At 34.8% G+C, this 72,089-nt stretch overlaps 1 long non-coding RNA gene across 1 annotated transcript; it reads right to left on the bottom strand.

Moving 5' to 3' along the window:
• Positions 1-29,508: 29,508 nt before the first annotated feature.
• On the bottom strand, positions 29,509-69,852 carry LOC124103217 (uncharacterized). Its single transcript, XR_006855135.2, has 3 exons — positions 69,737-69,852; positions 67,984-68,136; positions 29,509-29,918 (listed from the first exon to the last, which is right to left on the bottom strand). It is a non-coding gene; the product is annotated as an uncharacterized LOC124103217 (long non-coding RNA).
• Positions 69,853-72,089: the final 2,237 nt, after the last annotated feature.

Here is a 72,089-nt window from a genome sequence, read left to right as displayed (position 1 = left end):
ATGTGTAAATTAGAAAAACTAATGCAGATTTGTTTTGAAATTTGACCTTACAGTAATCACTAGCTAGTTAATAAGCCAATGCAATGCAAAAAAAAAAAAAAGGTCAAATATATTGTTCTAGACTTAAGTGTAAACCTGTGCTTGAAACAGGAAAAAGATTCAGATCTCCTCAAAATTGCATTTTCATTAGTTTTCTTAGTTTTGTATATTTACATAATGAAAACAGTAATGTTAGTTAAAAAAAATTTTACTAACCACTATAACATAGCCAAGTGTTATGTTAGATATCAAGCACATTATCTAATTTTTTTCCTGTGATGTGATGTAACCACCATTATTTCTGTTTCCTGGGAAAATCATAATCATCATCATGACACAGTTTGCTCACTGTTATAGTCACACGTTTTCTGGCTTCAACCCCATCTTCCTAATGGTAAGGACATTCAGCACATAGGAACATTAGTGCTTTCAAAATTATATAACTATAGGTGATTTATCTTGCTTCTTCTAATATGGATATACTATTTTCTAAACAAAGTAATTTAAAAAAATATTTTTAGTTGTAGATGGACATAATACTTTTGTTTTATTTATTTATATGTGATGCTGAGATTGAACCCAGTTTCTCACATGGGTTAGGCAAGTGCTCCACCACTGAGCTACAACCCCAGCCCAACACAATAATTTTTTAAATCCAGCTTTCTAATATATATGGAATAAGATGAAGAAATTCATTTTTTCTATACACTAAACTCTCTGCCTATGTTGGGATTGCTGATAGTTCAATTTTTCATAATCTACTCACTGGCCCAGGATTTGGGGAGCAGTAGATAAACCAGAGTTTTATTTCAGATATCTCTGAAAGTCAAAAGCATATCATCAAGTCTTGCCCCTTCAATTGCCCTCTTTTTTCCCTGGAATCATGATTTTCATACAATTGGCTAGGGCATAAAGATTTTTTATGCTTTATTGGGGTATAGTTGACAAAAAATTAATATATATATATATATATATATATATAATTTTTAAAAATATATGTATATTTAAGGTGTACAGTGTGTTTTTTTAATATATCTATGCATTGTGAAATGATTACCACTATAAAGTGAGCATATCTACATAATGTAGTTACCATGTAGGTATGCGGTGTATTAAAATTTAAGATCAACCCCCTTAGTAAATCTCATTTATAAAATGCAGTATTAATAACCATAGTCATCATGGTACATATGAGGCCTTCAGAACTTCTTCATCCTTTATAACTAAAACTTAACTTTTTGACTAACATCACTCCATTTCTTGCACCACCCGGGCTTTGGAAACTACCATTCTATTCTCTGCCTCTAAAAGTTTGACTTTTTTAGATTCTACATATAAGTGAGAACATGCAGTATTTGTCTGATTCTGGCTTGTTTTCCTTAGTATAATGTCCTCCAGATTCTTCCATGTTGTGTATATAAAATCACATAATATAGATTTTCTTTATTCATTCATTGATAGGCATTTGGACTGATTTCTTATCTTGGCTATTGTAAATAGTGCTGTAGAGAATACAGAAGTACAGATATTTCTTTGTCATACACTTTTCAATTCCTTTGAATACATAACAAAAAGTAGAACCCTGAATCATAAGGTAGTTTCATTTATTATTATTATTGTTATGTTATTATTATTGAGAAACTTCCATGTTGTTTTCTGTATTGGAAAGAAAATAGGGTTCATCAGACTCCCTCAACCAGATGTCCAGGAAGGAATGACTAATATGTCTTCTGTAGGTCAGGAACAACAGAGCATATACTCTTGCTTTGCATGCTGTCGGCTTTATTTCAATTTCATGTATAAACTGACCAGGACTTTCTGCTGCATGAATTGCCTACCCATTGAATAAAAGCATGTCAGATTTTTCTATGGTTCCACATTTTCTTCAGGCTTCCTGAATCTCAAGTCAACCTTACTGGGATAGGTTGGTTGCAGAACAGTTGGCATAGTTGGCAGGACCTGCAGCAGTCTGGTATGACTATACTTGCAGAGGAAGGTATGGAGAGGTGGCCAGCCACAAGTATGTGGTATCACATGCCGTGCCTACTGGCTATCTGGGACCCTCCACAGGAATTCGCAGAGATTGATGGTTTTGAAAGGCTTTGTGCCAAGTGGGAAAGAGCCCAGAAAAGTATATGCACATGCGGCAGCTGGGGCCATGGGATGGGTGTTTCTTACAGCCTTGAAAACAGAAACTAATGCAGCTTTATGAGAGACAGCCAAGAAGAAGGAATCGCAAGAAAGAGATCTTGGAAGCCAAAATATGATCACTGGAGGAGGATCTCCGTATCTTACAAGCATACCTCAGTCTCCCCCATAGTGCTGATGGAGTCCAAGGAGGAGGAGGGGAATCAACACCTGCAAGCCTGGCCAATGGTAGTGCAGAAAATGAAACAACAGCAATTGATGACTCCCTATGAGCAGCTGGCAGAATTGGCCCAGGTAACCTATTTTACCATGTTCCACCTGTTTACTCAAGCAGAGTTGATGGACTTGGGAAAGTATACTAGACAGAAGCTGGGAGAGCCCCTGGCAACTTGGTTGTTATGTCTTGAGGATTTAGGAGTGGATGACATTATGTGTAGTGCTCTAGAAATGGAGAAGTTGGCCTCTATGGAGGACAACCTCTTTAGGGTAGAGGTTGCAAAGCAGTAGACACCACGGAGGCATTCAGAGAGGCCAAAAGACCCCATGGGCTCTGGGTGAAGGTGCCTAGGTGCTATGTTATTGATGCTGCACAACCTTGTGAATGAGAAATACATGTCACCCAAGAAGGGTTTGGATGGAGATTATGGAAGAAATCTGAATGGCTAAGACACAGCCTACTAAATTTTGATCCCAACTGTGGAAAGGGGCAGAAGTATAGGATTCTCTAGTGGAGAAGTAATTAGTGGCTATGTATGCCACTCTAATAGCCACTGACGCTATTACAAAAACCTCACCTATTACAGTAACTATTATGTATCTCATTGCCAGTTGGGTGTGTGATTGGGCCATGCTGCCCCAGAGCAGCACTTTACAGACACCAATCCTAGCAAAGTTGAAAGCCTATCTGCAACAGCAGAGTATGCTGTCGACAATCCCTGTGCAGGCTGAGCTCCAGGAGGTGCATGGGCCTCTTACCTATGTAGATGACTATGTTGTTATGAAATGTGGAAGCATAACCAGAAGCAAGCCCATACCTTGAAGGTAAGACACCTATACCATCCAATGCTTACTATACTGAGAGCTCCAGGCAGGGACAACCACCTGTGTGGACAGCAGTGTCTATGCAGCCAGAGACAGACACCATCTAGTTTGATCCCCATATAGAATGAAGTAGCAAATGGGCTGAGTTATGTACTGTCTGGACATTGGTAGCAAATGAGGTGTCGCCAATAGTGATATATATTGATAGCTGGGCAGTATATCAGGGACTTTCGCTGTGGATTTCCACATGGAAGTTAAATGACTGGCAAGTCATACATTACCTGCTGTCGGGGCATGTTCAGTGGCAAAAACTCTGGGAGCTAGACCACCAGAAACTGGTGACTGTATATCAGGTTACAGGACATGCACCTATAGCCTCCCAGCAAAGATGAAGTTAACACTTTGGCCAAAGTGCACTGGTTAGAAACACACACATGTACCTTATCCACTGGACTTAGATGACTCTATGGATGCATAAACAGCTTTTACACGCTGGTCACAAAACTGTGTGGGCTGCAGTAAAGGCCAGGGCCAACTGGTGACATTGGCTAGAGTACAAGATATATGTATATATATATATGTCTTATATAGCTTGCTCCCAGAAACATCCCTGATGGCCTCAAGCTGACCTGGGCCAAATGCTGTGTGGGCAAATACACCTCCCAGGGGCCAGTATAAGGCCCAAACCTAGTTCTGAATGGTACAAGTATGCATTGCTTTTGTAGATGCTGTGACTGGGATTTGTCTGTTCCTCAGTTTGGCAACCTGACCAAAGAGGGTGCATAGGCATTACCTGGTCTTTCCATGTGCCACATAACCTGTAGGCAGTGGAAATGACAAAATGGTACAATGGCCTTTTAAGCCAGGACCGTGTCATGTTGCTGGCACTCCCACACTAACTGATTGAACTAGGAAACTCAGGACTGTTATTTGTATCTTAAATGAATGAAGTAGAAGGGGCTACCCTACCCCAGTAGAGACCTTGTTAAAACATGCTGCTGAATACACCCAACTGCAAATTTGGACACAAGATGAACTATTGAAGTCAGGTTTTAGAGAGAAAGGCAAAATCTTGCTGCTGGCTCCTGAAGCCACTTGGATGTGGCTTGGATAATAATAGCATCCCACATGTGATAGGTTGCATTGATAGCTCCTTGGGAATGAGGATTGGAAGACAGTTAACTGACATGCGACTCCATGGGTAAAAGGGTACTGGCCTTGAATCTCAAAAGTGGGATATCCCATGTCTCCTTCTGGTAATATTTTTTTTAGAAGTACTTTTGTTTTGTACCTCTGACCAATTGAGTCAGAAACACTTGTATGTGCCTCTGAAGGTATGGTACCACCAGCCATTACTGCCTACAACAGTATTGTCCATGGACTCAAAACTGGTCCATATTTTGCTGGAGGGATGGGATTTGCCTTTGTACCTGTAACTGCCTTGTCTTTTCACCCCTACGTGCATATAGGCCAATGTGCTGGTTGACTGGGTGCACACATATGCTATTGTTGCCAATCAATCTGCATGCTATTCTAGGTGTGCACTGAAAAGCTGCTGAGTGTTGCATATGGCCTGCATTGGTGAATTGATCCAGCAACAACCTCGAACTGGACTTGGTTGCAAATATAAAACATGGCTGAACCTCAAGGAAACCATAATGTAAGCCAGGTGCTGCAAACCCTAGCTCTTTAGACTCAGCAAATACAGCATTTAACAGGGGACTCCTTACAAGAATGGTGGGCTACCCAGGCCCTATGGAGATAGGTCTTGCTTATCTTGGGAGGGACAGCTCTTGTGTTAGTAATTTGTTGTTGTGCCTTATATTGTTGTGGATTTGGGATGCAAGGCCATGCCCTCCTCACCCAGGGAATGTCTACAGAAGTCATTTGTTACATAGATTGTATGGTGAGAAACCCTGAAGGAATAGAATTTAAGGAAAATGGAGTTGGTCAGGCTCCATCACCAAATGTCTGGGAAGGAATGAATAAGATGTTTTCTTTAGGTCAGAAAAAACACTGCATGTGTACTATTTTGTAACCTGTGATATCATGCTTGGCATGCTGATGGCTTTGTTTCAATTTCATATATAAACTGACCAGGACTTTCCACTGCACGGATTGCCTGCCCATGTAATAAAGACATATCAAAGCTCCCTGTGGCCCTGCATATTTTCTTCAAGCAGCTTGAATTTGCAGTCGACCTGCCTGGGGTAGTAGAGTGATTGCAGAACACATATGTATTATAGTTTGAATTTAAGGTGTCCCTAAAATGCTCCTGTGTTAGGGAAGGAGGTGAAATATGATTGTGCGAGTAATGACCTAATCAGTGGATTAATCCATTTGATGAATTAGCAACTTAAATAAATTACTGGGTGGTAACTGTGGGCAGGTTTGGTCTGACTGGAGAAAGTGAGTCACTGGGGCATGTCTTGGGGATTATATATTTTGTCCCTGACTCCTCTCACTCTCTTTCTGCTTCCTGGATGTCATGAAAGGAACAACTTCCTCTGCTACATCCTTCTGCCATGGTGTTCTGCTTTGTCTTGAACACAGAGCAATGGAGCCAGCCAACTATGGATTGAACCTCTGAATCCATGAGCCAAAGTAACTTTTCCACCTCTAAGTTGTTCTTATTTGGTATTTTACTCATAGCAGCAGAAAGCTGACTAATATTGTGTGACCAAACCAATTTACATTTTTTCCAAAAACATCCAAGATTTTCCATTTATCTGTACCCTCACCAACACTGACTTCGGGTAATAGTCACCCTAACAGGTATATGTTATTGTGGTTTCAGTTTGCATTTCCCTAATGAGTAATGATTTTAAGCATTTAAAAAAATACTACTATTGCTACATTTTTCCATACTTTGTTACTTTCTTCCTCTTTTGCTTTCTTCCTTTGTGATCTGATGATTTTTTTGTAGTGGTATATTTTCATTTTTTTCTCTTTATCTTGGTGAATCTACTACAATTATTTGTAGTTACAAATAATCTTATATGAAATATAGTTATAGCAGTCGATTTTGAACTGAAAACACTTTTACAACATAAAAAACCCTTTGCACTTGAACTTCTCCCACTCATTTCATATTGATATTACAATTTACATATTTTATATTGTATATCCTTTAACACACTATTGTAGTTTTTAATTTTGTTTTTAAACTTTTATACTAGAATTAAGTAATTTATGCACCACCATTACAGTATTAGAGTATTCTGAATTTTTCTGTATTCCTACCTTTACAAAGAGTTTTAAACTTTCCTATGTTTTCATGTTGTTAGTTAGCATATTTTCCTTTCAGCTTGAAGAGCTTCTTTTAACATGTCTCATAAGCCAAGTTGAGTGGTGTTGAACTCCACTACCTCAGTTTTTGTTTTGTGGGGCAAAGTGTTTATCTATATCTTTTTAATTTATAAATGACAGCTTTGCTCTGTAGAGTATTCTCACTTGCCATCTTTTTTTTTCCTCCAGCATTTTGAATATATCATTCCACTTTGTCTTTTGGTTTGAAAGGTTTTTGCTAAAAAATAAAAATAAAATCTACATATAGCCTTATGAAAGTTCCCTTCTATATGATGAGTTTTTGTTATTGTAGGTGGTGGTGGTGGTGTGAGCACTTCTGAAATTCTCTTTGACTTTTGATATTTTTCTCATATTGAAGATCTCTTTATTTAGTCTTAATAAAAACTTAGAATTTTTTAGAATGAATTGATTTGGACGCTTATTTCCTTTTCCAGGTTTGGGTTTAATTTTCTTCATTCATTCTTTTTTTGTAATGTTTATATTAGTGCATTATATGTACATAGTAGTGGGGTTCATTTTGACATATTAATACATGGAATATATTTTGCTCCATTTTAATCCCCAGTACTTCTACTTTCACTCCCCTCTTCTCCCCACCACATCCTCTGATGCATTTCCTCTACTCTACTGGTCTTCATTTTATTTATTTATTATTTTAAATTGGTGCTTTATAGTCATATACATAAAGGAAGAATTCAATATGGTATATTTATATATGTGCATAGCATAATTTGGTCAATATCATTCCACAGTTCATCCTATTTCCCATTCCTCCTTTCCATTTTTCAATCCCTTTCCTCTATTCTACTGATCTTTCTTCTATTTTTATGGGATACCTCCTCCTATATTAATTTATTTTTCCTTATTTCACTATAGCTTCCATATATGAGAGAAAGCATTTCATCCTTGACTTTCTGAGTCAGGCTTATTCCATTTGTTAAAAAAACAAATGGTTCTGTAAAAACTGGGTATCCACATATAAAAGAATGAAACTAGATCCCTATTTCTCACCATGCACAAAAGAATTAGAGTACCTAGGAATTGGAGCAGAAACTATGCAATGGCTAAAAGAAAACATAGGGTCAACACTCCAATATATTGATGTAGCAACAACTTCCTTAACAAGAACCCCGAAACTCAAGAAATAAAATGAAGAATTGATGAGTGAAAAGCTTCACATAGCAAAGGAAATAATCAAGAGCATGAAGAGAGAGCTTATGGAATGGGAGAAAATCTTTACCAGCTACTCCTCCAACAAGGAATTAATATCCAGAATATATGAGGAACTCAAAAACCTTAACACACACACGCACACATATACACACACACATACACACACACGTGCACATACAGAGCAAATAATACAACAATAAATGGACAAAATGGACATTTATTAAAAGAAAATATAGAAGTGATCAACAAATATATGAAAAAATATTCAATATCCTTATCAGTCATGGAAATGCAAATCAAACTACATTGCATCCAGGTGCAGTGGCACACTCCTGTAATCTCAGCAGCTCAGAGGCTGAGGCAGGAGGATCACAAGTTCAAAGCCAGCCTCAGCAATGGCGAGGCACTAAGTAATTCAGTGATACCCTGTCTCTAAATAAAAATACAAAGTAGGTCTGGGGATGTGGCTCAGTGGTTGAATGCCCATGAGTTCAATCCCCTGTACTTAAAAAAAAAATGCATTGAGGTTTCATCTTACTCCAGTTAGAATGGCAATCTACAAATAATAATAATAATAAATGCTGGAGATGATGTACACTCATATATTGTTGGTGGGATCACAAATTAGTAGAAGCCATATGGAAATTTTCTAAAAGATTAAGAATAGAATCATATACAACCCAACTATCTCTATTTATCCAAAACAACTAAACCCAGCATACTCTAGTGATACAGGCAAACCATTCTTTATAGTAGCGCAATTCACAATTGCCAACTTATGGAATCAGTCCAAATGCTCATCAACAGATTAAAGGATAAAGAAAATTATATATATATATATATATATATATATATATATATATATATATATATACACACACACACACACACACACACACACAAGAGTTTACTCATGGGGTTGGGGTTGTGGCTAAGCAGTAGAGCACGCTCCTAGCACGTGCAAGACCCTGGGTTTGATCCTCAGCACCACATAAAAATAAAATAAATAAAGATATTGTGTCCAACTACAACTAAAAAATAAATATTAAAAAAAGTTTTACTCAGACTTTAAAAGAATGAAATTATAGCATTTCCTGGTAAATGGACAGAACTGGAGAAAATCATGTCATTGTGCCTTTAAATAAATTTATTGTCCTTTCTCTTTGCTCTTTTGAAACTCTCATAAGTTATATGTTGGTTGGTTTTCTTGATAATGTTCCTTAAGTCCTGCAGATTTTTCTTTATCTTTACATTTAAATTTTTTTTCTTTTTAACTTCTCCCTCTAAATAAGTATTTTTATGTGTGTGTTTTTTAACTTGATATGTTTAAATGACGTCTTTGAGCTTGATGATTCTTTCTTCTGCTTGACTGAATTTTCTTTTTTAACTCTCTGAGAGTTTTCAATTCAGTCATTGTGTTATTCAGCTTGGGAAAAAAAATTTAGTTCCTTTTTATGATTGTTATCTGCTTGTGAAACTTCTAATTTTATTCATGTGCTATTCTCATTCTATTTAATTGACTGTTTTCTTGTAGTTCTTGAGCTTCTTTGAGTGATACAGGCATACCATTCTTTTGAATTCTTTGGCAGGCAGTCGGTAGTTTTAAAGGTCAGTTACTGGTGCTTTTTTACTTTGGTGTAACTATGTTCACCTGATTATTTGTGATACTTATCATTTTGCATCAGTGTTTCTACATTTGAAGAAGTGGACAACTCCTCCAGTCTTCACAGACTATCTTTGATAGTGAAAGTCTTACGCCAATGCCCACGGGGAGGTTCTGGGCAGGCCAGCTGACAGGGTTCTTGGTGGGCTTGCTGCCAGAATCCTGGGGTGGGATGGTATGGTGCCTGGATTAGTGAGCTGGTGGACCTAGCACTGGCCCACAGGAGCAAGAAGGAAGCTATGGGTAACAAGGACCACTCTGACCCTGAGTTCACTGGATTAGGCCTGATGTTGGCATGCATGATGAAGCCAAATTCCTAGTTACTCTCTTACTCCAATACAGAAGGTGTGTGGGCTTGAGGGAGTGGTCAAGTGGGCAATGTGAAACTATTCCTCCTATTCTCTTCAGTGTCTCTTTTATTCATGTACATCCAAATGCTTTAATTTTTACCTCATTCTTTTGATCTTGAGATAGCTGCCAGCCACAATAGTGCATGCCACAGAGCTGCATCTCTGAATATACTGCCAACCACCACCGCCCAGCCCACCAGACCCAGCACTCTATTGCTGAAAGCACCTGCCTCCATCTTGGAACACCTTCATCGTCATCTTGGAACAACAGCTGGGGCTTAGAAGCAATATCAAGGTAACGTTAGTCCCCAACTCCCCTCTCTCCCCAGCAGCCACTAACCCGGCACAGTGCTTACGGCTTTGTGGCTGGTCCACAGCTCACAAAATCTGGTCCTAAGCTGCCCAATACAATATAACTCTCACAACAGGTGTGCAGCCCCCAGAGCACAGCCCACAAGACCTCTGGAGAGAAAGGTTCCTGAAATAGAAGGGAAAATAGAAGGGAGGGGGTGAATGAGATCCAGCTTAGAGATTAAATTAGTGACCAGAAATTGTGAGGTTTACAGGCAATATAAGGAGATAAGGCCAGGCGCCCACATCACAAGAGTGGGCCCCAAAGGAGACCCTTAGGGTGTCGTCTCCTATTGGGGAGCTGCAAATGCTACATCCTACTTCCAGGAGCTCCACTCCCAAGACCAACCCTTCCACCCTAATAACCTTCACCATCCGGAGGGTGGAGATACCAGCAAACAACAGACAACCCCACCTATTGGATTAGAAGGGAAGCAGGAAAGATACTGAACTACAACAAAAACATTCCTTGTATTTTCCTTCAAGACTTTTCTTCTTTTCTCTTTTTCTTTCTTTCTTTTTTTGTCTCTTTTCTCTCTCTCTCTCTTCTCCCGCCCTCACATCCCCAACACTTGTGAAACCAAGTACTTTTCATGAATTAGGCTACTGAGGACTGGGATGTCTGAATAGCATATTACAGTTGTGTTGTATATTCTTATAGCTCCTATTTTTACATTTTTAAAATTTTCTTAACATTTATGTTTGTTTGTTTGTTGTACTCTCCCTATTGTCTTCCCACTTGCCTCCTCAAAATCACTTTCTTTTCTCCTGCTACTAACTAACATCTTTAGATTCCTCTTTCATGCTTTCTAAGATCTAATAACTCTATAACCTCACCTCCTACCCCCTCAAACTCTCATCCTATACCTAATCCCTGGGTCTTTTTCTACCATGAGAAATTGTAGACCCTTTTGCAAACCTACTGTTTATATTGTATATAATAATTGAACTCACCATTTCTGTTTATTGTGACAAAACTATAAACATCCTAATAGCAACTATTTGGTTTAAGGTTGTATATTGTTTGTATTGGCTCTGTTAATTGTTGTTCTCCCCCTTAAAGAGAGGTATTGGACCCTGCAGCAACACTATAAACCTATAGGGTAAAAACTGTAATGTCTCAGATCTGCAGTGCTAGAAGGGAAGACCCATGAACCACATGAAAAAAGGGAAGAAAGTGCTCCAAACAAATCAAGATACCACATTATTAGAATCCATGGCCAGCACTACAGAAGAAATTACAGAGAAGGAGTTCAAGGTACGCATAGTTAAAATGTTTTGTGAATTAAATGTTGATATAAGACAGCAAATACATGCACCAAAGATCATGTTTATAAAGAGCTACATAAGCAAATACAAGAAGCAAAGGATTACTTCAAAAAGGAGATAGAGGTTGTGATAAAAAACAAATAAACAAACAGAAATCCTTGAAATGAAAGAAACAATAAACCAAATTAAAAACTCAATAGAAAGTGCCACCAACAGATCACTTGGAAGACAGGACCTCGGACAATGAAGACAAATATATAATCTTGAAAAGAATGTGGACCACAGAGTGAAGATGAAAGAAACCATGAGCAGAATATTTGAGAATTATGGTATAACATAAAAAGACCAAATTTAAGAATTACTGGGATAGAGAAAGGCATAGAGTTCCAAATCAAAGAGATGAATAATCTATTCAATGAAATAATATCAGAAAACTTTCCAAACATGAAGAATGAATTGGAAAATCAAATACAACAGATCCACATCAAGACACATTATAATGAAAATGCCTAGCATACAGAATAAGAAGAGAATTTTAAAAGCCACAATAGAAAGGAATCAGATTACATATGGGGGGGGGCAATTAGGATCTATTCAGATTTTTCAACCCAGACCCTGAAAGCTAGAAGATCCAGGAAAAACATATATCAAGCTGTGAAAGAAAATGGATGCCAACAAAGAATCTTATATCCAGAAAAATTAAGCTGTAGATTTGTTGATGAAATAAAAACCTTACATGATAAACAAAAGTTAAGAGAAATAACAATTAGAAAGCCTGCACTACAAACATCCTCAGAAAAATTCCATGAGGAGGAATTGAAAAACAACAATGAAAATCAGCAAAGGGAGGAGGTATTGCACTAAAGGAAAAATCAGTCAAAGGAGAAACCAAGTCAAGTTAAATACTGAAACAAACAACAACAAAAATGACCAGGAATACATTTCATGTTTCAGTAATAACCCTGAATGCTAATGGCCTAAACTCACCAATCAAAAGACATAGAATGGCAGGTTGGATTAAAAAAAAAGAAGAAGAAGAAGAAGACCCAACAATACGCTGCCTTCAAGAGACTCATTTCACAGGAAAAGATATCTACAGACTGAAGGTGAAAGGTTGGGAAAGAACATACCACTCACATGGACTGCAGAAACAAGCAGGGCTTTCCAACTTCATATAAAATAAAGTAGACTTCAAGCCAATGTTAATTAAAAGGGATGAAGAAGGGCATTTCATACTGCTTAAGGGAAGCACATGTCAACAAGACATAGAAATTATAAATACTTATTTTCCAAACAATGGAGCATCTACATACATCAAACAAACTCTTCTCAAGTTCAAGAGTCAAATAGACCACAACACAATAATTCTGGGTGACTTTTACACACCTCTTTCACCACTGGACAGATCTTCCAAACAAAAGCTAAACAAAGAAACAATAGAACTTGATAATATAATCAATAACTTAGACTTACAGACATACATAGAATATTTCATCCATCAATAAGTGAATACATTTTATTCACAGCAGCACATGGATTCTTCTCTAAATAGACCATATAATATGCCACAAATCAACTCTTAGCAAATACAAAAAAGTAGAGATACTACACTGCATTCTATCAGATCATAATAGAATAAAATTAGAAATTAATGATAAAATAAAATATAGAAGCTACTTCAACACTTGGAAACTAAATAATATAATACTGAATGAACAATGGGTTGCAAAAGACATCAAAGAGGAGATTAAAAAATTCTTAGAGGTAAATGAGATCACTGATACAACATATGGAAATCTCTGGGACACTATAAACGAAGTACTAAGAAGAAGTTCATTGCATGGAGTTCATTCCTTAAAAGAAAAAAAAAGTCAACAAATAAATTACTTAACATTACATATCAAAGCTGTATAACAAAAAATCAACACCAAAAGCAGTAGAAGACAGGAAATAATTAAAATCGGAGCTGAAATCAATGAAGTTGAAACAAAAGAAATGATTGAAAAAAATGACAAAACAAAAAGTTGATTCTTTGAAAAAAATAAATAAAATGATAAACCTTTAGCCATGCTAATGAAGAAAAATAGAGAGAAAACTCAAATTACTAACATCAATGATGAAAAAGGAAATATCACAACAGACACTACAGAAATGCAGAGGATAATTAGAAATTATTTTGAGAATTTGTACACCAATAAAATAGAAAATATTTAGGCATCAACAAATTTCCAGAGGTGTATAGTTTGCCCAAACTGAATTAGGATGATATACACAATTTAAACAAATCAATTTTAAGTGACAAAATAGAAGACTACCAACCAAGAAAAGCCCAGGACCAGATGGATACACAGCTGAGTTCTACAAGACCTTCAAAGAAGAACTAATAACAATACTCCTCAAATTATTTCATGAAATAGAAAAAGAGGGAACACTTACAACCTCATTCTATGAGGCTAATATCACCCTATTTCAGACAAAGACATATTAAAGAAAGAAAACTTCAGACCAATATGTATAATGAACATAGATGCTAAAATTCTGGCAAATTGAATACAAAAACATATAAAAAGACAGTATACCACAATCAAGTGGGGTTCATCCCAGGGATACAAATTTGGCTCAACATACGGAATTCAGTAAATGTAATTCATCACATCAATAGACTTAAAAATAAGAATTGTATGATCATCTTAATAGATGCATAAAAGCATTCAACAAAACACAGCACACTAGAAACATGTTCAAAACACTAGAAAAACTCAGGATAACAGGAATATGTCTCTACATTATAAAAGCTATCTATGTGAAGCCCAAGACCAACATCATTCTAAATGGAGAAAGATTGAAAGCATTTCCTCTAGAATCTGGAATCTCTTTCACCACTCCTATTTAAGAGTTCTTGAAACTCTAACCAGAGCAATTAGACAGATTAAAAAAATTAAAGGGATATGGATAGGAAAAGAAGAACTCAAATTAGTACTATTTGCTGACTCTATGTTTCTGTATCTAGAAGATCCAAAAAATTCTACCAGAAAACTTCTAGAACTCATAAATAAATTTAGCAAAGTAGCAGGATATAAAATCAACACCCATAAATCAGAGGTATTTCTGTACATCAGTGACAAATCCTCTGAAAGAGAAACTAGGAAAACTACCCCATTTACAATAGCCTCAAAAATAAAATAAAATACTTGGGAATCAATTTAAAATATGTGAAAGACCTCTACAATGAAAACTACAGAACTCTAAACAAAGAAATTAAAGAAGATCTTAGAAGATGGAAAGATTTCCCTTGTTCTTGGATAGGCAGAATTAATATTGTCAAAATGATCATCCTACCAAAAGCATTATACAGATTTAATGCAATTCCAATCAAAATCCCAATAACATTCCTCATAGAAATAGAAAAAGCAGCCATGAAATTATCTGGAAAAATAAGAATTCAAGAATAACTAAAGAAATCTTTAGCAAGAAGAGTGAAGCAGGTGGCATCACTATACCAGAACTTAAACTATACTACAGAGCAATAGTAACAAAAGCAGTATGCGATTTTGGCACCAAAATAGACCGGTAGACCAATAGTACAGAATAGAGGACACAGAAACAAACCCACATAAATACAGTTATCTCATATTAGATAAAGGGGCCAAAAATATACATTGAAGAGCAGATAGCCTCTTCAACAAACGGTGCTGGGAAAACTAGAAATTTATATGCAGCAAAATGAAATTAAGCCCCTATATCTCACCATGCACTCAACTCAAAGTGGATCAAGGACCTAGGAATTAAACCAGATTCCCTGCACCTAATAGAAGAAAAAGTAGGCCCAAATCTTCATCATGTCAGATTAGGCTCCAGTTTCTTTAATAAGACTCCTATAGCACAAAAAATAAAATCAAGAATCAATAAATGGAATGGATTCAAACTAAAAAGCTTTTTTTCAGCAAAAGAAACAATCAGTGAGGTGAATGGAGAGCCTACAGAATGTAAGGAAATTTTTACTACACGCACATCAGATAGAGCACTAATCTCTAGGATTTATAAAGAACTCAAAAAATCTGAACACCCAAAAAACAAACAACCCAATCAATAAATGGGCCAAAGAAATGAACAGACACCTCTCAGAAGATGATATATAATCAATCAACAAATATATGAAAAATGTTCAACATCTCTAACAATTAGAGACATGAAAATCAAAACTACTTACTCTTGTCAGAATGGCAGCTATTAAGAATACAAACAACAATAAGTGTTGGCGAGGATGTGGGGAAAAGACACACTCATACATTGCTGATAGGACTGCAAATTGGTACAACCAATCTGGAAAGCAGTATGAAGATTCCTTGGAAAACTTGGAATGAAACCACCATTTGACCCAGCTATCTCACTCCTCGGTTTATACTCAAGACTTTAAAAACAGCATACTACAGTGGTGCAGCCACGTCAAATGTTTATAGCAACACAATTCACAACAGCTAAATTGTAGAATCAACCTATATTTCCTTCAGTAGATGAATGGATAAAGAAGTTTTGGTATATACACACAATGGAATTCTACTCAGCATTAAAAGAGAATAAAATCGTGGCATTTTCAGGCAAATGGATGGAGTTGGAGAATATTATGCTAAGTGAAAGAAGGCAATTCCACAAAAACAAATGTGGAATGTTTTCTCTGATATGTGGTTGCTAATTCAAAATGGGGCGTGGGGAGAGCATGGGAGGAATGGATAGGGCAAAGGAGTGGGAGGGGAAGGAAGGGGGCATGGAGGTAGAAAAAAGCACTAGAGATTAGTGCTCTATATGTGCTCTATATGTGTACTATGAATCAAAATGCATTCTGCTATCATGTATAATAAATTAGAATAAATAAAAAAATTTAAAAAATAATAATAATCACTACAAAATGTAAATAATTGCTTAGTTTATGGGCTGGAAATAAGTAGCTATAAATAAGTTTTCTTCAAGTAAATGGAATTTTTGTAATATTTTAAATGATATTAAATTAATAATTTTGTGATGTAAAAATTACATGTTGGTTCATAAATGTCTTTGTTCATATATATATTGAAATGTGTTGGGTGATGTTATGTTTGCCACTTACTTTCCTGTGGTTCAGGAATAACAGATCTGAAAAGAGAGATTTATAGAAGAAATTAAAGTAGCATAAGAAACTATGGCAAAATAGTAATAATTGATGAATGCAGATAAAAATAAGGTAACTGTTGACTGTAAAATTTTTTCAACTTTTCTGTAGACTTGAAATTTTTCAAAATGAAATTGTGAGGAAACAAATAATAGTTAAGTTGCTATGCATTTTAATTCTAAGTGCTGCCCACCACTTCTAACCCTCAACACACAAAAACAAAAAAGAAGATCTTTATACAGCAATAAAATTTGAAATTTCTCAAGTCACTCATTTCAGAAAATGAGTATCACACATCCTAGGTTTGATTTCTCACGGAAGAAGGAAGTTTCCATGTTCAAAGACATCAAAATAAATATAGAAAAGAACCACCAATGGTACACTCTAATAAAGTAGTTTAAACCCTTGAGAATAATCTAAGTGTTAGCATCATTCCTGAAATATATGACGTGCATGACTCCTAAAGTCATCCCAGAGCACACTGCTGCATAGCTTATGGCTCGATTCCTTCCACCCTGGTGGGACTCTTCATTTACTTACCTGGAGCTTTTGAGAGCAGCAGCTGTAACTTATTTTTGTTCATTTATTCATTCTACCTATTTAAAAAATATTCCCTGCATGCCTTTTATACATCAAGCATTATTCTTTCTATATACTAAATATATTATAGATTTTTAAAAGGCAAAAAATTCCTTACCTCCAGAACGTTGTACTTTAGGAAGGTGTTAGGAAGAAAATGAATGAGTAAAAAGATTATAGACTGATTATGATGAGTACTATGAAAAAAATAATGAAAATCGAGATGGGAGGGGGCATATATTTAAATTTACTTGTCAGAGATGGAATCACTAAGACAGTGATAATTCTTTTCTTTTCTTTCTTTCCTTCCTTCCTTCCTTCCTTCCTTCCTTCCTTCCTTCTTTCTTTCTTTCTTTCTTTCTTTCTTTCACTAGAGATTGAACCCAGGGCACTTACCCACTGAACCACATCCCCAGCCCTTTTTTATTTTTTATTTTGAGACAGGGTCTTAATGAGTTGCCACTAAATGAGGTCAGCTTTGAACTTGTGATACTCCTGCCTCAGCCTCCAGAGCAGCTAGAATTACAGATAGTGAAAATTATGAAGGAAGTAAGGGACAGGATCACATGGATCTGTGAAAAGTGCAGAGGAAAAGAGTGTGTTTGCCTGGAGTCTGAAGGGACAGTAAGGAGACTGGTTTGGCTAAAATGGCATAAATCAAGTCAGAATCAGGGTTTTTTGTTCTGGGAAGTATAGGAGTAAGAGACAGAAAAGAAGCAGAGACAGCAAGAATGAATACTTTTGATATGTTTTATAGTAAAGTGGAGGTGATAAATAGGGCTCACGTGTAGTAGAAGTGAGAAGACCATAGTATTTTCTGGCTATCAGCAATGAGTAATTCAAAAGAGAAAAATCATTTGTGCTTGAAGAGGGTAGAAAATTGTCCTGGAGTAGGTACAAGAGTTGATATTTGGCATAGAAGTGGAGTTGTTGACCTTAACTTGGATTAAAAGTAGCTCACCTGCAGCAAGATGTAGAAAGCTAGCAAATGGAGAAAGATGCAGGAAGGTGGTGGAAACTTGCTGAAGTTCTTGAAATTTGTTTCTGATTGATTCTATTTCATTTATTTTCTTTCTTTTCCCTCAGTAAAATATCAACTTATCAATTGAAAGTTAGAATAGCCTAGAAGTGTTACAAGATTAAGGCAAGAGAAGGTATGAAACACCTTTTAAGATGATAGAAGAATGTGAGGAGTAAGGTTAGTGTAATAAGATTTCAGAGCTAAAAGCTCGCTAGAGGACCCTCTCTTAAAATGAGATTCACACCATATCTGGCAATGTAGATGAAAGCACAGTGTAGGCAGAGAGCTGAGGTTTTACAGTGCATTAGTTTACTGTGGCTGCTATAATAAATCATTACTAACCTAATGACTTAAAACAACACAAGCTTATTATCTTATGGTTCTAGAAGCTAGAAGTTCTAAGTTTTATTCCGCTACAATCAGGGACCATTCTCTCTCTGGAGGCTCTCACGGAGCATCTACTTCCTTATCCTGTTCAGCCTGTAGAGAGGCATTTCTTTGTTCATAGTCTCTCCTTTCTCTTTTTTTTCTCCCTTCGTCTTCTAAAACAGTGGTACAGCACCTTCAAATCCCTTTCTGCTTGCATTTTTACATTGCCTTCTGTCTGCTGTGTCAACCTACTCTGCCTCTCTCTTATAAGAACTCTTGTAATTGCATTTAGGAACCATTTGAACAATATACAGTAATCTCTCTGTTTCAAAATTTTAATTTAATCATATCTGCAATGCCTCTTTTGCCATACACGTATATGTACATATATAACATGACAACTAGGGACATCCTAGAATTAAGACTTGAATGTCTTTGGGCATCATTATTGAGCACTATTATGGCTTGGCCAAGCTGCTATGATGAAGGGAGAGAGGGACTAAAGATGGCAGTGCATGCAAGGGATAGGCTATTGAATTAACGTCATAAGAAGGAAAGTGAGAGTACAAAGAGGAGAAAATGCAGGGTAGATCCTCCAATACTGCAGAATTTTTGGCATCAATGTTTGTGTTTAAATGCAAAATAGAAGTTGGTAGAGTATGATACGCTTACAACTGAGGTAATGGAGGGATGAGTCTGTGGTAGAAGAGAGGAAAGGGTAATTGGTCATTAGAGAAGTCAAGGGGCTGGGATCATTTGGATTAGGTTGATTAGCAGGATTGATGACAAGGATAGTGTTGAGGAGACTGACAGTGGTCCAGGAACTAAAATCATTTTAAGGAAATAATTTTAGGAGGGAGGGAGGGAGAGAGAGAGAGAGAGAGAGAGAGAGAGAGAGAGAGAGAGAGAGAGAGAGAGAGAGAGAGAGAGAGAGAGGGAGGAATTAAAGTGATAGATTCCAATTATTTTGAAGCTTAAAAACCTTAGAATCATTTTCATACATTCTCCTCATATCACAGATGAGTTCTACTAACATTGAAGTACCCCCATTGCAACTGATGTTTAAAATTTTAATACTACTACATTATCACATTAATTAAATCTTTTGTGAGCCTTAGACCAGCTCCAAAATAATTTACATTGGAAATATCAAAGTGACCACATACAGCATTTACAATGGACTGTTATCTAGACAACTGCTATTGCAGTGTGATCCACAGACCAGAAATAATGCATCACACAGGAGTTTGCTAGAAAGATAGATTATCAGGCCCCACCCAAATCTAAATTAAAAATTCCATATTAACAAGATCTCCAGGGACTGACCTGCAAGGTTGAGAAATAGTTCAGACACTAGATCTGAGGAAAATGTTAGTAAAGAGGGCACATGATATTTTTAGTCAGCTATATAGGAAAAAGGGAATGTCTCTTAGAGTTGTTTCCTCTCAAACTGTAACCAATAGATTTGATAGGATTTAAATAATTGTGGTGAACTGAAGCATATGAGTTTAATATTTACCTGAGGTCAAGTTTCAATAATAAAACTTAATATTTAAATATTTAAAACATGTTTGTTTTAAATAAATGTTTAAAAATATTTATTAAAAATAAATATTTAGATATTTAAATATTAGATATTTTTAATATTTATTAAAAATAATATTAAAAATATTTTTAAAGTGAAAGATTAGATAATTCTCCCACCAGTGTCTGCCTCTGTGGTCTCTCTGAAGTTCCTAACAATCTTTTAAAATGATGGACTTGCCTTGCTTCCGATTCCCTATGCAAATACATGCAACACACATCTAGGAAGTTACATGTTCTTTCTCACACAAGTCATTTATTTTACACTTTGGCAATGTGATGGTCTCCAGATGAACTTGAGCATTAGCTGTTTATTTCTTCTTGCATGGCTCCAATAGATTTATGTGTGTGTCTGTAAGCACACATTTTGGGAGGATAAGAAAGTTGAGAAAAACATTGGCATGTTACAAAGTTACAAAAATTGTTTACCAAATAAGTCATTATTGGATGTACATGGAAAATAAAATATGATATATATTTTCATATTATTATAAGGACTTCACATGTTTTCAAGAACTTTTAAAAACAGGAACAATTACACAGACATCCAAAACTTGATTACCTGTGGGCCAACCTAGTTGTTATTTTCTCTGCATCTTAAGTAAAAATATTTTATTTATGTATGGCTTTGCTTCCTAAAGTAAAAATGTGGCTTTTTAAAAAATCTACCATTCTACATTGTTCTATAAAAAGCCTAATATAAAACTATCAATTAATTTCTATAAAGTTTCAATCACAGCACTGTTATAAAACATGGGAGTATATGTTTTAATGATCTTGGTGGAGAGCTTTTAAATTACAAAAGGAAAATGAGAAATCACTCACATAAATTTACCCCTTTGCTGGGCTCTTCATCAGAATGCATTTCACAGACTGTTCTACAAGATAACTTTCTAAGGCCAGTTACTTGTGGTTGACTTCCAGTCTATTATTAAAAATGATATGAGATGATTATCATAGAGTATATATATATATCATTAAAAGGGGAAGTAGAATATCAAAATATCCCATTCCTTGAAGAAAAATAGAAAATAAGTATGTTAAAAATCATACTCATTCAACTATAATTTAACTAATCTTATTTGGGGCATTATTGCAACTGAAATAAAATGGGAAACATGAAGGATCGAATAGGATTTTTTTTCTTTAGGTTGTCATACACCCAATAATTAACCCCTTAAAACTTTTCCAGTTTATTTTGTAAGTCTATAGTTGTTCATCATCTCCAATAATGTGTCTTATAAGAATAAAAAGATTGTAAAATATTTCTCTCATAGACTGGTATTAGGGTGGCTCACATGATGAACCATTTGATTTTTTGGCAATCCTGTATCATTGTTAAATGCAGACTATACCTCAAAGTCCTATTAGGTTTCAGGCTCAGAGATACACCTGTTTCTGAGAAGATTCTTTAGAAAAACAAACATGTTTTAAAATTTAATAAAATTTAAAATTTAAAAAGACATGACTCTTTTGGTGGACAAATTGGAGGACAATATGAATAAGAATGAGGCATCTTTGGAGCCACAGTGTTTTAAATAAAGCTAAGTTTGACCTGATATAGAGCAGAGATTTCTGAAACACTTTCACTCACAAATATTGTTTCCTGAAACATTTTCAAAGCTATTGAAAATTGAATAATGAATAATTATTCATTATTGAATAATGTTGTTTAATGCTTGTAAAGTATTCATCAAAAAAAAACATTTCATACTTAAGAAACAAGTACAAATGATTGGGAAGAAATCTGTTTATATAATTTTCATAATTGGCTTAGAGCCTTTTAAAATATTTTTCCCTAAGCATTTTTAGATTTTTAAAACTAACCAGCCAATAGAAATCTATAAATTGTAGAACCTGTTCTCAATTCCACTAGTATTTAAAATGTTTGAAAACAAAATAATTTTAACAATGTATATAGAATAATTGCTGGGGCATAACTGAAGTGGATTAGTAGTGCTTTTAAATTCATATGATAACACTCTGCCATTTTGTAATGAGTTTCCTTGGGGAGTGGACTGCATAATCATGGTACCAATGACACATCAGTCTTTGTACACAGCTGAAAAACGGTTGTCCCTTATTCTAGACTTCTTTTGGGAAATCATAATTGTCTTACCTTCCATCTCCTCTCCAATTCTCTGCTCAAGGGTAGCTGTTTATAGCTCCAGATGAAAAATGTTAACTAATGATAGAGTAACCATCCAACAGGGGATTCTATGCATAGGCAGGCTCATTTAAAAAATAACAAAAATTTTTAATAATAATTTTAATCATAATAAAGAAAATATCTAATAATTTGATAGTTTATTATTAATTTGATATTTTATTATGTACATTGCTCAGGTTATTAGTATTTTGAATACCAGGAAAAAATGTAAGTATGGGCTTGTAAATCATGGAGACCTTAGAAGACAGTCTTCCTGCCTCTTGGCATCATTAGGGGAAGAAATTTTTGTGTTCCATCTCACACAGAAAGGGAACATGAGCCCCCTATCCTTTAACTTCTCTGGGATGAGATCAATAGCATTCCTGAAACTACAAGTGACAGAAGTCGCCCTTGCTTCAACAAAACCTGAGAACCAGGAGCCCATATCTCTGTAGCTAGCCTATAGGCCAACCACTGTTGCAGAGGGAAATGGGATTCTGACCTTTTTCTCTGTCTCTCTCACTCACTGTGGGAGCTGGAGCCTTCTCACAAAATTCTCAGGTACCAGCAACCACTCAGCTCAAGAAAGTTGGTTATTGTGGACTGAGAATGCATTCTTGATCCCTCTTGTTCTGAGGCACCATCTTCTTGGACTGAGCAGCTACTGGTTTCTCCAGTTCTCCAGCCTACAGATGGCCATTGTGGAACTACCTAGCTGCTAGTCATGAGAACCTGTCTAAAAAATCCCCATTTTATAATAATAATAATAATAATAATAATAATAATAATAATAATAACGTTGGTTAAATCATAGCTGGGAAGGGAGGATCACAGTGATACACATATGGACCACCAGCTCCCCACAGTCACCCTCTACTCACGGTTCCTAAAACCAAACTCCCTCATCCTCTCTCCCAAGAAGAGTACAAGCTCTAATTCCCCAATTACTAATGTGGGTTCAGATGTTTGAACCTCCTAGTCTGGGTCAATTCTGCAACATTCCCATCACTATAAAAATTATATATATATATATATATATATATATATATATATATATATATATATATATATATATAATGATTACTGTAATAACATAATATATAATATTTATATAGTATTATAACCCTAGAATGCTTTAAGTTAATTAAATTCAGCCCTTCAGTGCAGATCACTGGAGACAATCAAGGTGAGAAATCAAGGGTTTTAACTAATTCTAATTCTTTAGAATTAGACTCCAATCCCCTGATATCTATAAAACAAACCAAAAATACTGGACAGAGGTTTCCAGGGGTATCTTTCTATGATTTCTGATTGAATATAAATAAGAGTTCCATCATACTACAAAACTTTCAGAGAAACAGCAGTTTATTTCTTAGGTTAATATGACTGATTACACTCATCCCATGATAGAAACAGGAAACTAATTCATCCAAAGCTATCCACCTCCCCTTCTCAACACTCACATATGCTAATACAAGAAAGGAAGGAAGGTATGGATTATAGTTACCCTCAAAACTTTGAGAAATCTGTAGAAATTCATAGCCATGATTTCCAGATCATAGTTTTAACCTGATTCTAAGAATTTTAAAGCACTTTTATTCAGAATTAATGTGGGAACAAAACCACTTCTAATTTTCTAAACTTGGAAAAGTTTTTTTTTTTTTTTTATCTTCCAATTTTCTTCCAGCACGGAGAAACCTAATTTACATAAATCCTCTCACCCCCACCTTACCTTTGACAGTGGAATTCTAAACAAAGCAATCAGCCTGGCAGATGAGTCAGATTTGCTTATTGTATTGTATGCAGGCATGTTAAAGAATGGTACTAGCTCTATCTTGTTATTTATTGGTGTCAAGAGGTACAATTTAAAATCCTGCTATTTAATTTTTTTCTTTCCTATGACAGGCAGATTGCGTCCCCCCCCACATACACCTCCTTGAGAGCTTACTAAAATATTTGAGCATTAAGAAACCCTAATTTCTCCTCTTGGAATTAACTAGAAACATTTATTTTCATGCTACTTTTTAGACAAAGAGAACCATTTATTTGGGGGGCTTTCAGGTTTTGGAATAAAAAGAGTTTAGGTAAATAGCTGTTAAAATTACTGTTATTATACTCATAAAAGCTACTAAAAATAATCAGTTCATAGGGCAAAAATTCATATGTATATTATTTTCTTCCTGACAGATATTTTAAAAATTTGGCCTAGAATAGAAGATAGATGTGTTTTTTAATTGTAACAGATTTATATTACCAAGAAAATGACTATTGCATCTATAAATCTTTAATAACACTGGTATTGCCATAAACATGGCTTTCCAAACACATAAAATGATGAATGCTCAAAGACAATTTGAATTATATCTGTCTTTGTCATCCAAATCAAGGAATTTAGGTAAAAACAATAACAAAAGCTAAGTTGCAAACTGCTTTCATTTTACTCCTGAACATTTTTTGTTTTGTTGGGCAAATGTGTCCCTCTCCTTAGTGCATAGTGGCTGCCTCCAGCTCTTCTTGGTTCCCATCAGAGCAGCAGCTATTTAAACATGAGAAATAAAGCTCTTCCAAATGACAAATCTTTGTTCATGTTTTCAAGCATGGAGGCAAACACTGGCAGCAAACATGAACAGCAATGAAAAAAAGTCATTTGGAATTTACTTTATTTCCCCCTATTTATAATTGGCAATATGTTGATTGGTTCAGTCCCTACAAAGACAATCACTACAAGGATATGTATCTTGGTGGTAAATGAGGCCTATCTTGCCTTCCTAAAACATCAACTATCTACCATTCCTTTAAATATACTAAAAAAAAAAAAAAGAATGAGACAACGAAGCTTTGCTTTATACTTTATATCAATGTTCCCTAATCCACGGATTGTAGAAACTTTAATATTTTACCTGAATTCCATTTTTGGCAATTCCAGGCTTTTCCTTTCTGACAACTGAGTAAAACTATACACTTGGTACTGGATAACATTGTCAAGTTATTTTTTTAAGTTATTTTTTAAAGAAACACTCAATATGGCCTGAGGTTGTGGCTCAGTGGCAGAGTGCTTGCCTAGCATGTGTGAGTCACTGGGTTCGATTCTCAGCACCACATATCAAGAAAAAAAATAAAGGTCCATTGACAACTAAAAAAATATTAAAAGAAAAATACTCGATAGCTTAATTTAAATGTGTTTCCTTTGAATTATTAAATGCTGCCTTACATTTGAACAACACTTTATATCTTATACAACTTATTTCATCTACAATCTGATCTGTCTCCAGTAACAGCCTCCCAAGTAAGGCAGAAGAGATGTTGTCCCAAGTCAAATAAAGAACCTGTGCACTTGAGAAGCTCAATAACTTTCCTCAAGAAAGTAACCAAAAAATGCAAGACTAGTGTTGACTCTTGTGTTTCCCGATCTAGCGCTGTCCACTGGAGAAAATCATCTTTCTTCTGGAGTCTCATTTGGTATTTATTTCCTTTGAGCCTTCCAAAATTTCTTATACTCAGATAGAAAACCTGGAGCAAAATATGGTGGTTTTATATAAAGGGACTTATGTGGAAGAATGTATATATTGCTAAATAATGGCTTTATATTTTAGAGCACAATGATGATACTGATGGTGGTTGAAATTCATAATGCCTATAGTTATTTTTAACTCATTTGTATAATATTATTTTTTTTAGTGATCAATAATCCTCAATTTTATTTGTTTTTTTTTTCCCTTTAACAATAAATTGTTGGAGTGGATATGAATGGCAGCTTCAGGAGAATGAAGGAGCACTGAGAAGACTAGTTTGGGGTCAGTTTTATTGTGTGTGATCAGAAAACATGTATGTGACCAGTGGTACTTTTCCTAAGGTATGTGTTTTCACTTACTTCTCTTGCTTTATCCTACAAAGAGAAGGGATCCTTTAATGAAATGGAGATCCGTCCTGCACCTTTGCAGCTGCTTTTCCATTTGGTGTGCAGTCAACTGTGTATTTAATACAAATATTGCTTCAGGATTTCCAGAGAAGATACGAAGGCTGCTGGTGTTAGAATGCAGTGCAGAGGGAATCTGCACACAGGTAGCCCAGTGAAATTCAGCTTGGTGAATAATTACCATGATGATCATAATTAATAATTATCTTGTGCCAGTGGAGAATTGTACTAATTGGTAATCTCTTCTCTTAAAAGTCCTAATATTTTATTTCTGCTTATTGCTAACTATCAAGTGGAATGCTAATGGAAATGTGGATGACTGGTATTGTAATAATTATAACTGTAATCACATTCAGCAGCTAACCTCTAATTAAAATAAATCAGATGATGTAGCGAATTGGCTACATAGAGTTGTGTTTCCAATAATATATCTTATTGGGAAAAATTATTTTCTCCCACAGAAAGCCTTTGAAGATCAGATTAAAAATTATGTGGATGTATTGTATGTCTAAGGAGATGTTTTCTGTAGTAATAAGTAGGTTAATTGCATATTCATCGGGTGATGGAGTTTTGGGATAAACAGAAGTTAGCATATAATAAGTACCACTATTTCTAATGGAATTATAATATTGTTACCTTGCAATTATATGCAGGTCACTCTTGAATGTTCAGCCAGTAATGAATATATGTATGCAAACTTGAAATTTTTTGATTGAATTCCTTTTTTAATATTTATTTTTTAGTTTTAATTGGACACAATACCTTTATTTTATTAATTTATTTTTATGCAATGCTGAGGATGGAACCCAGGGCCTTTCACATACTAGGCAAGCACTCTACTGCTGAGCCACAACCCCAGCCCTTTGACTGAATTCTTAAAATCAATCAGATAAATCTACTCATATAATTTTTAAAACATTGAATTGTATTTTTAGGGAGTGATCATGGTTTTTGTGTTTATGAGCATTTTCCAAAAAGAGAGCTACAATTAATAAGTGTATATGTTATATAAATATGATTGCATGTGAGTATATGTCTATATGTATATACACATACACATAGATATATATATATATAGATGGATACTTATCCCAAATATAAATCCAAGCTATTTTGAACTGATCACTGCTTATCACTCATGATCAAGTAATCAAATAATAAGAAAACCAGCAATAAATGCATATGATGCATATGTTTACATCTATGTATGGATAGAAATGAAGAAATGATGACAGGACAATTTCCTGAAATGACAAATCTGAATGATAATTTAATTTGATATTTTAGAAACATTTTGTTCTGCTCTATGATCTTTTATCACCCTACTACACAGTACAGTTTCATTCAGTCAGAAAACTTTTTCTGTAAAGGACTAGATAATAAATATTTAATCTTTTGGACACTATGGTATCTATTGCAAAAATATAAATCTACTGTTGTGCAGAAGGCATCCATAGCAATATGTAAAGGAATGTGTGGCTGTGTTCTAATAAATCTTTATTTGTATAAACAGATGTTGAGCTGGATTTTGTGCATAGATCATAGTTTCCCAATCTCTGATATATTAAAAAATATTGCCAGGTGCAGTGGTGCACCCTTGTAATTGTAGCCACTTGGGAAGCTGAGGCAGGAGGATGGCAAGTTCAAGGCCAGCCTCAGCAATTTAGCAGGGCCCTTAGCAATTTGGTGAGACCCTGTCTCAAAATAAAATAAATAAATAAAATTTAAAAGGCTGGGGATGTGGCTTAATGGTTAAGCACCCCTGGATTCAATTCCTGGCACCCAAACAACAGCAACAAAAAATTGTCATCAAGTGCTATCCTAAGTGCAAGAGGCAGATAGATTAATAAGTCATAAGAGTTCTTTCTTTCACTCTTATAAGTGCCTACTGCATTTATGTTAGTAAGCTAGCAGGATCCAACAGGGAATGAGATATATTTTCCTTGACTTGAAGAGGTTTAGAATTTGAAAAGTACTTACATCAATGACAATTATTATGGGTTAAATAGCATATGGATCATGAAAGTATCTAGAAAGTGTTAAGAGGGTTTAAGTAAAGAAAATATAGACTGTTATCTTGTAAGATTTCATCAAGATAGTACCATACAAAGATTTTCAACATTAGTTATATCAAAGTCAAGGAACTGTGAAAGAATAAGACCTGGTTGAGACCTAGTGAGTGTCCAGGGAGGATGCTAATTATAGAAGTAAAAATTAATGATGATGAGCCTGTAAAGTTGGTTGGGACTGGATTGTGGAGGCCCTCGGTTTCCATATTAAAGACTAGTCTTTACTTATGGAAACTGGTGGGCGAAAAGGAAGCATTACAGAACATTTGTAATGGCATGATGACGTCTAAGGAAAAGAAAAGAGGAATTAGTGTGGGAACAGCATAGAAAATAGATTGAGGAGGGAAAGTTTTGTGGGCCTATAGGTTAAGAATACAATTCAGTGTGTAATATAACAGCCTTTTAAGATATAATGAGGGCCTGAGCTAGCTTGCTGTCCAGGATAAAGGAGAAAGAGATGGCTTCTAGGGTCTTTCTCCAGAAGGGGGTTAGAAAGTCTTGGCCTAAAGTAATTCATCTTGCTGAGCCAGCTCACATTCCAGATTAATGTATGTAAATTATTTAAAATTTATGAAAGTAATTGCCTTTGGAATGAGAAGGGAATGAGACTGATGAGGACTTCAGCTTCATCTGTAATATTTTATAACTTCTTATTCTAAAAAGATGTGAAGGAAATGTTAAAAATTAGCAGGTCTGTGTGGGATTATTCTTTGATCACAGTCATATTTCTTGGAGGCAAGAAATACATTTTCAATCATTTTAAAAATAGTTATGTTTTAAGGGTGTACAGGTTTATTTCAAGCCAACTTTATCTCACGTGTTCTCTAACTTTGCATTTACTCAATTTATGTCATTATATTCACACATTTTATTATTGATTACATTTTAACTTTTTCCTATTAAATTTTGTTTTTAAATTAAAGGTTCTGTATAATAGGGAATATTTATGGTCATTTTTTTACCAGAAAAAAAATTGCCTAAAAATTTGCAATTTAGTTCAATAATATGGACAATGCTTTGTAATCTATGGAAGTGGAGTTTTGCCAATAAAATCAAGGTATATTTTTTGCTCAACTGAAAAACATATACCAAAGCTGAAAGAGAAAATTAACAGACTGAATATGCTAAAAGCATGAGCCAAATAAAAGCACCAAAGCACAAACATCCGTAAAAAAAATCTGTATGAGTATTACACACACATGTGTGTGTTTCTGAAATAATGCATATATATATATAATATATATATATATATATATATATATATATTCAGAATATATATTTTATATATGTATATTTATATTCAGAACACTGTTGGACTTTTTTGTACACATTTTATTATTAACAATTATTTTTAAATTTTAACCTCACACAATTAGTTGTTCCCCACAATCTTTTCAATGTTTATTGTATTTAACTCCAGTTCTGTATATGCCTTTTGTTCTTTCCCCTCCATTTAGGAAGACAGTCTTTTGAACTTTGCACAGATCTTTACTAAAACATTCTCTTATCCATGATCAACTAGGTCTGCTTTATATCAGTTTGAACTTTCTGGAGTCCAAATTCAATATAGGAACACAGGCAAGTGCACCCACAGAGAATGAAGAAATGCCCTCTTGTTCATAGAGTTGAAGAGAAGTGTGCTCCCCAAAGCCCAGAAGATTGTCCGAATGATGAACACAGACCAAATGGCCCATGTGAATGCCGGTCAAAAGGCAAAGAAGCTCTTCACCAAATGATGGAACCTGGGAAAATAAAGCAGACCTTTGAGGATTGACTCCAGCACATCTGTTCCCCACTTTGCCTGATATCTCATGGAGGCTGCTCTTTGTTTTTCCCTTGGAGATCACGCAGGAATCAACTGCCAAGCATGCCTTACACCTCCATGCCATCTAATTATAGCCTGTAACACTCTGGAGTGCTGACAGTGCTGAGCTATTGACTCTTGACACTCTCTAAAGCTCTTAATTATCTTTTCACATAAGCCCCTTTCAGACCTGTCAACTTCTTTGTATTGTTTATGAAGAAAAAAAAAGGTAGCATACTAAGATTTCAGGACTATGTACTTAGAGCAAACTTGCAGTTACACTTGTGAGTGCTCTTGACTATCTGTACACTCACATACAGAGGAGCTGCCTAATAAGAATTCTGATGGTAACTTGTAAAGGGGACAAATCAACTTAATCAGGCAAAATCAAATTAACCCAAACTTTAATCAGTCTGTCTTTAAAGTCATTTTAATCTTTTCTTCAAGTGCATATGCATATATATAAATTGTGCATATATAGATGTGCACACATGTGACTAAACTTATAAACAAGGATTAAAAAGGTTTGTAAAAATTTGTTCAAGATAAACTTTTAACTCATCATGAGATTAGGTTTAAAGGATATCTTTGTTTTACCTTATTTTAAAAATTGTTTTATGTAAACGTATATTTAAGCACTTTAAAACTGCTTACATAAATTTATCATTTTAGACATTCACATAACCCTGAAATAGAAAAGTAGCATTATTGCTAACTGTGACAATTTCAGATAAAGAAGGTGTAGCTCAGAGATTTGAAGTGATTTGTCCAAAGTCCTATAAAAATTGGAATAATGAAACTACATTTCAGTTTAGAAGGGTTTAGGTTTTTAAGTTAGCATGAATGGAAAAAATCATAAATAATTAAAATTACCACTGCAAATTTATTTGATATCATCTATTACATAAAACTTAATCCACATATATACTGTGTCCTACCTAGTCCAACACATTCAGTTGCTGGTGTTGTCTTGGATGTTGGTGCTGCTGCGAGTCATCTCTCCCAGGACTAGAATCAACCACTGTTTTCTTGGCAGATAAATAGGTGGTGTATTTGGTTGGCAGTTAGACACCACGTTGTATCTGCAAACCCCAAATCACTCTCCTGATGCTGAGATGCTCACACCATTAAAGGTAACAGGAAGTGTGGCCAGCAGAAGGAGGAGGAGATTCACTTTCCCTCTGGGGAATACTGTCTCCATCCACAGTCATTTAAATTATTACATTCTCTTTTTCTCATTTTTTCCCTTTGCTGATGTAAATTGTTGAAGTCAAATAAATTAAATGGGAACCTCATGCCCTTTTACAGTACCAGGCCTTTGACTCTACTTTTAGTCCTTTCCTCATAAGTTCTTTCATTCATTTCTACCTTGTTGATATGTGGTAGCAAATGAGTCTGATGCTAAAAGAACAAAACAGATTTCTCCACATTCCTTATTGAACAGCAAAACAGTGAAACTTATCAAATGTTTCAGTCCTACCAGTAAAAGTGAGAACAGAACAGCAAAAAGAGATCAGGGACCATGAAATGGGAAAGAAATACTAACTTGAAACTCAAGCATTATGCTTTATGAATGTAAGGAGAACAATTTTAATTCAAAGGGGTTTTCCTCTCAGTGGAGTTTAACTCCATTTACAGAGACAATGTGAATGAAGCAAGGAGCTTTAGCCAGATAACAATGCTATGATGTATCTAAAAATAAAGTCCACATCTTTATATGGCCATGCTGGGGCCCTTTGCACTAAGAAATCACTCTGCAAAGTAAAGAGTGCCAAGCCAGACCTAGGTCTGAGCAAAGCTCAAAATCTCACTATGTGCTATTAAGCAAATTATCTAAATCCCTGAGCATCCATTTACTAATCTGTAAATTTAAAAGAATGGTTGCATAGCTCACAAGGTTGCTACAAAAATCGAATGTGGAAATAGGTACACAGAATACGTAATACATGATTTGACAATTTCAACCCTCGTCTGCTTTCACTGAAATCTTACTGAAATGAAAAGGACACATAAATCCACAATAAAGTGTCCAACTACCAAATGCATCAATTCTAATCATACAATTTCCTTTAATATTGACTGAGAATAAAGTTAAGTCTGTCAACATAATAATGACCACAGTCACTCATATTGTATTACAATGGGATTGAAATGACAGGAATTTTAACAATCACTGTAAAATGATAAGGTTGTTTGTGTTGCTTACACATGAAGTTTATCTTTTATGGAAAAGGGGGCCATCATATTTCAACAGTACCAACCTGAGTTATCAATTCTCTTGCTTAAAAATTATCTATAGAATCAATTTTTAGACATCCTTGTATTTCTGTTTTAAGAAACACTGTGTCTTAGAGTGAAAAGACGTAAAGGTTTAAAATATTTAAAGCTTAATATAAAAGAAAGTGGTTGACAATTCTTCTCTGTAAAAGCAAAAATGGGCCCATAGAATAGACATGTGTACGTGCAGTGATCCAGTGACTATCTACTCCCATATATTTCTTAGTTTAAATTTTGTAATCCTCCTCTCAATAGAGATAATGCAGAGTAGACTTCAAAGAGGAAAGCCCTACTGTAGCTCTACCTAGAAAAATTCACTGTTAGGTGCAGTTTTATATTGGGGTTCGAAAAGAAGAGGAGGCCTCCAGGCAGAATGTAGCAGCAGGGAGGTATAGTAGAAAGACAGTGAAACTCAAAGGAAAAAAGGATTGAGCAGAGAAGAGAAATCTCAGCTTTAAGTTTATGTCTGCCACTCAGACATGAGCTCCCATCCAATCTCATTGGATACGAAATGGGGCACTTAGGCACTTTCTACCAAGCCACATCATCTCCAACAGTCCCACTTGTAACAAGTGGCTTTTGTACATTAGGTAACTTGGCTTTATGGGAGTTGGATGTAGGAAGATATATGACAATATAAACAATATTCAGAATAAGTGGAAAGACCCAATGTATATGAATCATTGTCCATATAGGTAAACGGCTGATATTTAGTCTTCATTTCACAAATAAGATGTGCTAAAAATAGTTCTGTAAGTTGATTATTCAGAACTTAGTATATTTTTTCTTATGTAACAAGATCACCAATAATGTTACTTTTTTGGAGACTAGTCTCCACATACCTATTTTACACACACTCTAGCATATTTTGCAATGCTCTTAGTATAGGTAACAGTATAAGAAAATAGGAAATTATGAGGGCTTTGATTTAATTCAAGTTTTCTTGGTTAGAACTTCATAAGATAAATCAAAATTTGTTAAATTGTGAATATTAAACTTGTGCAACTCAGTATATGTTAATTAATGTTCAGTAAAGCTGTTTTTAAGAAGTTCAAGAAGACATAAGGAAATCCTTCCTTCTCCTGTCTCAGAAATGACATAAAAGGAGAAAAGAAGATAGTAAATTTCAGTTTCTCTTATCAGTGCTAAAGCTCAACTAAACGAAAGTTATAGAGGTCTTTGTGAGCTGACCTCACATCAAAATAGAATTTAAATTGTCATCTTTATCTTAAAACTTGGTCTAATCTACCATCAACATATTTGGAAATGAATCGGTCTTATTCAGAATTCAAAAATTGACTGCACCTGTTTATCAGTAATTATCTTCTTTAATTTGTTTACTAATCTATGTTCATTGTAGGAACAATCAGAAAACAGGGACAGGCAGAAAAAATAATTACATTTAATACAGCCTGCGAAAATCCTCTTAAAATCAACTTTTGATTTTAATTCTAATTGTATAATATGAATACAAACAAATCAAAGTGGTATGAGAGCCAAAAATATTCTATATTTGATTTTGGAAATTTCTTTGTATTCAAATTTTGAATATAGGACAATTATGCACATACCAAATTACTTTTATCTTCTTGCCTTGAAAAAGTAATTATTTCATGATAACAAAATTTTTTTGAGCTTCTCATGAACTAGAATAAGTACCAGTTTTGTGCCTCTATTATCAATTTACATAAGAGACTACATCAGCTGTTGGCCAACTGCATTGCTCTAGGCCTGAGTTGAAGCAGAAGAGTGTGGAAGGGCATGGAAGAGGAAAGCTGCTTGGCACATGCCGGGAAAGAGAGAAAAAGACACAGAGAAAGGAAAAGACAGATATAATCCCCAAGGACATGACACCCCACCCCCATGCTCTACTTCCTCCAGCCACGTCCAACCTGCCTACTGTTGCCACCCAATAGTCCTTTCAAATTATTAATGTATCAAATGGATTAATCCACTGATGAGGTTATGGCTCCAGTAATCTAATCATTTTACCTCTGAACATTTTGGCATTGCCTAACACATGAACTTTTCTGGGGATACCTTATATCCAACTCATCCCAGTTGCTCTCTTCTACTTGGCTATTCCCAACCTTCTCCACCAGCTCTGACATATGCTCAGCTCCCTCATATATCTTCTGCCTTCACTTCCTTACAAGCTACTATATTCCCAACCAGAAACTCTGGATTGGTCTACAGTAAATGAATGGGCAGGACACTGGGGTCAAACATAAGAGATTCCAGATTTGGACTCTACCACTTACTATCTATCAAACCTTAGTGAGCAACTTCTCTTTTTGTTGCTGTTTCCTCAACTATAAAATTGAGTCAAAGACACCAACTGCTCAGGGTTGTTGTATGAATTAGACATAATAAATATAAAGTGTGTGGTGCTATACCTGGACACAGTAGGTGTTAAATAGTTAAGATTGTCATCTTTTACAATGCCCACAAGTTATTTTACCCATTTGATTCAAATTCAGACTTTGGTATTTCTCTTGCCCTCAAATCAACATTGCCCCTTGTATTCTTTTTATTATTATTAATTCAAAACATTTTATTTTTACTGATTCTTTTTAGTTATATATAACACTGTGACATAATCATAAAAGCATGAAATAGAAGGAACTTATCTCAACGTTGTAAAGATTATATATGATAAACCCAAGGCCAACAGCATTTCAAATGGAGAAAAACTGAAAATATTTCCTCCAAAAATAGAAACAGCAAGGATACCCCCTTTCACCACTCCTATTCAACATAGGCTTTGAAACTCTAACCAGAGTAATCAGGCAAGAGAACGAAGTTAAAGTAATACAAATAGGAAAAGAAGAGCTCAAATGATCTCTGTTTGCTAGTGATATGATCCCATATTTAGAAGATCCAAAAACTCCACCAGAAGACTTCTAAAACTGATCCATTTATTCATCAAAGTAGCAGGATACAAGATAAATACTCATAAGTCAATCAGCTTCCCATATGCCCTTTGCACTCTTGATGAAAATTTTTATAGCCACTTTTCATGAACAAAATCAGACCAACCTTGTTTGCCATAGGCAAATATAGTAGAGACCACCTATATTTAGTTTCAGGATCTATTTGTAATTTGAATAGAAAAACCAGTAGATTGGGAATTTTCTGCCTCACTCTTGAGTGGAAGAGACCATATTTCTGATTCCTACGTACATTTTCAAGTTTCCAATACTGTCATAAAAATCATTTCATTATAGACTCTTAATTCCAAGTTCTGACTCTCAAATCATATTGAATTTGCCTCATCCTGATTCTAAAGCTATTTCATTTCACTTAACTGAGTTTTCTGAGTTAAAATGACAAGTTTTTGAACCATTTTTCTCATGTCTGAGGTCAGAAAAAAATGTAAGCAACCAAATTCTTTCTGCCAAGATCCAGTAGAATGACCACAGCTGGATTTGTTTCATGATTCTAGACTCAAAATAGGGAATCTCAGTCTGTCAGTAAGTTGGCACTTTCCTTAAAAACTTCTGCTGGCAAAGGATTAAATATTCATTTGTTCTGTTCTATAAGCACTCTTCTTTTAAGCCCAACAGACTCTCTCTCCCTGAGTTGCACTGACTTCTCAGCTGATGTTGGGGTAATCCATCCCGTTGGAACACCCAGCCTGCTTCTCAGTGTGAGTGCATCAGGGACACACCAATACTGTCACCATAATAATTTACAGCTGAGGTTGCTGCATTCCCAACCCTTTTAGTGTGACTATGTATACTAGATTAAATATGCCCAGAAACAAGGAAAATATGTTCAATTATTTTATTGCATTATTCTATGGTGTACATCATGTTTCCCTAGGCATTAAAAATAACCAAAAAAAAAAAAACCCACAAATAAGATAAATCTTATGATCATCAAAATGAGAGCAAAATCCAAAACATGCCTTTGGTTTGTGGTTGAACATGTTTGAGTGGAAGATTATTGTCTTTTTCATCTTGAGTCTGTTTCTTTTATATTATATTTAAATTAATTACACATGGAATACTTCTACAATGAGATATGGTGATGACTTCCTAAGAACAAAGCTCAGTGGAAATCCCTGGATTTAGCTGGGAAGACAGTTGATGTGAAATTACTCCACCTATTATTTAGTTATAACTCAGAAATCTAACAACAGTAAAACATTGCATGTGGCAATTCTCACTGTCAATCTTGTTTTCTCTTGTTCAAGAAAGAAGAATGAAAGGAAATAAACAAAAATCATTACTATAATGATGTAAAGGTCAAATAAACAGTTTTTTTATAAGATTCAGGGAACTGGGATTGTCAATCACAGTTTCTTTTATCATATATATTATTATTAAGCATTTATTAAGCACCTTTAGCTTATGATATGCACTTACCATATAAGAAAGATATGAATAGTTTCCACTTCTAAGCAGAATGAAAATGCCTATTTTATACTATGTAAAGAGATTTTCTAAAAGTATTGCATCCCACTTTGAAATTTTGACTTGAATCATACATGAGGTGAACAGTTCATTTTGGAGACTGATGCTACCTTGTGCTCTACCAAATATGCCCGTATCAAAAAAGATATTCAGAGAAGCAGTCTGTACACTTAATCAGTAGGACTTTGTCTAAATATTTTACTGACATATTTCCTTAATTACCATAAATAGCAAAGAGAATAACTGGAATTTTTGGAAGCTTTAAGTAGAGTATAGGCATTAAATAACTAATGCACAGAGGAATTAATTAATGAATGAAAATATATGGATTCTTACCGCTGGGTAGGTGAGTCTGAGCTAATGTGAAAATGTGGTGATAGATGGAAGCAGATGTGAGAAAATTTGCTGACGGGGAAGGAACCCACTGTGATCGGCATCATCGACATAGACTCCCACAAATCTAAATAAATTTCCTACCACAAATATATCCATTATTTGGCCCTATATTTCTCTTTAGAATGGCAACCAGGAAAAATAATTCTTTGTGAAGGCAAGTGTTGACATGCTCATCCATGAAGAAGTGGAAACCTAAAGAAGTAAGATTTAGTGAGTATCACCATCAGAAATATTCATGAGATCACATCAGGACACCATTCCATACCCACTAGGATGGTTATTTTAAAGCAAAAACAGAAAATAACAAATACTGGTAAAGATGTAAAGAAATTGGAGCATTTGTACATTGTTGATGGAAATATGGAAATATATAATGATGCAGCCACTGTGGAAAAAAGACATAATGAATCCTCAAAAAAAAAATACAATAACCATACAATCCAAGAGTCTCACTTTAAGGTATATATTCAAAGGAATTGAAAGCAAGGACTTCAACTAATATTTGTATACTCGTGTTTAATGGGTACAAATACTTATTTGGGCAAGCTTTAAAAGTTCTGCAAATGGATGGTAGTGACAATTGCATATAAGGTGAACGTACTTAAAGCCACAGAAATGTGTACTTTAAAATGACTAAATAATGTATGTTATTATATATACACACTTGTACATAAATAAATAATAAAACTTATTATGGATGTTTGAGATTTTATATCAAATATCTCCTCAAATAAATAAATAAATAAATATATGTATTCCATAAAATATATCCATATCAATATATTTATATTCATAAAAATAATGAAATATCCATGACAGTATAATTATAATGGTTCAAGCAATTTTTCTCCTAAAAGAAATCCAGAAACTGTGGGTAAAAACTAGAATTTGGTGATTTTTATAAGCGTCTGCCCCCACTGAATATTTCTGAGTTTTCTTCTTGTGTTAAGAAGAAAACATTTCTCTCTGACATTACTTATTAACAGAAAAACTTTAGAATTTTAATGCCTTTGTGCTAATCATTAAGAGAGAGGAAACTTGTAGAATATCTTCAACTCTGGAGCAGGCAAAAAAAAAATTAAAAACAAAAACAAACCTGAAGGAATCAATAGTTGTTATTATGGCAAAAAAGAAATGAAAACTAAGATCAAAGTACTATGACAAGAAAGAAAATGTGTTGGACTAATCATGGCAATCTAGGTATAGCCTGCAATAGACCAAAGCTTAAATGATTAAAAAAAAAAAAAAACATCAAAGGGGAAGGAATGAAAGGGACATTGAGTAAATACAATATAAAACCAAGATATTGCAGATCCATCAGCTCTTTGCCATATTTTGATTATGGTATTCTCTCACACTGAATTCTACTTAGATGTATTTGTGCAGATCTCCCATACCAGGCTTGGGATTCTCTTAGTTGGTGCATTAGTCAGCTTTCCAAAATTACTGACAAGAACCAAAACACCTGATAAGAACAATTTAGAGGAAGAAGAGTTCAATTTGGCTCATGGTTTTAGAAGCTTAGTCCATGGTCGGCTTGCTCCATTGCTCTGGGCCTGAGGTGAGGTACAGCATCATGGAAGAAAGGCACAGAAGAGGAAAGCTGATCAGCTCCTGGCAACTAGGAAATAAAGCAAGCGAGGCACCTCAAAGAACTGACACCAGTGACATCTTACCTACCTATAGTTACCCCCATTATAGTAGTCCTTAATAAGCCATCAATTGGATTAATCCATTGATGAGGTTATAACTCCCATAATCTAACCATTTCACCTCCTAACACAGGAGCTTTTGGGGGACACCCTATATCTAAACCACAACAATTGGTGTACAATAGTCATTCAGTAAACATGCTAAAGCAATACACAATGAATCAATAAACATATATATGCTAACATCTGTTGGAATTCAGTTAAATCCATAAAAATCTTTTAAATGCCCTCTTAAGGAATTACAGTGTATCAGGAAAGTCAAGTACATAAATAATTAATTGTCGCTGACTCTGATAAATACATCATAGATCGGAAAATAAGCAAAAAAAATATTAGGGGACATATGAGGCTTTTTGGAGCTTAGGTTTTTAATGAGCCTTTGAAAAATGAAAAATGGGAATTTTTGATAGGGAGCTAAATGCAACTAGAATTCCAGAAAGAGAAGGAAGCTACTGTTCTAAAAAGACACAGGAACGGGGAAAATATAAGCTGTAAAGTTATAGAATAGCAAATACAGTTTCTAGTCTTGCAGAATTGAGACCGGATTAGTAAAAGTCTCTTGGAAGTTAAGGAAAACTGTACAAGTCAAATTACAAACCTGAGGGGCTGCATAGGATGTTCTATATAATGGGAAACTATTAAAAAGTAGAAAATAGTCTTGGTCAGTTTTTAGCTTAGGGAAGATCCCCGGAAACAACGTGGATTGTGAATTTGCAGGAGGGTGTGACCAAAATGATAGAAAACAATAAGGAAGTTATCAAACATCCAGGAAAACATGAAGTACTTCATCATTTTTCTGTTGTTATAGCAATATCTTGCAAGATAAAGATAATGTGTTTTAAAAGGAGGCCAATCTAACTCATAGTCTTGCAAGCACAAAATGCTAGATCAGGTGGCCTCATTTGCTTGGTCTCTGATGAAAGCCTCAAGGTAGGTGGAATCATGGTGGGACATGTACAAGAGGGATCATGTAGTGGGACAGGAAGCCAGAGAGTGATTCAGTGGTCAGATTTGCTCTATTATAAACAACTCATTCTGGTGAGAACAACTCATTTATTCCAGAGGACCAGTGGCAATCTCTTCTGAGGGCAACATCTCCAATAACTTACTTACCTTGCACTAAGCTCCACCTCTTACAAGTTCCACCACTTCCCAATTTTACCCCACTGAGCTCCCAACACACAGATCCTTGGGGACATGTTCAGCCACATCCAAACAGAAGCAAGGCTTAACTAGGGCAATAGCCATGGAGACAGGATGTACATGACACTCCTACCATTCTAACATCTGAACGGTTTGAAATGTTAAGAAATGGAAATACCAGCATGAACACCCAGTAAGATGGGAAGTAAAGTGCTCAAGAGGAAAAGTTTGAAATAATGCATTTTTTAATATTTGGTAACAATTCTGATATTCATCCCACTTAACCCCCGATGGTGTTCTGATTATTCTTTTTCTTTTTCTATCTCATGTTGTTTCTGCAATCAATGACTGCAAATTTGGGCAATCATTGGCTTATTAGCTGTGTCTTCCTAGGAGAGCATAATCCATTGGTACTAATCAGAAATAGTTATGGTCCCTTGTTTTAGTCCTGAGTACCATGGACATCATCATAAACTGCGATGGTGCCTGAGATGCTGAGTGGACCTTGTCACTGGCTTATATAATGAATAATTGACAAACAAATGGGTTCCTTTCACTTGGAAATGAAAGGAGATTTGGAGGAGAGAGTTCTAATAAATGGGTGAGAAGAATCCTCCTTTTTATACTTTTGTCTTTGCTCAATCTCATTTTCCTGTAAAAACTGAACTCGCCTTACCTCTGAGGGCATTTCAAATAAGTTTTTAAAGTCTTCCATAAAATTAATGATGAAAAAAACTTGCAAGTGGTTATTTTTACTTTTAAGAAAGAGTAATGAGTGTTTCTGAAAGGTGTTTTAATAACCTCTTAGAAGGCTTTGTGTCCAGCCAGGTATGGTGGTGCATGCCTGTAATCCCAGCAGCATGGGAGGATGAGGCAGGAGGATCTCGAGTTCAAATCCAGCCTCAACAACAGGGAGGCCCTAAGAAACTCAGTGAGACTCTGTGTCTAAATAAAATACAAAATAATAGGGCTGGGGATGTGTCTCAGTAGTTGAGTGCCCCTGAGCTCAATCACCCACCAATGCCAATAAATAAATAAATGAATAAATAAGGATTTGAGTCCAACATTGGAACTCTAATAGGAAGAGAACGCTCTTTAAATGGAGGGTTTCAGGCTATGTACAGTGTTCTTCTATGGACACAGTAAAACAGGACAGTCTTGGGACTCGTGACATTGAAGCATCAGATAGGTAACTGAATTAAGTGCTCCTTAACAGTAAAATAAACATACAAAAATTTCTCTAAGAGAAGCTAGAAAAAGAAGGAAAACCTATAGTATCATAATGATTTTTCAATCTGGAAAACTTGCACCAAAGTGCAAGTGAAGAGAATGGAGATCATTCCTCCCACTTTCTACTAGAACGGTTTTCTCTAAGGGAGATCATTGCTCCCACTTTCTACTGAATAGTTTTCCCTTAACATCCCTAAGGAATGCTATTATTTTTGTGCCAGATCCCATTTTCAGAGGACTAGCAAGATACAATAAACATGACCTGGCCTTGGAATCTGTCTACCTCCCTTTTGGTGTGAGGTTCTGAGCAAAATCCTGAAATTTCTTAAGGCCAACCTAACTCAACTGTAAAAATCAGGTAATAATTCAACACTCATAGACAGGCCTACTATAGATCTGGCAAAGCAGGGAAAATGTCCAGCTCTGAGTACTAGTGAGATTTATATATAACTTGTCATGACTAGCAAATGGATGGCCAAGCTTTCCATCAAAGTGTTGAAATAGAGGCTGAGGAGATGCTCATGAGAACCCAAGTTCAGTTCACCACTGGGTTTAGATATATATGGGTATGTCTGGTCAAAACCAAGAATGTTTCTTTAGAATAAAAGAATCGTGCTAAATGAGAATGGAACCAAGAATCATAATGGTAAAATGATAACAAAAGAAAATGAACCAATAAAACAAAACCAAAAACAGTGTAAAATAAGGAATAAGATGAAGCCACACACATATACACAAAACCTATTTCTGGCAGCAATTTTGAATCAATGAAGGGAAAAGACTCCTTTAGTAGCGATGAAGCAAACCCAGTAACAAAGCTTATTCTTTGGATAGATGAATTTGGAGAATCCCCTCATTCAATAAGAAGGGATAACAAGGAAATAGTATGGAAGATCCTCAAAAACCTGAAAATAGAAATATCAGGATTCAGCAATTCCACTACCAGGTATATATGCAAAGGAAATGAGCTGAGTATGTTGAAGATACACCGGCTCTCCTGTGTTTATTGTAGCACTGTTCACAGTAGACAAGATATGAGAACAACTTAAGTGTCCATTAGTGGATGAGTAGATTAGAAAAATGTGGTATGTATACACAATGGAAAATGATTTGGCCATTAAAAAAATGAAATGCTATCATTTACAGCAACATGAAAAAGCCTGGAGGGCGTTCAGTGAAATGAGCCAGGCCCACAAAGACAAATACCACATGTTCTCACTCACATGTAAAAGCCAAAAGTTTAACTCAGAGAAGTAGTAGAATAAAGGTTATGAAGACTGGGAAGAGTATGGGGGGAAGTAGAGAGGGGGAGAAGTTGGCTAATGGGCACAAAATTACAACTAGACAGGAGAAATAAATTCTAATGTTCTATTGCACAACTGGGTTACTAGAGTTAACAATGTATGGCATGTTGCAAAATAGGTGGACAAAATGATTTTGAATGTCCTCACCACAAAGAAAATGTTCGAGGTGATATATATGTTAGTTATCCTGATTCAATTATTACACATTGTATACTTATATTGAAATACTACACTGTACTCCAGAAACATATAGAATTATTAGGTGCCAATCAAATTTAAATAATTTTTTAAAAACTTGAAATAATAATTTTAATGTCCTAGAATATAACTGGTAGCAACCATGCTTTGTGGTATTTTCATTACTGTTTAACCAACAAAGAAACATTTTATTCTACTGTGCCATAGATGGCCAGGTAGCTCTATCATCACAAGAACTTCAAGGAATTCGTTTGGAGGCTCCAGTGGAAGATATGGCCAACCACATTCAGTGGGGCAAGGAGGTTCCTTAGCAGGTACCCAAAGATAGGGTGCTCAAAAGATAGCATGGTACCAAGACCAATCACACTGCTCAGCGGAGACTGTAGGGCTTGGTACAGGACTGCGGTATCAGTAAGGTCTCTATGTCCATGGCATAAGAATGTAATATGCTGTAGAAAAGTGAAGAAGTCTCTGTTTAATGAAAATGTGTTCTCAAAATTTGAATATATAATGGATTCAGTACTTAAAAACCGTAAGACAGAAAAAGTTACACATCAGATAACAAACCACAAAAAATTCACCCATTGTTTCTCAAAGAATTGAAATTTTACTAATATAGACAGAAGTTGACTGACAGACTAGAGGCCGTTTCATAATACAATGGTCTTGCAGAAGTTGGTCTAGTCACACAGAACTGACAGAACTAGAATAGCTAACACACTAAGAAACCCCAAGCTTTCCAATTCTTATGTTTTATGTGACCTTCAAGATTAACATCAAGTTTCAGATTTATGTGAGCTTTAAAACACATTCACGAGTTTCATTTTCATTTTAAGTCACTGTGATTTTTGTGGGTTTCTTAAAAAGACATTAGCAAGAAATCACCCAGAGCTCATTTCAATCACACCCCATGCTTTAATACCTCTGGAACCTAAGGAAGGAAGGAAAGTTTGGGAAATTGTGTTTTCACATATTTACATTTTTTTTCCTGCAGACATGATATGGACTGAGGAAAGAGTCTAATTCAGAATTGTGTGGCAATGATTACAGTAATGCAGATTTATAGGTTGATAAGACTTCATTAATTAAAAATAGACTTTAATTTTCATATTTAGTGTGAGAATTTGCAAATGAACTGTAGATGTGTTTGTGTGAGTAACATACCATGGTAACCAGACTATGGAGATGAAACCTGCTTAGATGATGCCTAGGTGAGTCCAAAACAACTAGCTAATTGAGAAATTTCCACTATCAGACAATTCATGAAAAAGGGGGCAATGACCATTAACTCACTGCTATTTTTGGATAGCCAGTTAGGTTAAAATGATCATTTTATTAAACATGGTCTTTGAATTATGAAATATCTAATAAGAAAATTTGTGATGTAGGAAATTATTAGATTTCTTGGATAGCTGGCCAGAGAATTGCCTACAATGTAGATAGAGTTTTGTTTTGTCTTGTGGTTTCTGTTGTTATTGTAGTTTGGGATTTTGTTGTTGTTGTGGTGGTGGTGGTGGTGGTGTGTGTGTGTGTATCTTATGCTGAGAATTAAACCCAGAGCCTCATTAACACCAAACATGTGCTCTACCATTGAATTATGCTCCCAGCCCCAACACATGGTTTTAAAAAGTAAGTGTAAAATACATATTAATCTCCAGGAATAGTACCAACAATTATCAGTTTTTGAAGAACTAAATTAAATAAAAAGACATATAAAAATATTTAGGTAATATCAAGAAATTATTTTGTAGTACTTTGTGATCAAAATAACATTCCATAGCTTAGGGCCAACAAGAGAATGCATTTTTCTAACACCATATATCTCTCCCACTCTATTTTTGGACACTTAGTGGATAGAATGAATATAGTTGCTGCAATAAACGACTCCATTTGACTGACTCCATTCATTTACAGGGAGATTCTTCCCTCATGCAGTTCATGACATGCTCGATGCTGGTGGCTAGATGCTAGTCTTTTTTTTTTTTTAGTTGAGCTTTTTTATTTTTTAATTTAATTGATTTTTATTTTTTAAATACACTACAGCAGAATGCATTACAATTCTTATTACACATATAGAGCACAATTTTTCATATCTTTGTATATAAAGTATGTTCATGCCAATTTATGTCTTTATACATGTACTTTGGTTTTTTTTTTTTTGCATTACAGTTTTTATTACACATATATACCACATTTTTTATATCTCTGTTTGTATATAAAAAATTTTAATGCAGAGTTATGGGTTGATAAGACTTCATTAATTAAAAATAGACTTTAATTTTCATATTTAGTGTGAGAATTTGAAAATTGGTGTCTTCATACATGTACTTTTGATAATGATGTCCCTCACATTCCACCATCCTTGCTAATCCCCTGCCTCCTCCCTTTCCCTCCCACCCCTCTTCCATATATAGAATTCATCTAATCTTCCCATGCTCCCCCCTACTCCACTATGAGTCAGCCTCCTTATATCAGAGAAAACATTCGGCATTTGTTCTTTTGGGATTGGTTGATTTCACTTAGGATTATCTTCTCCAACACATTTACCTGCAAATGCCATGATTTTATTCTCTTTATTGCTGAGTAAAATTCCATTGTGTATATAGGCCACATTTTTTTTATCCATCCATCCACTGAAGGGCATCTAGTTTGGCTCCACAGTTTAGCTACTGTGAATTGTGCTGCTATAAACATTGATGTGGCTGTGTCCCTATAGTGTGCTGTTTTTAAGTCCTTTGGGTATAGTCCAAGGAGAGGGATAGCTGGGTCAAATGATGGTTCCATTCCTAGATTTCCAAGGAATCTCCATACTGCTTTCCCAATTGACTGCACCAATCTGCAGTGTATGAGTGTACCTTTTACCCCACATCCTCACTTATTGTTTTTTGTCTTATTAATAGTGCCATTCTGACAGGAGTGAGATGAAATCTTAGAGTAGTTTTGATTTACATTTCTCTGATTGCTACAGATGATGAGCATTTTTTCATATATTTGTTGATTGATTTTATATCCTCTTCTGAGAAGTGTCTGTTCATGTCCTTGGCCCATTTGTTTTTTTAGTGCTTAGCTTCTTGAGTTCTTTATATACCCTAGAGATTAGGTCTATCTGATGTGTGAGGGGTAAAAATTTGTTCCCAGGATGTAGGCTCTCAGTTTACCTCACAGATTGTTTCTTTTGCTGAGAAGAAACTTTTTAGTTTGAGTCCATCCCATTTATTGATTCTTGGTTTTAGTTCTTGTGTTTTAGGAGACTTATTAAGGAAGTTGGGGCCTAATCCCACTTGATGAAGATTAGGGCCTACTTTTTCTTCTATTAGACACAGAGTCTCTTGTTTAATTCCTAGGTTCTTGATCCACTTTGAGTTGAATTTTGTGCATGGTGAGAGATAGGGGTTTAATTTTATTTTGTTGCATATGGATTTCCAGTTTTCCCAGCACCATTTGTTGAAGAGGCTATCTTTTCTCCAGTGCATGTTTTTGGCACCTTTGTCTAATATAAGATAATTGCAATTTTGTGGGTTAGTCTCTGTGTCCTCTATTCTGTACCATTGGTCTACCAGCCTGTTTTGATGCCAATATCATGCTGTTTTTGTTCCTACTGCTCTGTAGTATAGTTTAAGGTGTGGTATAGTGATGCCACCTGCTTCACTCTTCCTGCTAAGGATTGCTTTAGCTACTCAGGGCCTCTTATTTTTCCAGATAAATTTCATGATTGCTTTTTCTATCTCTATGAGGAATGTCATTGGTATTTTTGATTGGAATTACATTAAATCTGTATACTGCTTTGGTAGTATGGTCATTATGATAATATTAATTCTGCCTATCCAAGAGTAAGGTAGATCTTTCCATCTTCTAAGGTCTTCTTTGATTTCTCCCTTTAGCATTCTGTAGTTTTCATTGTAAAGATCTTAAAAAAAAAAAAAAGATCTTTCACCTCTTTCGTTAAGTTATTCCCAGGTATCTTATTATTGTTTTTAGGTTATTCTGAGTGGGGTAGTTTTCCTCATTTCCTTCTCAGAGGCTTTGTCACTGAGGCTCAGAAATGCCTTTGATTTATGGGTGTTGATTTTATATCCTGCTACTTTGCTGAATTCATTTACTAGTTCTAGAAGTTTTCTTGTGGAATTTTTTGGGTCATCTAGGTATAGAATCATATTGTCAACAAATAGTACTAATTTAAGTTCTTATTTTCCTATACATATCCCTTTGATTTCTTTCATCTAATTGCTCTGGCCAGTGTTTCAAGAACTATGTTGAATAGAAGTGGTGAAAGAGGGCATCCCTGTCTTCTTCCAGTTTTTAGAGGGAATGCCTTCAAGTTTTCTCCGTTTAGAAAGATTTGGCCTGAGATATAGCATAGATAGGCTTTACGATGCTGAGATATGTTCCTGTTATCCCTAAAGGCATCGATAAATTTCTTAAGTCATATGATTAGCCCTGATTGAGTCAGGAAGATATATACAATTTATATAGACCAATATCAAGTGAGGAAATAGAAGAAGCCATCAAAAACTTACCAACCAAGAAAAGCCTAGGACTGAATGGATACACAGCTGAGTTCTCCAAGACCTTTAAAGAAGAACTAATACCAATATTCTTCAATTTATTTCTGGAAATAGAAAAAAGAGGCAGTAATTCCAAACTCATTCTATGAGGCTAATATTACCCTAATCCCCAAACCAGGCAAAGACACATCAAAGAAAGAAAACTTCAGACCAATATCTCTAATAAACATATATGCAAAAATTCTCAATAAAATTCTGACAAATTGAATACAAAAACATATCAAAAAGATTGTGCACAATGATCAAGTGGGATTCATCCCAGGGATGCAAGGTTGGTTGGTTCAACATACAGAAATCAATAAATGTAATTCATCACATCAATAGACTTAAAGATAAGAATAATATGATCATCTCAATAGATGCAGAAAAGGCATTTGACAAAATACAGCACCCCTTTATGTTCAAAACACTAGGAAACTAGATACTACTCTTTAGCACATCTACGCAAGCCTGCACTATCTATTCAGCTGTGTGCTTCACAAGAGCCAGTTAACTGGTTCTCAAATCTATTTAGGCTAGTTTTAAAGGGGTGAAATATTGGAAAATAAAAGAAGAATCTCATAAATTGTCATTGCTGTAGTTTGAACCTGAAATATACACCAAAGTTCCCTAAGTTAAAGGCTTAGTCCCTATCCCACAGCACTATTGGAAGATGGTGGAACCTTAATAGGTGGGGCATAGAGAGAGGTTTTAGGTCACTGAGATCATACCCTTGAAGGAGATTATGGAACTCTGATATCTTCCTCCTTCTCTCGTCTGCACATTGGCCATGAAGAGAATAGGTTTGCTCCTGCACATGCTACCTGCCAGGATGGGTTGTCTCACCACAAACCCAAAAGCAAGCAGACCAACCAACCATGGACTGAAACTTCCAAAACCATTAGCAAAAATAAACCTTTTCTCTTTATGAGTTGCTTATCTCAGGTATTTGTTACAGTCAGGGAAATGTGACTCATAGACATTTCTCTGAAAATTAAGTTGAATTCCTAGTAAAACTCAAAGAAAAATTAGTCACTAAAAAAATGCTGCAGCATTGTGAGGAAGAACATTGTAAGGAGTCCTGTTTTAAATTGCTTTGCAAGTGTCTTTAAATTTTCATTAATCTTTAAATAAGACAAATCTGAAAAATATATGTAATGGATTGTGGGCACAGATTACACAATAAATATAACATTCTAAATGGTGGTGCCAATTTCCAAGCACTGTAATAAAAGAAATCTGATTGATGCCAAATAAGAAAAAGTATATTGGTTGTTTGGCAAAAACTCTACATGTATATATTTCACATTAAAATGAAATGTGTGAGGTATGTATTTACAGCATAAGATGAGATGTTTGTGTATAAAAATATTTGTATTAATGAATGATTCATGTTATATGGTTTTCTATATTAATTGAAATTTCTGCTTAAATGGCCAAATACTTAAGGGAATCATTACCAATAAGAGGACTTCTGCAAAATAATCATGCACCTTCTTAAATTATCAGCCTAAAATTGATAGAAATTCAAGAAACCCTTGAGATGTTAGACAACTTATGTTTCTCATGTAAATTTATTTCCTCTTAAAGGAAACACTAGAAGTGGCATGGACAAGTGTAGTTTTCCCTAACTTTATTCCAACATATTGTAGATTAAGACTTTGTAAACAACAAAACAAATAGTCAAATACAAAATTCTGAGAAATTGCAAGGTCAAAAAGAAAATGTGGGGTTGGGGTTGTGGCTCAGTGGTAGAGTGCTCGCCTCTCACATGCGAGACCCTGGGTTCGATCCTTAGCACCGCATAAAAATAAATAAGTGAAATAAAGATATTGTGTCCAACTACAACTAAAACATAAATATTTTTTAAAAAAGAAAGGAAATGTGGATGCAATACAATTGAAACTGGAAGACAGTATCATTGAAGGGACAGAAATGAGCTCAGAATCAGAGAACAAAGTGTGAGTCTCAGATTTCTTGGTTATGTGATTTTGTACAAATGAATCATCTTAATTTCCTTTTCAGTTAAATAACAAAAAGGCTACCTTGTCCATAAGAATATTGAAAATATGACACCAAAATAGTGTAGTCAAGGTGCATGGCAAAGTATGTGGCATCTATTGAGCATTCAATAAATGTTATTATTAACAATTTTAAAAGTTTTGCTATGATAGTGTCAGTAGCAGCTTGTATATGGTGCTGCTAAAATGTTTTCAGTTATGGGAACTTTTGCCTTGGAAGATGAAACACTTTTGCTGTTTTAAAAATAGGCAAACAATATGATGTGTACTACATGATATTTGTCTTCATATAAAGTGTGTTTATGTATACATATGTACATATAAAGATGAGAATTTGATTCAATTATAAAAATACATATAGATAAATAGATGATTGAGATATATGATTGATAGATAGATAGATAGATAGATAGATAGATAGATAGATAGATAGATAATGTAAAGTTGCTTCTAACAGGCCTTGATACCTCCAAACATATTTTGCTTAGGGTGATGCAGTCTTTAAAGAGCACTAACTACATTTCTATTCATTCACAGAACAAATCTGTCTCTGGAATTGGATACATAACTGAAACCAATAAAAGAAAAATAATGAAAGATGCATCATGTCTCCAAAAGGAAAAATAATCTCAAATTTTCCTTATTTTACTGAATTACTGGCTCTCTCCAAAATTGGTGGAATTGTACATAATTCTTAGATGTCTGTTAGATAACTGGAAATTAATTAAATGAGTACAATAAGTGTCCTGTCATTTCTTTTTTAAATGTATGTATGCATATGAGCTTATTGATGTACACTATAGGTAAATATAGAGATGTACATGTTGAACCCTGACAATTCTAAGAGGCACAGATTGTTTAAGGATGGGGAATAGTGGGGAGTGGAGCAGTTATTGTTTTTATTAATATCTTTCTATAATACTTAATATGTTAAATATTTATTACATCTCTAATTTTAAAAATCCAGTGCATTGAAATGAGTACAATAGAATCCAGACTGTTCTCTATAATGGTTGACTTGGGAAAATTAACTTCACATTTTGGGTTGGCAGGAAAAGTCACTTTTATTCACACAAATAACTCTCAGGATACTCTATTGCAGTAATGATATTATAGGCATTTCATATCAAATCTCTTATTGAAAACAATTTGAAAATCCAGACAAAATATTGATTTTTTTCTTTGAATAAAATAGAGAACTAACATTTCAGTAATTTATTATGATTCCAAAGATCCAAGAAACGAAGAAAATCTAGAAATTTGAACTAAGCATTTGGGACTGCTTTTCTTTTAAGAGTATCCGTCAATTTCTAAAAAAGTGGCTAAAACCCAGTGTGTCAAGCCGAGAAATCAAGCCCTAAAAGGTTTAAGAACATAAAAATTAAAATTTGGGTCTTTCAATTTAGGAAATAGATTCATAGAAAACTATCCCATCTTTTAATTAGGGTTCTGAAGGGCCACATATTCCCTAAGGGTAGGAGTAGACCAGAAATAAATCAATCCTGGCAAACTCTAAAACTTGTCTTAGCATTATCTCACTTCCTGACTGGACTAAGGTGACCTGGAATGGCTAGTTAGAGAAGAGAGGAGAGGAGGGGAGGTGAGGAGGAGGAGGGAGGAAAAGGAAGAAGGAAGAAAGAAAGAAAAGGAGAAGGGAACTGATTCCCAGACACACACATAATTTTTCTCAGAAGGAAGATACCATGAACTAAGGCTCATTAATTCTCCTCAATTGTTTGTATACAGTGTTTTTCATTAATCAAAACTAACAAGAGCACAAGGAGACAGTGGGATTGAAAATTCAGAGAAAAAACAAATTCTAGAAGCAGATCTTTGAGAGACACTAATCAAATAAAAATTTCAGACGCAAGGTTCAAATAGCTGAGCTTAGTATGTTCAAGCATATCAAGGAAAAAAACTGAGAATTTCAGTGGAGAACTGAAAACTATTTAACGACAAGAATTTTTTATAAAACAAATTATTCTTCTATATTACATAATCTAGTATAATTTTCAGAATCCTTCAAAATAGTCAAGCCAGTTAAGTAAGAAACCTACTAATTCAAACTTAATGACCCTTATAGTGTTTTTTTGTCACAATATCTGTTTTCTCTAACATTTTTAAATTTGGAGGGCCCAAAATTTCTTTAACAATATTAATTTCATACCTTCCAACAATTATGATCCTTTATAATCACTTTACATTGTTGAAAAACTGTTTTACTCTCCTTGAAAAGTGAGTAATTTCATCCAATTGTCAGTATCTCCCTTCTTAGTCCCACACAATTTTCAATTTAATACCCTTCCTATTGAAAAAGCCTTCTAACAATTTCCTAATTATAAGTATTATGCATGTAAATGAGTAGCTACAGAAAAAGACCTAATAATATATGCACTACAGAGAATATACTGTAAAGCCATAAAAGCTGAGAATTTAATGACAGAATAAGAAAGTATTGAAAGGCATAAAATTACATAAAAATAAATTAAAAATTAAAATCAAGTTTATTGTTTTCTCTCATTAGAGAAAAGCAGCTGTATCTGTGCTATATTTATTTGAAAAAGTTTAATTCTCTATTGATATTTTTGCTTTCTCTACATATGTATGCATACATAAACATTTACCATATTTACAAACCATGAAATACAAAAAGAAGCAGGAGGCTAAATTGATATAGCTTTGGAGGGGGTCTAAAATATATCCCTTTGGCCCAAATTAAAGATAGAGAATTTAAAATAAGAAAACAAATTGTAAGATTACGAACTAGCATATTTGAAAGTACTTCTTTCTTAAGAGAATTTTCTGTTTTCAAGCAACTTAAACGAATGAATTTTAGTAATAACCATATTTGAAAGAAAGCAACTTTTGGTAATAAATCATAGGATGAGAATTTGGTCAGAAGAATTCTGATGCTTCCTGATTCCATAGCTTATGGCATACCAATGCTCCCAATAGAAAAACTTTAAAAGCTCCCCAAAATGCAAAGTATCTATTTGTAGGCATCAGCCTGCTAATATGACAGAAAGAACTTTAGGACTCAGATTACAGACTGGGAAAGGTCCTTAAAGTGAGCTCAAATTTCTGCCTACTGGTGTAACCTGGAGCATTTGTTGAGCTCTGCCATTGGGAGCTGAGCTGAGAAGGAAAGCAAAGAATATTTTCTAAAAGGTAGAGAGTGCTTTAGCCAATTGCAAGAGCCCAAGGACATACAATGTGGAACTTGGTGCTTCAAGGCAGACAGGTATTAAGAAAATAAAATCCAGGAGAGAATGAGATACAGAGAACTAAGCCCAATATTTAGAACTCTTTTTATTCTTGATTCATTTGTTGATTAATCTGAAAAAGACCAAAGACAGAGAAGTCAATATGAAAATAGTTGAAAGTCATAAAATGATTTTAGTCATCCCTTTGTTCCAGGGAACAAACACTGGAGTTCATCACCTACAAGGAGAGTCCGTAGGAAGCTCCTGTCTGTGATTTGAAACCAAGGAAAGTAGATGAGAGGCATAAAACCAGAAATAGAAAGAACACATACACATCTGCATATCCACATAGATAATATCCCAAAGTACATGAAGCAAAAACCAACACAATTGAAGGGAGAGATGGATGAAGACTTCAATATCCCATTTTCCAATAATGAACAGGATGACCAGATGGGAAGTCAATAAGGACATAGAGGACTTAAACAACATTACAAACTAATTTAACCTAATGGAGCATTTAACCAATAAGAGCGAAACATATATTCTTTTTTAAGAGTAGATGAAATGTTCTTTAAGATAGATCCTGAATGGTCTTAATACACATACCATTAAACAATTCCCAATATATTTACAAATGTTGAAATTATTTAAATACATATTCTCTATCCACAGTGGATTAAAATTAGAAATCAACAATAGAAGGAATTGTAGGGAATTCACAAAGATATGTATTTTAACCAACACACTCCTAAATAAAAAATGGGTAAAAGAAGATATAGTAAGAAAATTAGAGGATACTTCAAGATATATGAGAATAAAAGCACAATATACCTATATTTATGGGATGCAGTACACAGAAGAAAATAAACATCTACATTAAAACAGAAGAAAAATTTCAAATCAATAACATTCTTCTATCTCAAGAAGCTAGAAAACTAAGAGAAAATTAACACCAAAGCTAGCAGGAGGGAGAAAATAACAAGAATTATAGATAAATATGTGAAATTGAAAATATAAAGACAATAAAGAAAAATCAATATAACAAAACTGGTTCTTTGAAAACATCAACATAATTAATAAGACTTACACTGATTGACCAATGAACAAAAAGAGACAGTTAAAAAATATGAAAGTCAGAAATGAAACGAAAGAAGAAGCATTATTATCAAGCATATAGAAATAAAAAAAGGGCATACTGTAAACAGTTGCATGAAAACAAATTATAAAACCTAAAAGACAAGGACAAAGTCCTTCAAAATATGCGCATTATCCAAACTGACTCAGGGAAACAGAAAACCTGAATGGACAATGAGAGCTAATTTTCTGTGTCAACTTCACTGTGCCATGGAGTAGCCAGATATCTGGTCAAACATTATTCTGGGTGCTTCTATGTGGTGTTTTTGGATGAAATTGACATTGAAATTTGTAGAAAAAAGCAAATTTCTTTCCATATGTAAAGGAATTTTTACAACTCAACAATAAGAAAACAAGCAACCTAATTTAAAAATGGGCAAAAGATCTGAACAAATACCTTGCCAAAGAAGATATGCAAATAGGCAGTGAGTATATAAAAAGATGCTGAACACAATTAATCATTAGGAAGATGTAAAGTCAAAACCACAACAAAATTCTACTCCCCAGCACTAGTATATCTATAATGATCAAAAAAGGAAAATAGTAAGTCGTAGTCAGGGTCCTATAGAGGAAGAGAATCAATAGGATATGTATGATTATAAAAGGGAAAAGGGGATTTGTTAGATTGGCTTACACAATCAGAAGCTGAATAGTCTCCCAGTGGCCATCTGTAAGCTGGAGAACTGGAGAAACCAACAGTTGCTCAGTCTAGGACGATGAAGCCTCAAAATTAGAGGGACCCAGTCTAAGACTGAAGGCCTGGACGCTCTTTGGAAAATAGCTGGTGAGAGTCCACACTACAAGAGTGAAAGAGCTGGAGTCTGATCCACAGGCAATGACAGCAGCAATAAGAAAACCTGCTCAAGAACTGAGCTTGCATCCACTACGGCTTCCTCCTTCTTCTTCCTTTTGTTTCATTGGGCCCCTGGCCTTGCCCACATTCAGCGTGGGTCACTCCCCTAAGTTTGCTTCCCACATGCCAATCATCTCTGGAAACACCCTCAAAGACACAACTAGAAGTCTCTTAATCCTAGGTATCTCTCAATTCAACCAAGTTAATAAACCAGATAAACTATCACAGTAGATTTGACTAAAACAGAGAATTTGGAACCTACATACATTACTGGTGGGAATTTAAAATGTTACAAATGCTTTGGTAAATAGTTTGGTGATTTCTCAAAAACTTAAATATAAAATTACCAAAGCATTTGCAACATTTTAGAGATATAGGCCGAATGTTTTCTCATATATGTGCATGCTAATTCACAACAAAGGGGGATGAGGCTAGGGAAGAATAGAGTTACTTTGGGTTAGGCAGAGCTGAGCGAAGGAAGGGGAGGGGTTACGGGAATAGGAAGGATGGTAGAATGAATCAGACATTACAACCCTATGTACATATATGATTACACACTGGTGTAATTCTGTCATGTACAAACAGAAGAATAAGAAGTTATACTCCATTTATGTATGATGTGTCAAAATGCATTCTACTGTCATGTATAACTAATTAGAACAAACTTTAAAAATGGGTAAAACTAGATAAATAGTGTATGGCTATACATTGTACTATTTATCAAATTTTCTTAACTTTGTCCCTAAATCAAAAGTTGGGAAAAAAAAAACTCCATATACATGTATAACAAAAGATGGATGCACAAAATTCATAGTAATAGTATTTCAGTTGTCAAAAACTTGACAACTCTGAAGTTCAAGAGTAAAATGATAAATAAATTGTTATAATGAAATATTGCATAGAAATAAAAAATGAACAAATTACTGCAAGACAACATAGAATGAATATTTTTCATGAATATAATAAAGACTAAAACGAAGCCAGAAATACAGAACAAACTATAGTGTTTGATAATTGAAAGTTAAACTAGAAACGATAATGAAAATAGAAATTAGAACTGTGGTTACTTTTATAGACATAGTGACTGGGATGCTGCCAAAGGGGGATATTGGGGAAATAATATTCTAAATTTCAACCATGTTTATAAAGTAATATTCACTTTGGAAAATTGTGAAAACTTCAACTGTACACTTATTATGCACCTTTCTACATGTATACTCTTTTTTTGGTAGAATATATATATTTTTTTAAGTTTGAGGCCCAAACATCATTTACACTGTGCTTGTTAGTGACAACAACTAAATACATCACCAGCTTGAAAGTGCGAGTTAAAGAAATTACAGAGATTATTGACACACCAGAGAAAAAATGAAAATGGGTTGGTACAGATAGAGAATTAAGTTCCTAAGATGAAATGATTCCCAAATAAGCCTTGGCTACAGCACTGTAAAGTTAATCAGAATCATTTTACACTTTGCAATCAATTGTTCTTCCTAGTTAGATTATTTTTAAAAGATAGGAAAAGGCCCTGAAATTTGTCCAGGTGAAATAAAACAAGCTTCAAAATGCAGAGTGGAACCTTTTCCATTAAGAGGAAATATCACTGTATTATAAAAGGCTTCTGTTACTCACCTGACATTTTACTCATTGATATTTAAAATGAGTAACAAATAAGATTTGTTAGGTGGACAAGGAAAACTTCTTCCCCAGACCACTCTTATATTCTTCCACGGTATCAGCTATCACACCAAATAGCCAGTCTTCCTTCCTCTTCCACATCTCCATGCTTTCTTGAAATGACCTTAAATTGGACATTTCTATCTCAGAAAGAGCACATTTATGCTATTAAATCCAGATGCCCCATCATATATCTTATTTTTTCTTCCGTGAAAATATCTGCCAGAGTTCTTTGTGTAGACACAATAAAATGTTGCCTTGGAATATATCAAAGTAATACCATTTGACACAAAAGAGATGTATGCAGAACAGGCCCTGGCCTGGGGATGAGCAACATTAATTCTGATTAGCAAACCAAGCATTCATTTGAAATAAAGGCCTCTAGGGAAGGAAAGAAAAAATTTTGTCAAAGGTTGTCAAGGATGTTTCCAGGAAAGAAGGAAACTATATGGAGAATATCTCTTCTCCCCATGATGTAGAGTTCAGGAAATAGGCAAGGACCAGCAAGACTCAAGGAATGTTTGGTGGAAAGGAATGAAGAGTTCAACATCAAAACCATTACTACCCTAGGTACATGTATGACTGCACATATGGTGCAACAGTACATTGTACACAGAGAAATGAAAAGTTGTGCTGCAGTTTTGTACAATGAATCAAAGTGCATTCTGCTGTCACATATACCTAATTTTAATTAATTAATTAATTAATTAATTTAAAAAAAAAAACAGTAAACTGGAAGACATAGTGCCAGAGGTCTTCCTCTGATTACTGCTGCAACTAGAACATTCCACAGCTGCCAGAAACAACTGTCCAAGTAGTGACTAGACCAGAAAAGACCACTCCAGACACATGTGGACACAATCTTCAAGGGGCAGAGGACTCATCAAGGCTCTGATTCAGGATTTAGAAAGTGCAGCTGCCCTTCCAATTGCTAAAGACAACTCAGGTTCCTTTGTACCCTATTCAGCTACTTTGTCCCAAGAGAGAAACACACTTGGTATGTTGCTGAACACTAAGAGGGACAAGTAGTGAGGAGGTCCAAAAATGGATGAAAAAAAAGAAATAAAAAAGAAACAAAGAGGATGCAGATCTCATTCAGCCTCATACTTGCTGTTTAGAATTTAGCTTTTTTTTTAATCAAATGGGGTATAATTTCTCATTTTTCTGATTATGCAGGTTGCTGAATCATATAGGTAATACAGTCCCCTATTTACATACAGCAATAATAATGTCTATTTTATTCTGCTACCCTTCCTATCCCTTGAGTGAGTTGGGGAAACAGTTTGCACACAGACGTAACACTCTCTGATTTACCTCCTAACAAGATTATTTTAGTAGCTGGACTAAGCATAAATGTCAAGGGGGAATAGTGGAAGCAGAAATACCTGTTTAGATGGTAATGCAATAATATAGATAAAATATGATGGCAGTTTGGAATAAGGTGCTAGCAGTGAAAGTGCCAAAATCAATATGCATATGGTTTAGTGACTATAATTTTTTAGTATATTACAGTATCTTCTCTCTATTCTGACAATTATTTCTAGTTTTCTATTAATGCATTTTTCTTCTGGATGAACTTAGGAGTTAGCCAGGCAATTTGAAATACAAAAATTACATTTAAACTTTAATTAGTACTGCCACAAATTTGATTCATTTGAAAGGAACAGATATCTTCACATCAGTAAAGCATCTTATACAAGAACGTTATGTGGTTGCTTAGCATGTGGGAGGTCCTGGGTTTGATCCCCAACATGAAAAATAAAAAGAAAAAAGGAAAGACATTATATCTTAGTTGACATTAATACAATTTTATAATTTAAAACAAATATTGCACATTTATTACTTGAGTTTATTCATAAAAAAAGGTATTGCATATTGCCTGTTCAGTATGTATCCAAATTATGTTTCTAAATTTTTCATTCTAGTTTCAGTAGTTTTAAGTTTCATTTACTAGGCAGACCTAGAGTATATGAAAATAATGATGGTTCAACTGACTTTTGTAACATCAAAATGACTCACAATACTGAATAATATACAGTGAATTAAAACTTTTTTAATCCTAATTGCACATTTTTCATACAAAAGCTGCATTTCTTATACAGTGAAATATACTTTCTTTTCCATTTTTTTTTACATTTTAGTTACATTTTTTTAGTTACATTCTTTTATCTTTCCTCTACTTCCTTGACCATGAACATTTTTCCTGTTGAATTTTGTCTATTTTATGTTCTTCATTTTCCTTAAAATCATGTGCCACATAATTATGGAGCAACAATATAAGTAATTTGTCACTAGGTGATTTTTTCATCCTAGGAACATAATAGAGTGCATTTATACAAACCTAGATGGTGTAGCTACTACACATCTGGGCTCCATGGACACTGTATTTGCTCCTAAAATAAAAACCAGTGCAGCTTATTATGTACTATGGCCTATAGCATCACAACAGTAACTATGTATAAACATATCTAAATGTAAGAACTATAAAATAAGCACACAGCATTGAAGATGAAGCATGGTACACCTGTATGGGGACTCACCAAGATGCAGAGTGCAGGCCTGGAAATTGTCCTGGGTGAGTCAGTGAGTGCTGACTGAATGTGAAGATCTAGGACATTACTGTATGCTACTGTAGACTTTATAAACACTGCATATTTAAGCAATATTAAATTTATTTAAAAAAAACATTACAAAGCTCTTGACATATCATATTTCATACATTTGATTCGAGATAAAGATTAGGGCCTACTCTTTCTTCTATTAGATGAAGAATCTCTGGGATTGGCTAACTTCACTTAGCATTATCTTCTCTAACTCCATCCATTTAATTCCTAGATCCTTGACTCCACTTTGAATTGAGTTTTGTGCATGGTGAGAGATAGGGGTTTAATTTCATTTTGTTGCATATGGATTTCCAGTTTTCCCAGCACCATTTGTTGAAGATTCTATCTTTACTCCAATGCATGTTTTTGGCACCTTTGTCTAATATAAGATAACTGTAATTTTGTGGGTTAGTCTCTGTGTCCTCTATTCTGTACCATTGGTCTACCAGTGTGTTTTGGTGCCAATACCATTTGTTACTATTGCTCTGTAGTATAGTTTAAAGTCTAGTATAGTGAGGTCACCTGTTTCATTCTTTCTGCTAAGGATTGCTTTAGCTATTCTGAGTCTCTTATTTTTCCAGACAAATTTCATGATTGCTTTTTCTATTTCTATGAGGAATGTCATTGGGATTTTGATTGGAATTGTATTAAATCTGTATAGTGCTTTTGGAAGTATGGTCATTATGATAATATTATTTCTGCCTATCCAAGAGCAAGGTAGATCTTTCCATTTTCTAAGGTTTTCTTTGACTTCTTTCTTTAGGGTTCTGTAATTTTCATTATATAGATCTTTCACCTCTTTCATTAAGTTTATTCCCAAGTTGTCTTTTTTTGAGGCTATTATAAATTGCCTCATTTCCTTTTCACAGAAATGCCTTTGATTTATGGGTGTTGATTTTATATTCTGCTACTTTGCTGAATTCATTTACTAGTTCTAGGAGTTTTCTGGTGGAACTTTTAGGGTCTTCTAGGTATAGAATCATATCATCAGCAAATAGTGCCAATTTGAGTTCTTCTTTCCTATGTGTATCCCTTTAATTTCTTTTGTCTGTCTAATTGCTTTGGCCAGTGTTTCAAGACTATGTTGAATAGAAGTAGTAAAAGAAGGCATCCTTGTCTTGTTCCAGTTTTTAGAGGGAATGCCTTCAATTTTTCTCCATTTAGAATGATGTTGGCCTGGGACTTAGCATAGATAGCCTTTATGATGTTGATATATGTTCCTGTTATCTCTAATTTTTCTAGTGTTTTGAACATAAAAGGGTGGTGTATTTTGTCAAATACTTTTTCTGCATCTATTGAGATTGTCATATGATTCTTATCTTTAAGTCTAATGATCTAATGAACTACAGTTATTGATTTCCATATGTTGAAACAACCTTGCATCACTGGGATTAATCCCACTTGATCATGGTGATGATCTTTTTGATATGTTTTTGTATTCAATTTGCCATAATTTTTGAAAATTTTTGCATCTATGTTAATTAGAGATATTGGTCTGAAGTTTTCTTTTTTTGATGTGTCTTTACCTGGTTTTGGAATCAGGATGATATCGGCCTCACAGAATGAGTTTGGAAGTACTCCCTCTTTTTCTATTTCCTGAAATAAACTGAAGAGTGTTGGTATTAGTTCTTCTTTAAAGGTCTTGTGGAACTTGGCTGTGTATCTTTCAGGTCCTGGGCTTTTCTTGGTTGTTAGACTTTTGATGGTATATTCTATTTAGTCACTTGAAATTGATCTGTTTAAATTTTGGATATCATCCTGATTCAATTTGGGCAAATAATTTGAGTCTAAAATTTATTGATGCCTTCGATATTTCTATTTTATTGGAGTACAAGTTTTTAAAATAATTTCTAATTATCTTCTGTATTTCTGTATTGTCTGTCATGATATTTCTTTTTTCATCACATGTTAGTAATTTGAGTTTTATCTCACCTTCTCTTCGTTAGCATGGCTAAGACTCTGTCAATTTTATTTATTTTATCAAAAAATCAACTTTTTTCCTGTCAATTTTTTCAATTGTTTCTTTTGTTTCAATTTCATTGAATTCAGCTCTGATTTTAATTATTTCCTGTCTTCTACTGCTTTTGGTGTTGATTTGTTCTTCTTTTTCTAGGACTTTATGATGTAATGTTATGTCATTCATTTGTTGACTTTTTCTTCTTTTAAGGAATGGACTCCATGCAATGAACTTTCCTCTTATAACTGCTTTCATAGTGCCCCAGAGACTTCAATATGTTGTATCTGTATTCTCATTCACCTCTAAAAAATTTTTAATCTCCTCCTTGATGTCCTCTGCAACCCATTGTTCATTCAGTAGCATATTATTTAGTCACCAGGTGTTGGAGTGGATATTATTTCTTATTTTATCATTGATTTCTAATTTCATTTAATTATGATCTAATAGAATGCAGGGTAGTATCCCTACTTTTTTATATTTGCTAAGGTTTGCTTTGTGGCATTGTATATTGTCTATTTTAGAGAAGGATCCATGTGCTGCTGAGAAGAAAGTGTATTCTCTCATTGAAGGAAGAAATATTCTGTATATGTCAGTTAAGTCTAAGTTATTGATTGTATTATTAAGTTCTATAGTTTAATTGTTCAGCTTTTATTTTGAAGATCTATCTAGTGATGAAAGAGGTGTGTTAAAGTCACCCAAAATTATTTTGTTGTGGTCTATTTGACTCTTGAGCTTGAGAAGAGTTTGTTTGATGAACATAGCTGCTCCATTGTTTGGGGCATATATATTTATAATTGTTAAGTCTTGTTGGTGTATGGTTCCCTTGAGCAGTATGCAGTGTTCTTTCTTATCATTTTTGATTGACTTTAGTTTGAAATCTACTTTATTTGATATAAAGATGGAAACCCCTGCTTGTTTCTACAATTCATGTGAGTGGTATTATTTTTCTCAACCCTTTACCTTCAGTCTGTGGATGTCTTTTTTTATGAGATGAGTCTCTTGGAGGCATCATATTGTTGGGTCTTTTCTTGATCCAATCTGCTAGTCTATGTCTTTTGATTGTTCAGTTTAGGCCATTAACATTCGGGGTTATTATTAATACATGATTTGTATTCCCAGCCTTGTTTGTTTCTTTTTGGTATTTAACGTGACTTGGTTTCTCCTCTGATTAGATTTTCCTTTAGTGTAATCACTCCCTCTGCTGATTTTCATTATTGTTTTTCATTTCCTCTTTTTGGAATATTTTGCTGAGGATGTTCTGTAGTGCAGGCTTTCTAGTTGTAAATTCTTTTAACTTTTGTTTATCATGGAAGGTTTTTTTTCATCATCAAATATAAAGCTTAGTTTTGCTGGATATAAGATTCTTGGTTGGCATCCATTTTCTTTCAGAACTTGGTGTATGTTGTTCCACAATCTCCTGACTTTTAAGGTCTGGGTTGAAAAATCTGCTGAGATACGATTTGGTCTTCCCCTATATGTGATCTAATTCCTCTCTCTTGTGGCTTTTAAGATTCTATCCTTATTCTGTATGCTAGGCATTTTCATTATAAAGTGGCTTGATGTAAATCTGTTGTAATTTTGTACATTTTGTGTCCTGTAAGCCTCTTGTATTTGGTTTTCCAATTCACTCTTCATGCTTGGAAAATTTTCTGCTATTATCTCATTGAAGAGATTGTGCATTCCTTTGGTTTGAAACTCTGTGCCTTCCTCTATCCCAGTAACTCTTAGATTTTGCCTTTTGATGCTGTTCCATTCTTCTTGGATGTTCTGTTCATATTCCAATATGCAACTATCTAACTATCTAACTATCTTCACTGTGTGATCAACTTTATTTTCCAGGTTGTATACTTTGTCTTCATTATCTGGTGTTCTTTCTTCCAAGTGATCTAATCTGTTGGTTATGCTTTCTATTGAGTTTTTTTATTTGATTTATTGTATCCTTCATTTAAAGGATTTCTTACTGTTTTTTTTTATTTTTCAGAGTCTCTCTCTCTCTCTCTCTCTCTCTCTCTCTCTCTCTCTCTCTCTCTGTAATCTTTTGCTAGCTATATTTGCTCTCTTATCTCTTTGTTGGAGTGATCAAGTTTTGCCTGTATTTGCTCATTTAGGTCTTTCTTTAATTCACAGATCATTTTAAATATGAACCTTCTGAACTCCTTCTCTGACATTTCAGCAACTTCGCTCTCCGTGGGTTCTGTTATTATAGTGTCCTTGTTTGTTTGGGGCACTTTCCTCCCTTGTTTTTTCATGTTGTCTGTATGTCTTCCTTTCTTGCAGTGTGGATCTGAGATATTAGAGTTCTTTCCCCATATTCTTGTAGTACCCGTGAAGATTGTCTGTACCTCACCTTGATGTTGGGTTTCCAGACCCTGCCAGTGTCCCTCAGTGTATGCTACTGCATCTAAGTTTCATGGTGGCAATAGCAGAGGGAACTCAAGCGGTAGACCAGGGCCTACTGTGAGCCTGGGTCCCACACAGGCTGGTGTGGGTGGTTGGGTCTCAGTTCCCACGGTAGTCATAAAGTATTTTATGTATATTTTTACTCAATAAGTTCTTTCTATTTTATATGTATATAATTTTTAAATTGTTTTGTTAAAAACTAAGAAATAAACACACACATTAATTAGCCCTACACAAAGTCAGGTTGATCAATAACATCAATGTCCCTCTGGAAGGTCTTCGGGGCAGTAACTTTCATGGAGTTGTCATTTCTCTGGAATCCCTCCTGAGGGTCCTGCCTGAAGATGTTTTATAATTAAATGATTTTTTATAGAAATAAAAGGACTGTACTCTAAAATCATGATAAGCCTAGTATAAAAAAAAATAAACCAGTAACATAATTGTTCATAATCATATCAAGTATTATGTATTGTACATAGTTGTGTCATACTTTTATGAAACTGTCAGTATAGTGGATTTGTTTGCACCAGCAGCACCTCAGACACATGAGCCCTGACACTATCATAGCTCTGACAATAGATTTCTTCCTCACATTATAATCTTTTGGGACAATAGTTGCATATGTCATCCATAATTGACAGAAACATCATTATGTGCTGCATGACAGTATTAGTGCTGCAAGTGTGTGTGTGTGTGTGTGTGTCTGTCTGTCTGTCTTTTGTCAATTTGAACTTGGTATTACACTATTGTTGGGATGTGTGTGTCTGTGTGTTTTGATGTATTCTTCAGCCAGTGTTAGGAGAGTGGTTTATTTATATGGTCATATTTATTTGACTTAGTCATTCACTTATTCTTTCAGTTTGCCTATTCTACTAATGATACCACTTTGTTTTTCACAGCTACAGATTATTGTATTTGTAAACTAGCGCTCTCACAATTTCTAGAGATTTTTGTGGGAATGAATGTGCAGATACACATAGCTAGTCTTGCAATTTGATCTGTTCCTTTTCTATAATGTAATAATAATCAATTTATTCCAATATGCAAGAATTGTATTTATTAAGCCTCTATAATGCAAAAGGATTTGGGGGAAGGGGTCTGGCTTCTGGGAAATAGAAAATATACAAATAGCTCAGAGTTCAGGGAGATGAACAAATGTGTAATCAGAAAATTATAATGCAAAGTGGCATGTATGAAAATAATAGAAATATGTACTAAGTATACTGGGGCCAACAGAATGCCAAGGGGATTGGTGGCGATAGTTCTGCCTCAAGGAGTGTCTTATTACTGATACTGTCCAATGGTGATAATTAAAACATACCAAGATATATGTTGTTGTTTTTCAATTTTCTCAAAATAATAACAAGAATCCTTCTTGCCTGCACATGTGGCAGAGCATTCTCATTGTTCCCCCTTGTTATGGCACTTGTGGGGGCTCAAAAAGGAAGGAGAGACACTCTTAAGGTCCTCATCACTTTACAGATGAAAAGTCATTACAACCTGGCATGTTAGAAAAGGCAGGGATGGAGAGGAGGTGACAGACATAAGACTTGCAAGAAGCTGGAGATGAGAGCACTTTCTTGTGAGTTGAGTGTGGAAGATGGGGGAGTGGGTGGAGTCTAAGATGGTTCTTGAACTTTGATTGGCAAAACAAGCAAAAGAGAAAATGCAGCTTTGGTGGAATGGAGCGGGAATGAATACCAGACTTCTGCAGAACATTCTTTTATTCTCAATAAACAAATTTTGAATTTCAAGAAGGAGATCTAGGTCAGAATATAATTTTTGGTTTTTTTAGCATGTATGGACCAGTGATTCTCACATGTTTTAATGTGAGAAGAATAACCTAAACTGTTTGTTTCAAATGTAAATTCTAAGGCCATCCCCATGTGGCAATGGCTGTAATCAGACCCAGATGGGACACAGGAATATGCAATTTAAAAAGGGGTATACAATTCTGCTGAACACAGTTTGGAAAATGCTGCTATAAATACACCAGATTAATAGTATCACTTAAAAGGATTCTTTCCTACATGACATCAGCAGTGCAATGAAGTTTGGAACACCATGAATACTTATCAATTTAATTCTGTCAAACCTTCAGTCCATTAAGTGTCCCCCCATGCTCCTGTTTTACACCAGTATTTACAGTTTTTTATCCTGTTTTAGAAAAAAGCAACAGCAAATCGGCATATCAAATGGTACCTTTTCAACAGAATAGAATCAGCACATAAGTATTTATACTACTGATATCATTCACAAACTAAATATGTGCATGTTCTTTGATCTCATTTAAGATGATCAAATGAGATCAAAGTGCAAGATAATCAAAGTTTAGGAGATTAGTATGGTTAGTTCTTTTTCATGTATGGGGGCAGGGTGCTGGGATTGAACCCAGGGATGCTCTACCACTGAGAAGCACCCCCACCCCTTTTTATTATTTTTATTTTGGCATAAGATCTTGCTAAATTGCCAAGGCTGGCCTCAGACTTGCAATCTTCTTGCCTCAATCTCCTGAAGTGCTGTGCTTACAGGTATGTGCCACCATGTCTGGCCCACTTACTTTATTTTCATGCAGACAGAAAAGAGCTCAAATTTGAAGAAAATACATTTGAAGGAATGAAGAAAGTATTCATTGGCGAGTTTAGTGGGAAAAAACAAGGAGTTTAGGGAAAGTGGCAAAAAAAAATATGCAGGACTGGAAGTGAGAATTACATTATTTTAGCTTTTTTATGTGATGCTATAAATTCTTTGCAGGATGAATTTGCATTGTCTATAAACAAAATAACTTACATCCTCTCATTTTGCCCTGCAAATATCTAAACTAGTTCCATAATGAGGGATCTCAAAGAGTTGCTGCTGCACAGAAAGAAAGAGCTGAATATTGCCACTGACAGGAATTTGATATATTATTTGTATTTTCTTAGGCACTTATTGAAATTATCAATGGATCAATTTATTTACTGTAGATTCAAAAGAGTAATGTTAAGTCAAAAGTTTCGTAAGCTGTGGGCATCTTCTTCATTTATCATTTCTGTACTACCTGGGAAAATGTGTTCTGTTGCCACAAATCATGCAACTGGAATAAGTCTTCAAATTGAAAAGAAAACCACTCTGAGGGAGGAGTCTGAGAATGTATTTCAAAAGACTATTTGCATGTTCTCCAAAGCAATTGCCAGTGTCTGGCAAGGAAGAGGAAAAACTATTTTTATTTATAGTTGGGAGATTAATGGGCAGCCTTATATATTGTGTGACAAACTGATCTTAAATAAAATATGTAGCTTTCTTTTAAGAAGTTCAAAAGTTTTCTTTCTGGCCACAGAAATAAGAATAGAAGCTACAGAAATACAATATGCTTGTCCATTTTCTGAATAATGCTTACTTTTGTTTTTTTTTTTTGGTTTGTTTGTTTGTTTGTCTGTTTGTTTTGCTTACACAAGACTGTCTCTAGTTCTTATCTCTTCAGTTAAAATGGAATATGGACAAACCAAAGCTGTGCAGGAAAATAATATCACTGAAGTTGGTATATAATGTCCATAAGGAAAACCTAGTGGATCTGAGAACAGAAGTTTTTCTCCCACTCTCCTTTGGGAAGAAGATTGGAGATAATGCCTTAGGGATAATCTATCCTCAATTGATATTCAAGGAAATGGACCAAATAGAAATTAGAAAACAGGTTTGCATGTAGAGTGACTGGTTAAGAGAATGATCATTAAGTATTCAAATAAAGGGAAGTAATAAAAAAAAAAAATAGGGCAAACTCTGCATTACCCATTGTTGAAGCCTGATATTTCAGGGTTATTTACAGCAGTTTCTAACATTTAACTAATGCTAATGGCTTTTCCAGTGGTCTTCTCTGACATCAAACCCTATAATAGGCCACATATTCTCCCTCATCATCACCATGGTTTTTAATTCCTTTTGCTTCATTCATTATGTGTAGTTTGTAATCCAGTGCCATTGATTTCCCCTTCAGAGAATCCCTTTCCTCCTGCTCTCCTTCTCCTTAGATACATCCCAGATATCAGTATTGCTCCCCGCCCCACAGGCCACCTGCAATGAGCACTGGTATCAACATTCTTCCAATCACTTGAAAATGAAATATTGAATTAGTTTTGATGTATTCCTTCCTTTCTGCTCACTACCTTCACATGAGAGACCACATCAATTCTTCTTTCCTCATGGGCCTTGAATCTGCTATTACTTGCCTTTTGTTCTGCAAATAGGTTAAACTTCTGTTCCTCTAACATAAGATATGCTTAGAATTGCTGCATAGATAAATAAACATCACTTAAACCCATCTTATAGCCAGAATGATCTACTTACTTCATGTAAGTTTACCATGTATATGAGGGGGGAGAAATCACAGGATCTTCAAATACTTTCACAGTGGGAAAAAATAAATTCAAAGGAAGAAGTCCTAGATTCTGGTCTTGTTTCTGCTATGAAACAGCTTTGTGACCTTGAACATTTAATGAATGTTTAAGGAGTAAGTTAGTAGCTTCAAGAAGCCCTTGTCTCTTAAAGTATGGGATCCTCTGATACAGTTCTTTGAAAATAGATCTCTTAACTACTAAGATGTGCTCTTCCTGGCCCTTCCTCCTGGAGCAACCAAGTCCCATAGATTTCATTGTCTTTCAGTGAATTTTTTTTTCAGCTTCCACTATAGGGATTTTCCTGAGTTTACAATGATTTTTATTGATGTACTTTATTTCTCTTTAATTTTCTCTTCCTGGCTAATGGATACTTATAATGGGTCTCAGTTCTTATAACACTCTATACATTAATGCATTATAATAATATTGGGATGCTAGGAACACATCTTACTCAGATTCATAGCTCTAATGCCTACCCTAGGGCCTGAAACACAGACATGGCTAATTAAAATCCTGTTGAAGGGAACTAGGCCAAGAAGGTAAACAAGACTACACACCTTAGATGCTTGAGACTGTTAGGCACTGTCAGTCCATACGGATCCACGGCAATTCTACCATACCGTGACAGAAAGATGGTGATTCTTTCCCATGATCCTTCATATCTATGAAACTGTCTCTGACATTTGATTGCAGGAGATCATTCTTCTCCTCTGCAAACCAATATGATAACAAACACATGACTTGGGACGCCAAGGGGGAAAATCAAACCCTATAAACAAGAAAAACGATTACATATTCTTAAGCTTGTCACTTACTCCTATTTTTCTGAATGTCTCATATAAGCAAACCTTCTAAATCTTGAGATTTTTGGTTGGCATGGTTGATAGAAAGTTTTCATATTTTTGGCTGGTTATATTTCATTACAAGAACAAATTTAAGGTAATTGTGAAAGTTTAGTCTGTTTTCTTCTGAGCTATTATTTTCATAATTTTGATATAGAGTCATAGACTGTTAGAGTTTGGAAAAAACCTTAGTAATTTTGTAGCATGACATTACCTAAGTTTGGTTACTGCAGAATACTTGATTTACAAGATATGATAGTTATTCTGAGGAACTTTTTAAAATACTTGAGAACAAAAGAAAAAAATAAAATGTTTGTGATCCAAAATATTTCAGAAGCACTCAGGTTTCTTTTTTTTAAAATCAGTTTTGTAATGATTTTATAATGCTTCTTATAATGCTTCTCAGATCTTTAATATGATACTATTCCTAGCCAATTTTTGAGACTACACCAGGGATATTATACAGTATTTCCATGATTTTGGTTATGAAAACTTCTTTTAATGTAATACATATTAATGTCTTCCATAAGTTTTCTGAAAAACAAGTTGGGAAATTCTGAAACTCAAAAGATTTTAGTTTATCTACAAGCAGAATAGACAGCATAGGGATAGGATAAGAACTCAGGACACATAGATCCCCTGTGGTATTCTCTTTGCAAAATGCCATAGATTATAATAACAATATGCACCATTCTCTAGTAATTTATTCTACTTTAGAGGAAAGGGCAACGCCTAAGAACAAAATATGTTTTATAACAGCCTTCATTTCTAGAGAGTATTTTAGATTGGTTTGATTCATTTCTATGGCCAGTACTTTTAGCCAAAAATTCCAAAAGAGCTATTCAATTAAAAAGTCTTGAAGGTTTCTGATAAATGACTTAAAACATTGGGGGAAAAGTCATTAAAAACAATATTTTACATGTGTACATATAAATATATATGTTGGCTGTGAAAATGCAATATTCTTATTTTTTAAATAGGTACTTTTTTATTTTTAAATAGACAAAATGTTACATAAAACTGCTCAACTATAAAAGCAAATCAAAATCTGCAGTATTTTCTAATTTTGCAAAGGTTTATTATTTTGTCATACAAGATAAACCAAAGAATTTATAGTTTTAAAAATATTATTTGAAAATACACAAGACATCAAGATAGTCAAATTCTGAGCTTAGCAATGGCATGCAGCTCAAGGCATCTTACTACTCTAAACTTAAAACTGCATCAAATTTTCCAAATGTGAATATTTACAAAAAGGAAACATGATGGCTGATTTTCAGGAATGTAAAAAACAAATCAATAGAAACTATGCTTTTTCAATGGCTAAATACTTAAACTCATTTTAATGAGTAGAGAAAACATGTTGCACAATTCAAGAGAAATGGAAAGAAACTTAGCCACAAAAATGACTTTGCTTCTCTGTGTCTCTGAAGCTGTAGAAATCTAGAGGACAAGTCAAGGCACATACCACATGGCCTCCGATTCCACCAGAATGGAAGAGTTCACATGCACCCTGTGGGTATCTCCTCCACATTTAAGGACAGAAAACAAATGTAAGGAGCAGAGACTTCTAGACTCCTAGGCCTGGAAGAAAATATAGAACAGACATCTACTGTCCTTATAATAACACTTTCCAGTAAGGTAAAAGTACCAAGATCTAGTGAAATATGTTTGGGCAAATATATGATTAAAAAATTACCCATTCCTTGCTCTGAAATCTAGCTAGACCATACTGTATGTTGGCCAAAATCCTAAGACAGACTAATCCATATAGAATAGGGTGGGGTTGGGAGTATGAGGAGAGTACTTTCTAAGAACAGCACCAACAAATGTCATACATTACTCAGGTATTCATTCATCTAAGAAATATACCTTGAGCATCTTCTAGGTGCTCATATCGAAAGCTCATATTCAACAAACACTAACTGAGAAAGCACTGTGTGCCAGACAAAGGTTAGATAGAGATCCAGTAGTGAAATATACAAACTCCCTGTTCTAAAAAAGCTAATGTCCTACCAGAAAACATATTCCATAAGCAATCTCACACTGTGGGGAGTGTTGTGAAGAGGATAGAGAAAAGAATGATACAATAGGCCGCTGGAAAGGACCATCTGAGGAGACAGCATCTGAAATAACAAGCAATTGAAGGAAGGTTGCATCCATAAAAGGGATCTCGAAGAAGAGTACTTCGGGTAAAGGGGAAGGCAGATGCAAATGATCTAAGGCAGGAACAAACTTGATGTACCTGAAGAACAGGAAGAAGGTTACAGGGTGGAAGCACAATGAATAGGCAGGAGGGAAGTGTAGGATGAGGCAGGCAAGGAAGGCAGGGCCAGATCATGCACATCTTTAAGCAATGGGGTTTCATTTCATGTGTGATGAGAAGGTGTCAAATGATTTTATGCCGAGGAGTGGCATAATCAGATTTACTTTCTAAAGGACATCATTTTGGCTCTTGAATGAGAAATTGATTGTAGACAGCAAAAGAAATAGGGAAAACAGTTCAGAATGCTAGTGACCAAATCCATTTAAAATGGTAGTTTACAGACTGAGACTAAGGTCTTAATAGTAACAATAGGGAGAAGAAGATGAATTTTAAAATATATCAGAGATGGAATTGCCTGGACATGCTAATAGAATCAATTTAGAGAAGAGTAAAAGAGAGAAACAAGAAATAGCTTCTAGATATTTGTTATGAGCTATTGAGAAGATGGGAGTGGGAAAACCTATACAAATATGGGATCAACTGAAAGAGGAAGAGGGGTGTGTGTGTGTGTGTGTGTGTGTGTGTGTGTGTGTTGGTGGGGAGGGGTTGCTTATCAAGTGACTTTTTTAATATGCTAGGTTTAAGATGCCTATCGCCATTTAAAAGAATATGTCAGCTGGCAGTTGGATCTATGAGCCTGGAATTTATGAGAGAAAGCTGGCTTGGAGATATGATTTTGGAAGTTATTAGCATATAGATAGATATTTAAAGCCATAGACCTAGAAGCATTCACCCAAGGCAAGAATGCTTACTACGAAGCTCTAGAGTACCAAAATATTAGAGCGACCAGGAAGACGAAGAAAAATCAATATAGAAAGCTGAGAAAATACAGTATTTGCACATCCATCTGTAATTATGATTGTAAAGTGTGACTGGTCAACGTAAAGTGTTTTTCTTCAGCAGTGTTCACAGTGTTGATTTTTGTCTTCTTGATGCAGTACTCTATGTCCTATCTAGAACAGAGGATCTTGAACTTGAGCTTATTACATAGGCCTGAAATACTGAGTCTGATGGGCCTAAATTCATGGACAGTTCTAGACTAGACCAAACTAACTGAGCCCATCTTCACATGTATCTGGAGAGAGACACAAAATGTGGCTAATGCCTGCAAAAGAGAGGAAGTGAGAGGGACAGAGGAAATAGAGGATGGAGTTCAAGGTCAGGGGACCTCTCTGGATAACCCTCTCTAATGGCCCTGGGCTTCTTCCCCACTGTGTCTTACTTTATGTTTTCCCATAAGCTGATTATCTCCAGACACAGAAAATTCTGGAGTGATGCTTTTGGTCACAAAGAAGGATATAATTAGTCATTTTCCTGTGATCTGTTGTTGTTGTGTTGCTTCTCCTGTTCTTGGATCAATTTTCTAATAACTAATTAGCATCCCTTTCAAAGTTCAGAAGCCTTGGGAAGAGGGTTAGTGGGGGCAGGCTATAGCAAAGTAGTTAATTTCTGTCTTTTGATTTTCAATACACACATCTGTTACTTTTCAGTCTATCAGATTTCACGCCATCCAACTAAGATGTGATTTAACTAACAAGTATTCGAGCAAGAAGGT

This window comes from Marmota monax, unplaced genomic scaffold (genome assembly GCF_021218885.2).
Source record: "Marmota monax isolate L192 unplaced genomic scaffold, Marmota_monax_Labrador192_F-V1.1 WCK01_AAM20220418_F8-fsc00172, whole genome shotgun sequence".
Classification (NCBI taxonomy): domain Eukaryota; kingdom Metazoa; phylum Chordata; class Mammalia; order Rodentia; family Sciuridae; genus Marmota; species Marmota monax.
This window is presented reverse-complemented; position numbering and strand designations above follow the sequence as displayed.